At 48.6% G+C, this 70,299-nt stretch overlaps 2 protein-coding genes across 2 annotated transcripts; one reads left to right on the forward strand and one right to left on the reverse strand.

Moving 5' to 3' along the window:
- Positions 1-13,880: 13,880 nt before the first annotated feature.
- ZIC1 (Zic family member 1) lies at positions 13,881-17,338 on the reverse strand. Its single transcript, XM_061193570.1, has 3 exons — positions 16,357-17,338; positions 14,764-14,927; positions 13,881-14,078 (listed from the first exon to the last, which is right to left on the reverse strand). The coding sequence occupies exons 1-3, from the start codon at positions 17,336-17,338 to the stop codon at positions 13,881-13,883; spliced, it is 1,344 nt and encodes a 447-aa protein (XP_061049553.1).
- A 4,713-nt stretch (positions 17,339-22,051) lies between these two features.
- ZIC4 (Zic family member 4) lies at positions 22,052-41,752 on the forward strand. Its single transcript, XM_061192769.1, has 7 exons — positions 22,052-22,078; positions 24,744-24,828; positions 30,767-31,384; positions 35,938-36,357; positions 36,724-36,867; positions 38,357-38,479; positions 41,661-41,752. Exons 2-7 carry the CDS (start codon positions 24,759-24,761, stop codon positions 41,750-41,752), a joined length of 1,467 nt encoding a protein of 488 aa, XP_061048752.1. The 5' UTR covers positions 22,052-22,078; positions 24,744-24,758.
- Positions 41,753-70,299: the final 28,547 nt, after the last annotated feature.

Here is a 70,299-nt window from a genome sequence, read left to right on the forward strand (position 1 = left end):
TCTTCACACTGAACCAGCCATAAGAGTGTGCAGGAGAATTGTGTTTTCCTCTTATTTTTGTTATTTTACATAGTGGGATTTGTAAATTCAGTGAATTAATACATATAGCAAACATATATTTGCATATGACCAGAACTGAAAGTTCACAATTCCCAAATGCATGCCCTTAAACAATTGAATTTAATAATGTTTCCATCTCCTAAGTACCCTCTGCCCCAGGTTTATGAAAATATCCTTTGTAATTCACATAAACAAAACATTAGGAATGTATGTTATTTCCTTTTCAAGATAAGAGAGAAAGATAGGTTTCGTGTATCCCCCCGCCCTGCCCCGTTTAATAGAATGCATATTTCTAAAACAGGACTCACAAAAAAAACCTTAATGATGAGGTTTTACAATTGGAATTGCTAGTCGATTGCATTTATATCCAAATCAGTTAAGTAGATTTCCTGATTTAATTTTTTTCACAAATAAAATTCTACCTTTAAAAGTTTTTAAAATGTTAATCCCTAAGTAAGAGTAAGTAAGACCACTGCTTTAAGAACTATATAAAAATTTAGTGAGCATCTTATCTAGGGCACTGATTTCACAAGTGAAAAAGCTAAGAGCCAAGGATATCAACTGACTTTACCAGGTCAGCAAGTGAAATCATGACTGAGGCAGCACCAAAAATCACATAAACCCCATAGGATACTGTCCAACTTGTACAAATTACTATGTGAAGATATACATACACACATAATGACCTTGAAATTTGGCACTTCAATTCAATTATTGTCTTAAATCTGTAAATATTTATTGATTCAGGAACTATAACAATATTAGCTGACTTTTTTAATCTAATGAATATCTTAAGGTTTTTCTCAGCCGGAGTATAATATACATAATCCAGAAAACATCTTAGACCCATAAATTTCATCCTACTGTACCAAAAAAGAGCAGAGCTCTCTGGAAATATTTATAGTATATAAAAGTAGTAGCACGTAAAATAGAAACTGAAGTTGTTGAATGCTGATTAACTGTTGTCCTCAACTTCAAATATGTTTTATTACAGTTAACACACACTTTTAGAATTTTAAACAAAAGTCAAGGTATTACAAGCCATAAAAACATAATAATAATTAAAGAGAAAAAAGGTTGGACCCTGGACCTTTGTTTTTATTTACCCTAAGGTTCCTTTTTATTTTTCTTTTTGTGTGCGGGTATCTCTTTTCAAATACTTTTAACACACAATTCCTGGAAATTTTTATTGGTGCGTGTTTGTGGAATTTTGTACATTTATTAATGTGACGTTTTAATCTTTTTAAAATTCTCCATAAAGATTTCAATACTACAAATATATTTACACTTTGTTTAAGAATGAGCTCCATTTTTCCTCATATTTTACAAAATAGTTGCTGTACACTTCTGAGAAATCAATATATACTTGTTAAACGTTTATCATATAATTACTGGTTAAAAATAAATTACTGATTTCAGAATAAAATGTTCACCATCACAGTTCTGAATCAAAAGCTGCCTACAGGGCTCTAAAAGTTTCAAAAGAAAAATTAAAGTTCAGTCCATTCTTTTTCTGTCTGTGAAACTCTAAACAAATTACCTGCCATTTAAAGTATTTTTCAGGATATTTCTAACCTCCTATAGATAAAACTAGAGAGGCTTTGTGTTCTGACTCCATGGGTACTATCAAATACATTCTGTATTCATATGTATGAAGATAATTTTATATCTGTGAGAGCCTCTATTTACTGACTATATGCAGTGATATATATGAGTTTTATTTTTATAGTCAGGATCTTCCAAATGGCTAATTCAACTAGCCAATTTCAAGGAAATTATTTATGGCAAATAAGATAATATTTAAGACGTTTGAATTTGTGGATTATTATTTCCACTTACATAAAAATTGTCTTAATTTGCATGGGTTTTTAGTTTAATTCTAATTTCACTTTCTTCTTTTTTTCAGAAAATCACTTCACCATCACCTGTGGAATTTATCATACTGCATGATTTTTTTTTTTTTCCCTTTGCAGGGAGGAGCCCAAGAGAGAATTCGCCTCACAATGACCCTGCTGTGCCCTGTGTTTACTCGGCAGTGATCCTCAGAGAAAGGGTTTTTGAAAATGTATTAGAGCTAGAACCAAGAACTGGTGTGATTTTGAAGAAGTTTTTGCCGCTTAAAATTCTATTTTGAGCTAGATACTATATGTCTAATTCCTTTTAAAACAAAAGAAAAAAGGAGAGCTGCTTTCGATGCTACAAATGAAAGGTTTCGTTGCTGATACCGAATTGCACTGCTCATTTATCTTGGCCCTATCGGTGTACGTGGGGGTTTTCCCCCTCTTTTTACTCAACAACAACAATAATAATACCAGATCTCTGGCTAAGGATCTAACCAAATGGAAAGGGTGCTATGAACATCCTAGATCCAGGTTTAGGACGCAATGCCCACCCCCATCTCATCCCCTTGGGTGCTGGAGATGATTGAACTCAAGCTTGAATCTACAGGGAAGTTGTCGATGCGAGTCTCGCAGGAACAAATATTGGCGCGTCCACCAAGAACCTCCCAAACCAGGTACAAAATGAGGAGCCCACACCTACAGAAGGGTGCACCCAGGGGGCGGACCTGGACGCTGGAGGGTGCGAAGTTACTAACTATGCTTTGAGAAACCGAATCACTGTTTCCCACTCCACTTTTTTTTCTCTTCTTTTCCCGCTCCCCACACCAAAATATATATATACATATAAATCTCAAAATCAGTTCCCGCCTGAAAAGCTTGAGCTTTCTTCGCAATATTTGGCGCCTGATAATTAATGACGCTCGCGCCGGGTGCCTCGTGGCTGGGGCTCGGGCCACCGGGAGCCCCTGACGTCAGCGACCGCGCTGCCTGCGTCAGGTCCAGAGCAGCCCCCGGGTGGCCGGGCCCCGGGCAGCGGGGGCTGCGGGGAGGGAGCCCGCGTCAGGGCCGGAGGAAACCCCAGAAGGGGCGAAAGGGGCTGCCCCCGCGCCCACCAAAAAGTCCTGCCGCAGGCAAAACCGCAGCGCCCGCTGCTTCCGGACACACGCGGGCACCCAGACTCGAGACCGCGTGTGGAGGCCCCAAGCCAGGGGGAGACTCCCGGGGCTGGACGTGGGTGGGCGGTCTAGACAGAGGGCCAAAGAAACTCGGGCAAGTCCTCAAGCGGCGGGCGCTTCCTCCCTTCCACTCTTTATGAAAGTCAACGGTAGATTGTTTCCACTGACTCCAAAAGTGGACCTTAAAATGAAATAGACCCGCCTTTTCTACCTCAAACTTGACACACTTGAACGTCGGTGATCCGGGGAGTTTCTCCCCCAAACACCGCTCGCTGGTGCTCCAAACCTGGGGAAGAAGGATGCTGGGACCCGCCACTGGGGGGAAATGAACTCGATCTCGCAGTCGACCAGCCACAACTTTTCCTCTCTCCTTCCTCTCCCAACATTTCCCTCTTCCCCCAACTCGCCTCTTCACCCTAAGACCAGCTTTTGCAACCCTCCCAAGCCAGGGGCGTTCTCAAGATTCTGGAGAGGTGTGATTTCTCCAAAGGGGGTCAGGGCCTCTGTCCCGAAAAGTGTTCCACCCGCTCAGTTGCCCTTGTCCTAAAGATCGGGGACCCGAGTTTGGCGAACCGTCAGTCTGTGAGTGGGACTAGGTCTACAGAACTCTGGACACTGGACTCTACGTCTACAGGTCTGGAACGAATCCTGTAGCTCTCGTGGGCCCTGTCTGGATTTCTTCATCGTAGGTCTGGGAGAATCACTTCTCTCCCCTAGAATCCTTGCTTTTAAACTATCTTTTTTTTTTTTTTTTTCATGATAGATAGTGCCTTTCTCGCTTAATTTTTCGTCTTTTTATCCACATCCAGAGGACAGAGGGGAGTGGAGGTAGAGACTCCCCGAGCAAAGATTTGAGGCCGAAAACTGCTTCGCGTACGTTTTCGCCTGGAATAAATTCTGGTCCCAGCAACCGCCTCTGTGCAGCGCCAGCAAAACCCAGCAGCGGAAGCCAACACTCAGGTGCAGAAAACTGCCTCTGTCGCTGCGATCCTCCCCCAGGACAGTAGCTGAAGGAAATCGCCGTTGCAGGGCTGCGGGACACAGAGCAAGAACACGATTTCCCTTCGTCTTCCCTCTTCCACCCTAAGAGTGGCTGGCAACTCCGGCAGGAGCGATTCTCCCCCTCTACAATTCAGAGCACTTCTCGGGCTCTGCTTTTAGGAGAAAGAGAAGGAAAACATTTTCTGGGGGGTGCTTTTTTTTTAAATTTTAAGTTGGAGCTCTATTGCCAACTTAAATAAAATGATACCTTTCCCAAGCCAGTAAATACCGCGGGAGTCGCCGCATCCTCCAGTTGGCCTCCCATTTCACTGCCACTGCGCAGCCGAGTCCCCAACTCCAGCCTGCCGGGAAGCTGCAGGTTCCGCCGCCGCGCGCCAGGCCGGGGTCCCTGTGGCCAGCCTGCCTTCCCTTTCTGGGCTCTGAAGTCTGGACACGAGTCGAACCAAATTAAATCGAGACGCGTCAACTTTTAAACGGCTTTAAAATCTGTGACTCTCCCCTCCGTAGGTGCCCCACTGCCTGGCGGATATAAATTGTCACAGTCTATCATCTCCAGAGAGTAAAAGAGAAAAATATTATATACATGTATATATTATGTATATATGTATAATATATTGTGTGTGTGTGTGTGTATATATATATATATCCATAACTGTGACACTGTCTTCACAACTTTGCCTCGCGTTAGGATTTAATACAACAGAATTCACTAGAACGAGATGATAAGCCTTATTTATAAGCATTACTTAAAAGTGGCGACTTGGAGGATTTCAGAAATTATTCAAAGAAGATTTAGGGGTTTTATTTTGTTTGTTTTTTAAGGAGCTAGGAATGTGCCTTTTACCCAGTGTCCTTCGCTGCCCTTTTCAGGCAGCAATCGGCTCTCCTGACACTTGGTTAAGCCTCAGGACTTAAAAAGATCATTTCCTCGTACACTAATTTGAGCGAAATCTGGATTCAGAGTGTGGGTTTACACGCCCAGCTCGAATGTCTAATGTATCAAATCCTCGTTAACGAACGGCCCGCTCCGTGGCCGTGTCAGCCAAAGGTCAGCCCCGTGCAACAGGGCAGCGCGGTTCAAAAGCACTCTTCCAGCGCCCTGCCTCTCCCTCCCCCCAAAAAAATCCATCTTGCACATTTCAGTAATACAGCACGCGGACTCCCAACGAGAAATGCCAAGCTTGTTTTTCTTTCTTCCTTTCTTCCCTCACATTAGTGACTTGTAAACGACGTGTCCTAAGGCAACTACTGAAAAATTAAGTTTATTTTTTTCCAGTGGGAAGGGAGGGGAGTTAGTGGACAAGGTAATTGTCGAAATGCCCTCAAGAGGCACGTATATTTGAGAAGTTGTGACTCTTAGAAATCTTCACTTAAAATAGTAATAATAATACTAACTTCACAGCATTCAAATGGAAACCATAAGTAAACTTTGTTGGGGACCTTAGGGATTAGAAACTGCTTAGGGGAAGGGGCACTTCTCCTCCCCCGCTCCCCTCCCCCAACACACACACACACACACACACACACACACTCACACACACACACTAGAGACCAGCAGAAAGCTTATTCTTAAAAGATAGCTTTAGTGGCTGTTCACAGGGACAAAGAGGATCCAGGAGAGCGAGGCTGGACCCTCTTCGGTCCCTCCTCACTGGGGAGCCCCGCGACATCTCTGACTACCTTGGGGTGCTCGGCGTTCCTACACACCAGCCGCAGAGGCCGGGCTGGCGCGGCTTCTCCACGTCAGCCCAACTTCTCGGCGCGCGCCTCGGGCCCCTCGCGCACACGCAGCCGCGGGCCGAGTCCGCCGGGAAGGTGGCGGGACGGGGTGGGGGAAAGAACGCGACTTACCAGGTCTGGGGTCTAGATTTCGGGCAAGGTTGGCAGCAGAGTGAGGCCGGGCAGACAGTCAGTCCTACCGGAGACGGGCAGTTTGGGCAGGGACTGAGGCGCGGCTGGGGCGGGGGGAAGGGGGAGGGAAGGAAAACGCCTGTCCGGTTTGGGGTCCCTCGTTCCTTGGCCCTGGCCCGCGCCCCCCCCCCCCCCGCCCCCACCCCGCGCTATCGCCTCCGCAGACCAAACTCGGCCTGGCCCGGGGAGGCCCCAGAGCCCGCGTCGCCGCCTGAAGTCAGAGCCTCCGGGCCTCAGGGACTCTGGCGCCGACCCCGGGGGCGCTGGGGGCGCCAGGGGCGGGGAAGGGGCGTCCCCGCTCTCTGGCCCGGAGAGGGCAACCGCGTCGCCGCCACGGACGCGGCGGCCAAGCGCGGGAGCCCCAAGTTCGCCGCGCCCGGCTGCCGGCTTGCAGACCCCGGCCTGCTCCCGCCCCCGCCCCTCCTTTCCCTCTAGCCCTCCGCCAAATGCAAAGGGTTCTTTGGGCCTTGGCCTTTTGGGCAAGAACGCAGGAACCCACGCTGGGTTAGAGCTGCTCAGAGCGAGCCCGACCCAGGTCTTCATGATTAGCGTGGAGTTCGTAGAGTCTAGATCGCCCCCCTCTCCCAACATATTAAAACGTAAAAGGACCCAACTCGGGAATGGGTTTCCTGTGGGGTGGCCCTTGTGGCGGGAATTCGGTGCATGGAAGGACTCTTCGCCCCTAACTAGACGCCAGGTGCTCTGTCCTCCGGGGACCTCGGACAGGAGAACTCTGGTGAGCCAGCCCCCTTTCCACCGAGTCCCTGGGACCAGTCCCAGGCTGATTGGCTTCTGCCAGGCCTCCCTGGGCCAGGTCCCCAGCAGCTCTTCTCGGGCCACCCCTATGTTATTGAGCTCCGAGACTCGGATGCTGGGTGGGAGGACAGGACTTTTCCTAGCAGGAACGTTTCCAAAACCCCTCTGCCACACCTCCAGGTTCAAAGCTGAAGACGTGGCGAGTGGTGGCTGTCAGGTGAAATGATGCTATGGCCCCCGGATCTCAGGACTGGCAGGAATGAAGCTGGCCCTGGATTAGCTGCAGTGCGAACCGGGCAGTGACAAAAGGCCTCTCCTGTTAGCAGTAAGGGAAGTGAGAGGCGTGGGCCCCATGGAATGGATCTGTCCCTCCAGCTGAAAGTAAAATCCAGAGGAGGATTGGAACCTGTCTGGCAGCCATTTTCTGATGTCATGGGGCCTACGATTTTTGACCAAGACACCCAAAAGCATAACTCTATAGACAGTGGTGTGAGGATAGAGTGCCCCAGGGACTCTCCACTACCCCTCCCCTTTGTTTACAGGTGTTGGTCACTCCACCAGACATATTAGGCACTTGCTCTGGAAATGTCAGTACATTGACCACAAAATATTATGCAATGTGCAGAACCCAGGAATGTCACCATTCCTGGAGGGGAAAGCAATAGCTCAGCGCCTGAACTCTGGGTTTCCCTCACCACACCCTACACTTTCCAGGTCTCGTGGCCAGGGCAGTTCCTCCATCAGTTGTCACGTTTGCACCATGTAAGCACGTTTGAGCTCAACAGGACTATACCAGCTCTTAAAACATGCGCGAGCTGACGAGTATTATTTGGGAAGGGTCGAGAGAAAACCCTAGAGCAATCGTTCAAGCAAGCGGCTGATAGCCCCCCGCATGGGAGAGAGAAAGGAAAAGGGGGAGAAAGAGACAGACAGACAAAGACAGGGGACACTCCAGCCTGGATCAGAGCAAAGAGGGTGGGCGATAGGAAAACCCTTAGTGCCCTGCCCTCCCACCTCAGGCGTGGGGTCTGTGACTGGAGGGGGGCCAGGTGACTGGAGGGGACGTCTTCTCCAAGGAGCTAGAAGAACTGCCAGGGTGCCAGCTCCCTGGAAGGGGACAGGAGGAGGACAGCTCCTAAGTGGGCAGGGCTCGTAGTCCACTGGGGCGGCCCTTAAAGAGGGGGAGATTGCCGGCCCACTCGATGGCTGGAGCCTACACTGTCTGCCTGGCTTTGTGAACTCACTTTAAACCAGTGCGGTTTCAAAACAAACACGTGCAGCTTCCTCGCCGCGCTGTTTTGGCAGCCGGGCCAGCAGCTTTCGCGGGCCAGAGCCTCGGAGCTGTTCCCCGCGGCCCGTGTGGGCGGGGGGGGGGGTGGGCCTCATGCATATTCATTAGCACGTGGAACCGCGGGCCCAGGGCCGCGCTTGCGCACTGCTCTCCCAGCCACAGTCCCAGCCCGCGGCAGCGACTTCGAAAGCGCCCCGCAGGGCTGCAGGGTGGCGCAAGGGGCCCCTCGAACGCTGACCGCCAGGCCTTCATGTGGAGGGGCTGTGGGGAAGTCTTGCTGTTCCACCCCACCGCCACAAACTCACCTCCAAAGCTTGTGTTTATATATTTTCAAGAAATTCTCCAGGACAAAAATCTCCCTTGACGCAGACTCACCCACCCCTATCCTTTTTCGTGGTTTTACCTTCCTCCAGTTTTCAGCTTTCTTTGCCAGAGGCTAGGATTTTCCCGGATAGACAGAAAAAAAATTAAAAAGGAGTTAGGATGTAAGCTTCTCTCACCTTCTTTATGTCCTTATGTTTTCTGTAGCTTAACGGGGACTATTACACAAAAGACAGAAGCAAAATAATCATAATTTTTTTTTTAGTTTGCTAAGGTCGCTGGCCTTCGAACGTCTGTTGTTTTTTTTTTTAGAGATATAATTCCCATCTGTTTATATCCACGCTTAATAGTTGATTCTTGTGTATGCTGTAGGTGAAAATATCACTGTGTAAGTTCCACAACCCGTGAATTCTTCTGCATATACTTACAAAGATGACCCACAATATCAGAGGCAGTCAAAATTTTGTGGACAAGAGACAGACAATTGAAGTCTCTAGTACCATTGACAAGCAATGTCATTTCCATACTAGATAGCTAAATTCAGTTTCTTATTCTTGAAAAACCCACCTCCAGTATAGCATCAATTGGAAACTTCGTACTGTTTTTGCTCCTTGCTCTAAAGTGGAAATAAACGTTAGGAACTAATGCCAGAATTCAGCTTGCATGGTAAAAATAGGCCCTGGTTTGGGCTGATCGTGTTTCCTCTTGCTTGGTGAGACACTCCGGAATGAACCTGACTTGCATAGATTAATGGGGAACACTGCTCATATTTTGTGTATATTATGCCATTATACTTGCAATAAACTTTGAGGAAAAGGCTCAAATGTGGCATGCTATAGAAAGTTATTACCATTTTTGTCTTATTTCTTGCCCCAAACTAGTGATTATCATTTGAAAAAAAAAAGAGATTGCTGTATAGTTACTCTTATAAAATCTTACATTCTATATCTAACCAGTTTAAATGGGTACATATTACTGAATAGGGTGCTAAAAAGCTGGAAAAAAAAACACAACTCAGCACCCTGAGTAATATGAACCTATAGTAACATGAACCAGGTTTGCCTGGCATAGATGAGATAGATCTTTCCACTGCCACTCTGTTTTCAAGAATTCTAAAACCAGAGAGTGATACGAACTGTGGCAAATTTTATGAAAACAACACTTTGTTTTCCTAATATGAACACATAGTTCTAAGAACTACACTTGATGCTAGGAGCAAGCGAGAACTCTGTACCTAGAGAGGACAAGATAAATTTGTAATTAGTATTTTGAGTTGGAAAAAAAAAAGAAATGTGAGCTGGGAATCTGCTGACTTCATATCTAGTTCACAAATAATCAAAGGCACAAGCTCAGTGCCTTCATTTTGAGTTTGCCAGACCACATATAGTTACTCCCAGCCCATCATAAATTGGTTCTGCTCTGTAAGGACCAGAGCCTTCCCCAAGCTGCTTCCTGGAAAGCAGTATGCTCAGGTACCAACTCCACCAATACTGATTCACAAGGAGACCGGGACACTGATTACAACTTGACCTCTAAAAGGGAACATCAGGAAGGTTTTCAGGGCTGGGCAAGGTATTTGGGGAATGTAGTTCTGTTGCCAGCCCTTTAAAAGTTCTGAGAAAACTTCACCATCAACAAATAAAAACATCTAAATGCCAGGCCCATGAGCAAAGAAGGTTAGTGCTATTTACACTGTCAGCTAAAGAAAAAAAAAAGAAAGAAAAAGAAAAAAAATGATAAGCATATGGGGCAATTGAAAGGTTACATCTTTCTTTTGGAGGTGGTTTGCTTCTTAAAGGTTAACTTGAATGCTTGACTTTAAAAAATCAAAATCATCAGCTGCAAATGCTTAAAGCAGTTGGGGGTAGCTTTTGAAGAAGAAAACAAAGGATCTGAAATGTTTGAAAATTACTTAGCCCCCATATAAATGGTGCTTGTATATTTACATGCTTACTCTATAAATGTACACACACACACATACCACAACTCATTTCTCTTCATTTCTCAAATATGGTTGCTTGTAGTCAGGCATCTTTTGTTGATGCAATATAACTTTTTAATAACTTGTTAGCTGTTCTAATCATTTGATAGTGATAGAAAACAATGCAGTCAAAATATGAACCAGGACAGCTTTCTGCCTAAATCAAAACCCACAGCTACACACACAAACCAGCCATTTGCAGCATCTTCAGCTCCTGCTAAATAGGGTCTAACAATATATTTCGCTGTTCACATTCATGTATTTCAAAACCTAATAGCCCATGAAGAAAAGTAGAAAGAATACATCCCAAGAAACAAACATTAAAGGTACCAGCAAAATAATAGACTACATTTAAGTTTGAAGCATTATTTTAGGCAACCTACATCATTAAAGGCTTTTTCTTTGTGATATGTGTTGGAGAAGAGAATGCTTAAGGGGGACTGGCGTAAATATTGGCTTCTACTATAAAAGTTCCTTTCTGGTGAGGTTATTCACAAACACACACACACAATACTCCTCAAATGGTTTTTAAAAAAAAATTATTTGGCATTCAATGTCTAAAAAATTTTTTAATATGAAGTAGTTTTGAAGTAAACATTTATCCCTAAAATTTATCTTTAAAATATCCTACTTAAATCATATATCATAGTATGATATTTAATTATTATACTATGTTATTAAAGTTTAGAAGGGCATCAGGTACATAACAAATAATGAGACATTTATATTTCCAAATTTGAAGTAAACTGCTTTCAGGAATGGTCAAAGGAAAAATACACTCATTGACTATCTTCCTAAATACACTAACAAAGTTACAAAAGTACTGTTGCTATTATTATTATACTTATATCAGGCTCCCAGACATTCTAATCTCTAAAGGAAAGGGAAGGATTATTAATTGAGGTGTTTACCTTTCCTAGAGAGATGAGCTATTTTCTATGTTTATTAATTATTGGCCCTAATGTCTGGAGTCACTTCAACTACTATGCTGTTAGTTAATTTTAAACCTCCAAAGCCAACTGGGGCCAGCTTATAGTCTCACAAATTTTCGGAACCAGCAGCAATTTCTGCTTAGGTGTTCAACCTCCTTAAATCTCACCAAACCTTGCAAGGTGGCGCTCTTTTCATGAAAGGTTGATCTTTACTCTTATAGATCACAAAAACAATTTTTTAAAAGTTAAACACCACCATCTCTAGTTTTTGATGTGCTACAGAAAGTGTAGCAAATCCCCTCCTTACCTAGTAAAACTCTGTTGCCTAAAAGTGACAAATACAAATAGCAAGCAATGAAAGGACGAGTCAAAAAAAATTTAACATTTTGATTTTGTAATTGGTCAATGGTACACTTCGAAACAAATATGAATGAGTATCTTAAGGGGTTCTCATACTGTTGAGGGTTTTTCCCTCTTGCTTTCCTTCTCAGAGTCACACATAACACTGTATATTAAAGATGCAAGTCTGGGTTCCTACTTGCCTACAGTGAGGCCAGTTTCCGTCTCGTGCTCTGACACATCAGCACCCTTGCAGCTACAGCCAAGGCCCTGATTTGTGATCTCCGGCTACGCTGTCTGCTTAATGGGGCGATCATGCAAGCTACAACCAGAGACAAAGAAGCTCACGTTCCTACCAGCGCAGCTAACTTCGAGGGAGCAGCATAGCTTGCAAATCTATCAAACTAAACTGCAAGAAAGACAATCTGATTTAGAGAAAAGGCGTTCTGCTACAGTCATTAAGCACAAGTAATTTAGATTTTTTATATTGTCTCCTCATTTACAAATTTACTGTATCAACGCCAGCCAATGGAACGAATTTCTTAAGTAAATGAGAAATAAATAAAAGAGATAGAAAGATAATCAAATTACATAAAATAATTCTCTTCCCTAGATGTATTTTTGAGAGAACTAATAACTGGCAAAATTATAGGAATAATAACATATCACAGGAAGTAATTAATTTAAATTAGCATCACGTTTGAAGAAATAGAAGTAAAATGCTTTATGGAGGTTTACTTTTGTGCAAAGAAGGAAGGCCTGGAAGAGCATGCATCGACATCCTGAAAATTAGTTATGGCCATAAATGGTTTAATTGAAGACAGCAATTTAAAATATGATATTGTAAATCTGCAACTTGGTTTCAACTCGGGGAATTTAATTTGGGGGACAGCAGAACCCTCAGCTGAAAGTTCATTTGCAAAGCTGCAGAGCGAGCCCTTGAGCTTCTGACAATTCGCCTACATTAATATTGATGTCGCCTGCGCAATCTATTTCTGTTATTTTTATGGTTGTTATTCTATGTCTGCAAAGGTCATTTAAATTATACTGCGGTCGAAAATTTGTTTCATAAATTTTGATATAAATACTAATTACACCCTCTCGGAGAGCCAGCAGGGTAGCGTTCATTTATCACGTTTATACGACCTGCGATGACAGAAAGGGAAGACTGGTGAGCTTTTCCCAAGACCCACTAAGGCTGGCAGAAGAGGCAGCAGGTTGCTGGGGGTGAAGAAGAAATTCCTACCACAATCACTGAGATTTAAGAATCTTTAATAACGTACGAAAGGTTACCAAACAGTTCTGGAAACTAAAGTGTACATACGAGTTCTTCTAGCCATAAATATTGAATAGCTGTAACATGAATAAACCGGCCCTTTACATGCGGATAAATATGGAAACTAGGAATTATATACATTATGTGGTTGTATCTTTTGCCAAAAGCAACGGACAGTTATAGTTTATATCTTTTTTTAATATCACTTTACATAAACAAATGGAACAGTTTGACACGCAGATCCAAGCTCGTACTATACGAATTCTTGACAGGACGTGAAAACAACATTTTACTGCACTAAAGTACTTAGACTTTGGGACGAAATGTTTGCACTTTATACAAAAAAAGCACATTAATACCAATAATATTCTGTTAGATCGACGTGGAGACTGTAATCGTACAAAGTAATTCACATTTTGGTACACATTTACTAGAACATTCTTGCCATTCAGTACAAACAGTTGGCTTTCGGCCGCCCACCCCTCCCCCCTCCCCCTCCCCCCAGCCCCTCCCCCCTCCCCCAATGCAAAGACCACAACGCCACGATCCCACCCCACCCCCCGTTCCAACCAAGATATAACTATATACAGAATCCAACAGTACAGTTTTAAGCTAATAATTCTGTATTTACAAGAATGCAAAGAAGAAAGAAAAAAAAAAAAGCCGACTCCCAGAGAGCCTGTTCAGATTCCCAGGAGAAACTGGCCCTCGGGGTTGGCGGCATTTGGTCAGGCGACCGCCTTCTCCTCCACCCCCCTCCCACCCCTTGGCTACCAAGCCTTTGCCAAACTAAGAAAAGAAAAAAAAAAAAAAAAGTAAAGGTTTGGTGCTTCTCTCTTACTCGGTCCTGGGTCTATCGGCAGGTTTAGAAAAAATAGGATTAGGGGGTGGGGAGGGGACTGCTTTGATGCTCAGGGTTCTTTCAGTAATATTTTGTATGTGTGTGTATGCTCAGTCTCTTAAATAGGGTTTTGTTCGGTGTTTTGTTTCTGATTTTAAACGTACCATTCGTTAAAATTGGAAGAGAGCGCGCTGTGGCCGGCTGTGTGGTGGACCGCGGAGGAGGAGGGCGACAGGGAGCTGGTGGTCGGGTTGTCTGTGGAGGGAGACACGATGGTGGGCGGCGTGGAGGACTCATAGCCCGAGCTGGCGGCCGGCGAAGGTTGCGAGCCCTGCGAGGAGGATTCGTGGACCTGCGGGAATAAAGTCGCGTTTTTACGGAGATAAAGACCCACCGCGGCGGCCGCCTGGGGGGGGGGCGGTGAAGGCCGAGCGCTGCCTCCCCCAGGAGCCCTGGATCCCCTTGAACTCCAGGGAGGCCAGACCCGCGGGACTTGGGCTTGGTTGCCCCGCCTCGGCCCTGCAGAGGCTGGGCTCCGGGGAGGGACAGTACCCCGGGGACTCAACAAAAGAAAGTATCTAGGGAGGCGGAGGCTGGATGTGAGGCCAGAGCCTGAGATGGTCCTCACGGCAGCCGCTGAACGTTGCTTGCTCAGGGTTAGATGAGCCAGCGCTCAGGACCGCGTGCAAGACCCCAACTCTCTGCCCAACGCTGCCAGCCAAGCCGCCATGGCCGCAGCTTCGTCAGAATCATCCCGCTGGGGCTGTCCTGGCTCCCCATCAGTCGCGGCCTCTGCTACAGTGCTCACTTATTTGATTTTTATTATTAAACAGTAAATTTAGAACGGCCTTGGGTGCCCCCATCTCCTTTTCCAGCTCCTGCCCTCTCTGCCCAGCCCCAGTCAGCAGAGAGGAATCGTTGCCTTTCCGCCTCTGCCGGCTCCTGCCACCGCCCGGCTGCCACTCGCCGCCCGACCCCGGCCGAAGAGCTGAGCGGGCTCTTGGCTCCAAGGCGGGCGGCGAGAGCGCGGCGATTACCTTCATGTGTTTGCGCAACGAGCTGGGGTGCGTGTAGGATTTGTCGCACATCTTGCAAAGATAGGGCTTGTCACTCGTGTGCACGTGCATGTGCTTCTTGCGATCGCTGCTATTGGCGAAGCGTCGGTCGCAGCCCTCGAACTCGCACTTGAAGGGCTTCTCCCCTGGTGCGAAAGGCAAGAAAGAGAGAGGTCTGGTTAGAACAAACCCCGCGGCTCTTTTTAAAAAATTAAACAAAAGGAAAAAATAAAAACAAAAATTAAAAAGGCAGCGGCCCAGGGTTAACACTTTGCAAGCTCAAAACCCGGATCTTTAACAAAGTCATATATCTGCATTGGAATTTTAAACATCTGAACTATTTTAACCCTTAATCCAATTAGATCCAGATTTTATTATTTTATTATTATTATTATTAGTGGTCGTGGTAGTTTTTTAGATCCCAGAGTAGCAGCAGGTCTGGCTGCTGGGTTTAGGCCCGGGGCTATACAGACGACTTCAGGCAGCTTCTACCTAGCTCTAGGTTTCTAATTTTCACATTCCGGGCTGATTCTCCTGCTGTTTTGCTCTTCTCTCCTCCCCTTACCCCCTCCCCGACGCTCCGCACCCCGCTCGTCGCCGCCCCCACCCCACCCCTATACACACTCACATTTTATAGGGTAATCCGGGCCGAGAGCTCGGCGCCGCAAATTCTTCCCTGGCTCCGGCGTAAAACGCCAAGTTCCAAACGCAGTACTCAGAAATCACCCGGGCAAACCAGGACAGGGAAGCAGACCGGATTCCCGGCCTTGTTGGCCCAAGAGGCCCAGAATGGCCTGCTCGACCCACACTAGAGCCCTGAGCTCGCCGCGAACTTTTCTTTTAACTGCTCCCGACCGGTCTATTTATTTTTAAAGGCCAACTCAGGGTATTCGGTGTTTCGAAAAGTCCTCATAGAATCTAATTGACAAAACGGACTTCTCCGCCTTCTGCTGACTTTCCCGACTCCTGAAGCCTGCTCACAAACAACTCACTACTAAAATCGGGGCTCTTTAAATATGCATAAGCCTCCTCAGGCCCGATTGACTTCCTTTCACCATCGCCACCCCCTCTTTTCTGTCTCTTTTTGTTTCTTTCTGTGCCCCTTCATCCGATCTCCTCCAATTTCCTCAGCTCCTTCCTTTGGCAAAGTCCTCACTAAGGTGCGTGGAGAGGGGATGTTGGCCGAAAGCAAACGTTTAGATTTGCCTGCAGCTGGAGCGGCTGGCGCCTCCGCTGCCGCTGCCGCCGCCGCCGGGAGCCGGCCACCTCTCCCGGCTTCGCGCGCACCAAGGACTCCGCAAAACCGGGTTTGTCTCTCAACTCTCCCCGCCTTTTTTTAGTTCTCATTTAAAAATCTATATCCCTAGATCCCTCTAATCCGATCCTCTCTGTACTTTACCAGAATTTCAAGCTTCAAACTAAAAACCAGCGCACACTTTCGCTGTCTGCCTGCTGGAATCTGACTTCCAGACCCAACCGAGGCCGGGTTTGTGCGCCCACGCCGCTGACTTTTGGATTTCGGGTCCCAGGCCTGGGATAGGGAACGAGGGGTGTCAAGGACAGCTGTTTCCGTACCTGTGTGCGTCCTTTTGTGGATCTTTAAGTTCTCAGAACGGGCGAAGACCTTGCCGCAGCCAGGGAAGGGGCAGGGGAAGGGCTTCTCGCCCGTGTGCACGCGGATGTGGTTGACCAGTTTGTATTTGGCTTTGAAGGGCTTGCCCTCGCGCGGACACTCCTCCCAGAAGCAGATGTGGTTACTCTGCTCGGGTCCGCCGACGTGCTCCACTGTGACGTGCGTGACCAGCTCGTGCATGGTGCTGAAAGTTTTGTTGCACGACTTTTTGGGGTTGGCCAGCTGCTCGGGCTCAATCCACTTGCAGATGAGCTCCTGTTTGATGGGCTGGCGCATATAGCGGAAGAAGGCGCCGGCGCCGTGATGCGCGGCCATGTTCACGTTCATGGGCCCGTAGCCGTGCAGCTGCGGCGCGGCATAGTGCTCTGAACGCGGACTGGTCACCTGGCCATACTGCTCGGGCCGCGGGTACATGTCCCCCGAGAAGCCAAGCCTCATCTGCCCGTTGACCACGTTGGGCGATGCATGGCCCGCCGCCTGCTCGTGAAGGCCGGGGAAGAGGAGGTGGCCCGCGGCGTCCGTGTGGCCGTGTGGGCCCCCGAAGCCCCCGGCTGAAGCAGCGAACAGACTGTGTTGCGCGCTGGCTGCAGCCGCCGCGTCGCCAAAGCCCCGGTTGCGGAACAGAAAGTCCCGTGTGGAGTTGAAGGCTGCGCTCGAATAGGAGCCGACGTGGCCCGGATGGTGGTGATGTCCCAGGGCCGCCGCAGCCGCGTAGCCGGGAGCCTGAGACGTGAAGGCCGTCTGGCCCGCGGAGGCCAGCTCGTGCGAGCTGGGGTTGAGCTTGAAGGCACCCATGCCGTCGGCGAACGGGTTGATGCCCAGGCCCACGTCGCGCTCGGCCACGTCGCCCGCCGAGTGGTGGCGGGACGCGCCAAAGGTGGTCACGCCGATCGCGGGGTACTGGGGGCCGGCGTCCAGGAGCATCGTGGCTGCTCGGGGCGAGCCCCGGCCTCCCCCGCCCCCCCCCACCCTCGCCCGCCGAGGAGGGAAAATTAGGAGGAGGAGGAGGAGGTAGTGGAGGAGGAGGAACGGGAGGCGGAGGAAGAGGAGGAAGAAGAAGAGGAGGGAGGAGGAGTCGACCCACCTCGCGAAGTCCTAGCCCGCAGGCAGCGGCGCGGCGCGCCGGGGCGCCCGCCCGGCCAAGCGCGGGGAAGCCTGACTGCTGCGGGCCGCGAGCAAGGCGGGCTCCGGCGCCCGCCGAGCAGACCCCGCCGGCCCGGCTAGCACTTTCTCGCTGCTCAGTCTCTGCCGAGAGGACCCCGCGTCAAGGCTGCCCAGGGAAAGGCATGGAGCATCTCAGCCCCCCAAAAAAACTTCCTCCCGGATTTGTAGCATAGAGGAATGTGAGCGCCGGAGCAGCGACTGCTAGCCCTCTCTCCGCCTCGCGCCGTACGCCCCTCCTCACTTCTCCACTAGCCCCTCGCCCTTTCTTTTCTCCCTCTCTCTCTCTCTCTCTCCTTTCTCTCAGGCTCGCCTCCTCGCTGCTTCACTCTCCTTTTTCCCCCTCTGCTTTTTGCAAAAAAAAAAAAAAAAAAAAAAGGGGGGGTGGAGGGGGAGAAAAAAAAGAAAGAAAGAAAAAGCCAAAGAAAAGGCGCAAATCATGCACAATATTGTCTTTTGCGGTTTATCTTCCTGGGGAGAAACTTTCACCTCCTCAGCCGGGCGGTGAGCGCGAGACTGATAGCAGCAATCATTCCTGCAGATAAATGAATTGAAAGGACGACACCGTCCCCCCCTTGATGAATGGGAGCAGGGGGAGGTGTCACGTGCTGCCGACGCGGGCGCCCATTGGTGTGCCCGCGCTCCCCCCGCCCGCAGCCGCCGCGCCAACGGAGGGCGCGCCGAGGCGCCGCGCGCCTTTCATTGGCCCGCCCGCCTCATCAATCCCAGGTATTGTAAAGCGCTTGACATCCCCTTTTGACAAACAGGGCTGCCAGGAGTAGCAACTTTTTTTTTAGCCAAATTTTTTCCCTCTTCTCATGGAAAAACATTTTTGCCACGATTTCTTTTCCTTTTCGCATTCATAGACATTCTCTCTCCTCTTTATCCGTATCCCTCTCCCTTTCCCTTTCCATCTCTCTTTCTCTATCTTGTCCTTCTTCAGACCTGCTCTTAGCTGAGCGATTAGCGACTTCGGGCGTCTCCGAGAACAGGAGGCGGGAATGGGGCTGGTAAACACAGCTAAGGCACTTCCAGAATGTCCCGATTCAGCAACTTTCTTTTCTTTCTTTCCCCCGTCCCCGCCTTGAAGGGCAGCAAAGGAGGCTTTTGTTATTTGCTCCTTTTGAAGTTCGCTTCCCTCTTGCTTCGTCCCCCTCCTGTTTATAATTTAAGATCTCGGGAGCACACAGGCACACCACTTTCTCTTTACCAGAAACGTGATTTCTCAGGATAACCGGTTGCCTCGATTTTCTCACTGTTATCAAATCAATCAGACCTCCTGCTCCCTCCTCCCCCCAAAAAATAAGCACAGGTGGATGAGAGCTCCAACTTTCCAGGTTCAAGGTTTTTTGTTTTTGTGGGGTTTTTTTTTTAGCAAATTGAAAACATTGTTGCCGAATTTTTATTTTTTCCTTTCCTGTGTTATTCTTTTATTTTCTCCCTTTTCCCTAGTCTCCCTTGTCTGCCCCCACTAACCCCTCTCTCTGCACTCCTGTTCCCAACCCTGGCCCCTTTCATTCAGGTAAAACTGTAAATTTCCCAACACACCATTGTTCTTCAGGACTGCCCAAAGCTCCCTAGAAATCCCCGAATACTTTTTTTGGTATTTAAATCTCCGATAGATAGGACCAATGTAAATTTTGTGACATTCAAACCTTTTCTAGTTCACAAATCAGTCACCCTTGTCACAGTTATTGAAATTCCGTAACTCGCCACACCAGGACGGTGGAAAAAGCGGGCGCGGTCTTTGTTGCCGACCAGGCTTTTGATCGCCAGAGAAAATTTACTTACCTTCAGATGAGTGAGCAGAAAAAGAAATAACACTCCCTTTGATTTAGTTAGGAAAATGCAGACATTTGGATTCAGTGCAAACATACAACACTCGCTTGTTTTCGCGATGCGGCCCTCGATTAACCTGTCTTTGCCCAGCGCAAAGTCTATTCAACAACTGCGCGTAGTTGCTTTTTGTCCCGTCCACAAAGAGCCATTGACTATATATTAAAATGATTGTTGAAAGGTAGAGGAGTATGGCACTTAAAAGCAGGGAAAAAAATCCCTGTGACTCAATCAATTAAGGCGAGCAACATTTATGCATTTCAAAAAATGCATGCGGATGCAGGGGGTTGGGGGATGAAGGTTGCATTTCTCCGCAGCTCTGTTTAAAACCCAGCAGCCCAGGCCGAGGGTTTAGCTGAAGCGTCTGCATATTCATTAGGTCTAATTATTTTCTAGTAAGGAAAACACAAAAAGCCAAGAGTCGGAATCCTTCAATTTGCCCTTTGTTTCTAACTTCATTTGGCTTCTTTGCAGCTGAATCACAGCCCTAAACTCTTTTCTCAGACAAAGAGACCTCAACTCATCCTTTCACAGGCGGCCCCGTTAGGAAACTCACCAGTGCCTGGGCGAGAGGAAAATGAAAATGAACATTTTTTGCCCAGTCGCCTGTTCGGGCTGCACAGGCTGGAAGAAGGCAGGATCAGCGTTGGCCTGTCCTCCTTTCTGGTTTCCTGGTCTTTTCATCGACTAGATTCTCGCTTGGGGCTGGCGAGCTGAGCTGCCCTTTCCCTGGGCTCTCCCTGCTCAAAACTGGACTTCTGTTAGCTGGGATGGTTTCCTGGTGTCTGAAGGAAACTGGCTGAGCATTTGTGCTTGTTGTGCTGGGAAATAGAAATTTGAGAAAGAAAAAAAAATCAAATGTTCGGTCCCCAGCAACAAGTCTGAGTGCAGCAGCCCCCGAATTCCCTGCCAGCTTTGAGTGGAACCAGGATGGGGAATGAAGGCAAAGGGCTGGGGCTTATGGGGTGGTTTTAAAAAAACTGTTATATAATTTGTTTTTAAAAAAGATATATCGGAGCCACTCAGTCTTTTCTGCTGCCTACAAGGGAAATTTGGATCCTGCCTCCACTGCCGTTGTAAAACTCTTATCTGCAAGGAGGAGCTTTCTCTAGAGGCTGTACTGCTTTCACCAGGGAGAACAAATCTTGAACCCACCTCTCCTGCCTTTCAAAAAAAAAAAAAAAACAAGGGAGGGGACCTGAGGGGAGAAGGGTAGCCGCCGTTGGGAGGGGGAGAGGGGAAATAATTCTTCAAAAAAGAAAAGTCAGTCCTCTCCTCTCCTGTTCGTGGAATATCCAAGGGGGACGTTGACAAGAGGGTATTTTTAGGAAACGCGTCCAAATATACAGAGTAAGAGTGAATGTGAGAAAAAAAAAGTTGTGGGTTGTAGAAGTTATCAAGTGGGATTTGCGGCGCTCTCTGCAGGAAACGCAAGCGGCTCCAGTTCAAAGCCACATGCACCAACGTGACATATAAGCCATTAAAATATCATCCTGACGGCTCATTTCTGCTTCATCATACATTCCCTAACTGCTTCCCGAAAGCTGGAAAAGGAGAAATGAAAGATGACCGCCTCGCTGGAACCACAAAAGAGAGGCTTGGAGGGTTTTGTGGTCCCCCTCAGCCACCTCAAAGTGATGTGCAGAAATGAGGCGATCCCGGCAACAGGTGGAGCGGGGTAAGTGCGTGAGTCCGGGGGGCAGACAGACCGGACCTGTACCCCCAGCAGCGGGGTAGGAAGCACCCTTATCGCGGCCATTGGCACCCAAACCCCGCTGGGGTAAGAGGCCCAGCTAGATTTTTCCCCCATCCCCTCCCTCCGTAGCCCCCCAACCGTGGGTACAGGCCCCACCCCGCTGACACTGAGGGGAGGAGGGGGCCCTTCCGCCGAGAGGCTACGCTGGAGATGAGTCCATCCCTTCTTCTGGGGGGCGGTGCAAGGGGGACGAATGGGGCTCCCACTGGCATGCGGACCAAGGGCAGCTTGTTGCCTGCCCGCCTTCCCTCCCCTCTTTGTAAAGCGCCTGGGTGCCCCACCGTTGGCCCAAGAAGGGGAGTCATGGCCCAGAGCTTCCCTCGCCCCGAGTAAGCTGGGCCCGCGCAGGAGGGGGCCCCTGCAGACAGCTTCTCTGTCCTGCCCCCGAGAGGATGGCAGGGAAAGACTCGGCTTCCCCTCTCCAGGGTCAAAGGAGCCAAGTTACCCCGGCTGGCAGCAAGATGATGGAGCTTCTCCACCGCAACCTGATGCCGGCTGGGTTAGCTGCGGGCCCGCATCCTCGCCTTCGTGCAGTCTGGTCCTGCCTCAGGACGCTGACCGCTGGGATCCTCTCTCTGCGCGCGGCGGGCTGTGGGTTTGGGACTTGACTGTCTTTCTCCGGGATGCGAACGAGGGCTATGACTAGCTCTCAAAGGAGAAGGCCGTAGCTACCTGGGATTTTGGCCACTACCCTAGACACATAGAGGCCCTGGAAATTAGGGACAAGTGGGGCGGGAACAGAGTCAGGCTGTGAAAGAAAGCTAGAACTGCCCCAAAGGGAAAGTTTGGGGTTGATGAATGGTCCATGGGGACATCTGGGAGGCAGCGAGGTCTTTGGAATGGAGAAGGGGCGTTGGAGGGGCTGCAACTTGGCCTGCACCGTCTGCAGGAAACTCCCTTTGGATCGCAAGGTCATATTTCTACCCTTTTTCCGACAGCATTGGCCTCAGAGCGACCTGCGAAGAGGCACCATGTTCCCTTCCTCTGTCTGGCCGCCGGCAGTTTGGGAGGGGGTGTTCAAAGGGACAGTTAAATGTCCAGGCTGGTCCTTCAAGTGACCCACTAATGCAGATTCTATTCTGGGCACACGGAGGTCGCCCAGTCTTCAGCCCCCAGCTGGAGGAACCTCAGCTTTTCCCTCTAGGGAACAGAAGAATGAGAAAAGGCCGTTGCACAACCCAGCCTCAAAGCCCAAATTCCTGGTGTTTGAGGGCCCGATGAAGGGGAGTCAGGGAGGTTCCAGGTGCAGCTGGCGACAGCAGGCCACGGGCAGAGGCCGGAGCCGTTTTGCCTTTAGCCAGGGAGCTCCCAGACAGCCTGCCGGGCCCCTGCTCTGCACCCGCCCCGCCGACTGAGCTGTGGCCGAGAGGCGGGCATGCCTTTGCCGGCGCTCCTGCGGGTTAATCAGTGTGGAGCAGCGGGGAAGTCTCGGGGACTGAAGTCGCTGGCTTGGGAAGCAGGCTGAAGATGACCTCTGACCTTGGGCAGGCCTGCGCCTGTTAGGGCGACCCCGCAATGTGCAGGCTTGGTGTTCCCTCAAAAGAAAAATGATGCCTTTTGCCTGTACCCACTGGCCCACTTTCATAGCTCTCCCCCAGCACGATCAATTACTGAAGCTCATTGGCACACTTTTCTTGTCTCAAGGGAAAGAAGGCAGATTCCAATAAGTCTTCAGGTTGTGCTCCTGACTGGTGATTCAGTGCCCAGGGCTGGTGTGAGGAGACAAGTCAGGAGCAATCATTCGGGGAAAACCAAGCTGAGCATTTTCAGGGCTTTTATATCCCTGGGTTGGCAAGGATCTCAGGTCCAGGGGCCCAGGGACTGCTCCTAGATTCTCTCACCCCTCCTTCAGCGAGATGACTGGCTTGCTAAGTGGGGTCAGAGTTTGAACCAAAGGAGAAGATATTTACCCGGGTTCCATGCACAGGCCCGGTGATGGAGCTGCTACAGGAGCAGTTTAAGGTTGGTCCCAGTTGCCTGCCTGAAGTCCAGCCTCTGAGACATTTGTTTGCATGCCTGTGGGTTTATAATGCACAAAAGATTGTCAGGACCTGGGGATAGAAGTGACCCAGGCCTCTTAAAGGGAGGGCTCGAGCAGCATTGTAGGTGTGGACAGAGTTCTTTAGGGAAACTCACACCCATTTCCCTCTGAAGCAAAAAAGTAAATTCTATTAGTTCCAACCAACCAGGACTTTTCCTGTGCCAGACATCCTGCCATGAGGAAATTTTAGAGCAAGGACACCCAGCACGCTGCCCTTCTGTAGGAATGCAAAGTTGGGCTTTCTTTCTTTCCTGATTTGTGCGGGAAGGAGCTTATTACCTTTGGGGACAGATGCCCTTTGGTTAGAAAGAATCGAAAATAAATAAAACCCTCTGGGAAAAGGTGAGTCTAAACCCCTACTCCCACCCCTCAGGCTTGGTCCCAGAAAAGAAGGGAGAGTGAAAGGTGAAAATACCTAAGCTAGTTCAAGCCCGGGTTGGGGGTTGAGGGAGAGAGAAAGAGATCTTTGAGCATAGAGAACTGGAAAGTCTTTGAGATAGCAGAGGCCCACTTGGATTTGGCCTGTGGTTCAACAAGCTAAACAACTGCTTGTTCTGTGGGCTGGAGTGTCAAGACAGGCAGACGTCCTCATTGACAGAGAGCTTGCTGTGTTTGTCCAGCCTGAGACCTTTTCAATGACTGTTTGTCTTTCTAGGCCAAATTGAGGTTTGGGGCTGGGTGAATCGCCTCTGTTTGGCTGTTCCACTGTTTTCAGCCTTGCCTGACAGATGCAGAAGTCCTCAAGATGAGTTTAAGGTTTTAAGATGACCAAAGGCTGGGTAGCTCTATCCAAAAAGTGAATTTGATAAGGAATGCAAATATTTTGGGGGTGGGGGTGGGTTATTTCTAAGCTGCTTAACTAAAAAATGTGGACAGCCAGGACCAATTGATAGAAATAATCTCCCCCCCCACCCCAATCTGATGAATTTTATATTCACTTTCAAAAACCAACTGCGATGGCTTCCAGATGGGTGAGGGGGTGGAAGCCATGCGAGGGTTAGGGATTCCACACCACCTTGGGCACAACAGGAGCTACACGCCTGCAAAGAAATTCCTCTCCTATCAGTTCCAACACTTACAACTCAATTTTTAACCTGCTAACCTCCCAGAGGACACCCAGCCCTCCTTCTCACTAAACTCAATTAATTAATGAACTTAAAATGATGGGGGCTTCTCAGATAAAAAAGTTTAAATTCTGGAGTGAGAGACGTTTGAACACTGACTGACTGAAAGTGTGCTTAACTCTACCTGTAAGGGAGATCCACAAATAAGTTACGGATAAAAATCTAGTTGGGAAATGATGGTTTTTAATATTTTTTTATCACCCAGGATATATTATTTTGCAGTAAATATGGGTAGTTCCCAGCAGAATTCTCTTCTTTCACTTCCAAATTTGAAAATAGTCAAAGAAAACACTGAAAAGGTCTTCAGACCAACATTTTCTTTCACTCATACATTCAGGCCACACAGTCTTGCCATACGAGCATGTAGGAAATCGTTTAACTAGTGACTGACTCTCTTTTCTTCCCAAACAGGCTCAAAGTCAGAAAATGAGATACAAGACTTCTCTGGTGATGAGGAAACGAATGCGGCTTTACCAAAACGCCCTGAAAGAGTCAAGTAAGTTAATATCCTCTTTTGAATATTGGTTTGCTGAAGTTATTTTTTAAGTAGGAAGTTATTTTTGTATTTTTTTTGGTCTTTTGGTTATGTTGGTTGTGAGTTTGGGGGTGTTTCTTGAATTCCAATGAAACTTAGAACAACACCTTGGTGTTTGATGCATTTGCACACAAATAAGCGACACAACGTCCCACCAGCAGCCAGCTAAGCCCCCTCAATGTCTACTCATCTGGACGTTCTAGAATTAATATTTGATGACTCTCTCATTGAAACAACCACCCCTGACCTTCTGCAGTTCCACTGTCACATTATTCTATGACATATTCATCTTGAATTCATTTCCGGACGATTTGATTGGAATGAGGTTTGACATGTATTGGCTTCCATGAAAGGAGCAGACTTTGATCTTGGTGATGGGGTTTACATGATATGCATCATCTTTACCAGGGACACCAGCCTTCCGCAATGTGGCAGCCACGATGTTCCCACAATGTGGTGTCTGAACAGAGAGTGACTGACAGCCGCTCTGTCAGGAATACCTTCATTGTGAAGAATTTAATTTAATATTCTATTTAGAATAAGCATATGATTTAGGGTTGGGTGTTTCCCCTTTCAGGCATCTAGTTTCCCTCATTTCAACTACACCACCAGCTGACGGTTGCCTCCAAGGTATTCCCTTGTTGGTAGGAAATGCAACCTTCTTAATAAAAGTTAAATGGACAACTTAGGAAATGACTCTCTCCTATTATTTTGGGATGATTTGATGGCAAATTCTCTAGAGAGATGTGGTTATTATGTAAATTCCGTTGTTTTAATTCCTCAGTGCTGTTCTGGAAGATCCTTTAACAATGTTTCCTAATCATTTGTCAAATGATGGTTTGCTGGGAAATTAGATTTTATCCAAGCATATTTTCTTTCATACGTACTTCCATTAATGATGATTAAAGCCCAAACTTCCATAGAAGAGGGGAGGAATATCTTCCTTTATCTTCAAAATCCTGACAGATCTCTTCTCCTCTGTACGATGTGGGCATGGACCTACGGAAGGCTCCTGGGGCTTAAGTTGTTATTTTTTTCTCCCGCAAGACTAGAGACAACCTCTCACTGTAGGAATCTTGAATTCTGTCTGCGAATAGCCTACGAAGGGATTTGCCCCCTTGTTTTGGATGGTACCCTGGCCAGAAACAGGGAAGAAAGGATTGAACAAGTGACTGCAGACCTACATGCACAATATTCAGGCAACAAGGTTTGTGCTTGGCCAGGCTTTGTGCAGTGGCCCTCAGCTTCTGGGATCCTGGCTCGGGCATAAGCTGCAACAGATAATCATCATTTAGCATTGTTGAAAAGATCAAAATGGAAAAAATATCCCAGCTATTGATCTGAAATCTCCCCCATTGTTTTCTTTCCAAGGAAGGGAAGTCAGACATTCCCCCACTTAAGCCAGTGATGTGAGGAGCTATAACAGATGGTAGGACCACCAAATATATTTCTATACAGCAGGACTAGGAAATCACTTTAGTTTATGATGTTGCTTTGTCACAGCTGGGGTAAACAAAGGTGCTTAGGGCATGATTCTGAGGTCTGGAGGGATGTTTGGAGTCTGTTGGTGGAACTTGCTCCAAATAGGCCCCCATGAAAACCCCCAGTGGTTCTTGAAACTCTGCTGAAGATCTCTGAGCTGCAAATGTATCTTTTTTTTTCCTGCAAATCAAGCAGAAATGTGGACTCAACAATGCTATAACCCCCAGCATGGTCAGGAATAGAATGGTTCAGCCAAATATTTGGTATTGGGGGTAAGTGTGGAGAGATAACTTTTGAAAGAAAAATTCTGAGCATCACTGAGGGACACCACTACTTAGCCTGCCCAATGAATAGTCAATGAAACCTGGAATCCTTGCTACCTGGACACTGGAAGACTCAAAGGAAGGGCCCTGAAAACTAAAATATGCCTCACTGACGTCGGTGCCCCATCTGTCATCTGTGATTAGCTGGATACTGCTTTGGGGCTTATTTCAGAGATATGCCTTGAAGACCCTTATGTAATCACCCAAAGTTCCCTGTTTATAAACATTAGTGAGTAAAATGCCTTTTTTTTCTCCCTATCTCTCTCCCTGAGGAAATATCCCTCTGGGAGAATGCTTGGTCCCATTGCTGTGTTCAGCCAACCAAGGTGTGAACCACGTGACTCCAAGGCACTTGCAAAGATTAGGCAACCTTAGTGACCTTAGGCCAACTGACCCCTGACTATTCAAGAAGCATCTACCCAGGATGGGTCCAGATGTTTTCAGTGCTTCAAAAGAAGTCTGCATCTGGGAAGGAGCTCCATGGGGCCAGGTTACTGTTGGTGAATTTGGCTGAATCAGATGTATCTGCCCTTTCACTGTTGGCACAAAAAGCCATACACATGTTCAAAGCTTTTCAAGGGTAAACTTATCAAGAGAGACTGTGTAGTGCAGTAACAGTCTATTGTATATAACCTCTGCTTCTTATCTCTGGACTCTGTGGAGTCAGTGCTTAGAATTAGGGGCGGGGGGGTCCCACAAATTTGGATGGGAAAAAATGCATCTTTATTTTCGCCACCTTCTAATGGAATGTTATAGCTTTCTTCTATTATGAGTGTGGGCAAAAGGCACAGGATTATTAAAGTTCACCAGCTTCACCAGGTTTCCAAAAGGGTCCACAACCTAAAACAACTTGAATACTCCTGTTCTGTACTGTTATTCAAAGTTTTTGATGCGGGTGTGGTCACGGTGTATATATTAAGTGGTTAGTTTTTGTGCAAATCAGAGTTTTAATGGAAGCCAAAGTAGATGGTTAGTTTGACAAACATCCTGAACAGTAGGTTGTAGATTGCCAACTTTCGGATGGGAAAGAAAATATTTTCACTGTTGGACTACTGCATCAGTGCCCCCGCACTTAGGCCTCAAGGCTGCAGGAGGAGCTGACTAAGGTCTGTGTTGATGAATGGTTAGGAGAAAGTGCTGGGCAAGGGGTCCCAAAGAGGAATATACTGGTTTGGTTTTTTGTTTTGGTTTTTGTTGTTTTCAGAACCCTTCATGGGTTTGCCTAGACAACTGTATCATTGAAAAGACACCTGCGTGGTGAGAAGCCTTGAAACCAGCACTTTGAGGAAGGGAAAATGGGGCAGGAAAACAGAGAGGAGGCACCTGTGGGCAAAGGGGATAAATCCCAGAAAGCGAGAGTGTGGGAGAGGGTGAAAGCCAGGAAAGGAGACAAATCCTCCAAGTCTAGTCTCAACACTGCTGTGTGGAAGCCCTTGGTTTCCAGAGCAAAAGGGCTTCAGCTGTCAAATGCTCTCCTTCAACTTTTTTTTTTTTATGCTAACTCAGCATCTATTGGTAGCTTGCTTAAGCTCTTCCGGCCGGAGGAGCAAAAAGACCTGGACTTGTCAAAGCCGAGGAAAATTGTTGTGGAAGTTAATCCCTCGCTAAATTGCGGCCCTGAGCCAGGAACAATGCATTAAATGAAGAAAGGCTCAAAGAATCTGCCAACCATTATAAATAAGTTAATTATTTTTAAAAATTTAAAAGAAACCCTTATTTACTGACCAGGAAATGTTTAAGAATAGTTCTTGGTGCTGGACATGGCTGGGGCAGCTCAATCAACTTCATCAGAGTTCCTTGTAATCTGTCCAAACTTCTCACCTCTGCTAGGGGAGCGGGGTCTTTTACTCAATCCTTCAAACTTCTCTTAAAAACCCAAGTCTTTCACTGCTTTGAGGGCGCTTTCTATGGCTGCCGGGGAGCCCCGAGAGAACTTAGGTTGGCATTTTCGGCTACTGAGTGCAACGCAGGCTTGAGGGCCAGCAGCACTTTAAATCGCCGGGCGATGCAGCCGGCGCTAGCCGGTCGGCACAAACAAAGGACACTCCCCCCCTGTTTATGCCACACTCGGCTGGTCCAGAACTGAAGGTTTCTTCCACCGGCCGATCCCCACCCCAGGAGAGCGGAACCCGCAGCCCGGGAGGGCATCCCGCGAGAGGAGGCCGTGGCCCGAGGTCGCTCTCACAGCCTGGGCCGGGAAAGGTGGCCTCGGCTCTAGGCAAGCGAGTAGAGACAGAGACTCCGGCCGCGGGCAACAAGTGGCCAGAGGGAGCTCAAAGTGGAAACGATTCTTAAGTTCCCTTTCCCAAAGGCTCCGCCCGGGCGGCAGGGTACAGAGCTCAGGACCGCAATTTGACAGTGGGAGAGAGACCTGGGGTGAGGACCCGCTTCTCCTCGCTGCGCTCCCCTCGCCTTTATTTCTTTGGCCCGTCGCCCGCGGGTCGGTGTGATTTGCGGCGGGAAGGATTCTTAGGCCCTCTTGGGCGGGCGGTGTGGGTTCGAAGCCAGCCTCTCCCAGGTCATCACCGTCTCCGGCCCCGTCCTGGGGCTCGGCTCAGGGCCAGATTCTCCGGTCCGCCAGTCTCTGGGCGCTCCAGGCACCCGGGAGGAGGGGCCGGCAAGGCTAAGTGGGAAGAATGGAGTGGGGAGAAGACAGAGGGGGAGGGGAGAAGAAAGGATCCAAGTAGGAAGGCGAAGTGTGGTCAGGGGGTTCGTGGAACTGAGAGCGAGAGCTAGAGAAAGAGCGAGAGCGAGAAAGCTGAGCGACGCGAGAAAATTTGGAAAAGCGAGAAAACAAAATTCGGCGCAAGGGCTGTTAGCCTAGGATCTCCCCCGCTCCCGGCCTCCTAGTCTGCAGCCGCCTTTCCTCCCTGGATCCCGGCCCTCGCCTCCTCCCGACTCCCGGGACAAGCTGCCGAAGCAGGCCGCAGTCCCCGCGCTCCGGGTGCTGCCCATCGGCCCCGGCAGGGCTGGGGGGTCCGGTCTGCCCGGAAGGACGTTACGTGCAGCGCAACGCCCGCTCCCCAAAGCCGTGGGGAATGGAGGCATAACCCAGCCCCGCTCACTTCCAAGAGCGGCGAGGCAGAGCAGATCTGCCCAGCTTTCGGGGAGAGAAGGGGGAGGGGGCTCACGAGTAGAGAAAAGAATCCGTGCCCGGGTCAGAGCGCATGAGCAGTAGAAGCGCCAGCTGGGGGGGTGGGGAGGGGAGCGCGGGCAGTTGTGACTCTGTGTGTGTGTGTGAGTGTGTGTCCCCGTGCTGAGGGACCTGTCATCGCTGACGTCGGACCGGGACGCGGGCCAATGGGCGACCTAGGCGATTGTTCCTCTCGGCGGGCCCGGGCCACGGCCCCGAATCTCTATTCACTTCCTCACGCGCCCCGCTGCTGCCTCTGTAGTGTACAGGATTTCAAGTAGGCATTAAAGACTGATAGAGAGGGAGAAAAAAAAGTCACAACCCAAAACTTGAGGGGGGGGGGAACTTTGCAGAAGTTGTCTATGGCTGTTCTTTCCCCTCCCCGCTGTCAGGTGAAGGTGGCGTGAGCGCCCCGACCTAAGGAGCTCCGGGGAGTCCCGGCCGGGATGCAGCAGGCCTCCCACTCCCAGCCGAGCTGGGCGCTGAAATTCGTATATATGGCCGGAGCTCTTGGGCACCACCACCACCTACAACATCACCACTTCCCCCACCTCCACTCCCCCGCAGGGCTCCGCGGCCCCGAGGGCCCGGGGGAGTTGGCCGCCAAAGCGCGCTCGGAGCGCCAGTCGGACCCCTTTGGAGCAGAGCCCAGGGGCACCCAGCAACCCACAGCCTCAGCATTGCGCACCCCACTGCCCCTTCCACCCACCCCGCCGCCACCATCACTCTCCTGCTCATGAAGCGACAGGGGGCTCTACCGAACAGCCACCCAGCCGGACCGCGGTGGAGGCGCTTGGCCTCGCGTTGTCCACCCGGATCGCTGCCGCCGCAGTCTGGCTTTCGGTGCCGGCGTTGACCGCCGAGGCCGTGGTGTGGCTGGGCTGGGCCTGCCCCCTGGGGCCGGGTAGGACGCTCAGCCCTCGCCACCCGTTCTCACTCGCGCTATTTGTCTCAACAACAGGTAGCAGCTCCGGACACCATGGCCCCCAGCTCGCTGCCGCCTCCAGCCCCTCGGTGTTACCGGGCTTTCACGAGCAGCCTCCCCAGGCCTCCCCTAGCTGCACTTTGAACGGACTCCTGCGTCTGGGGCTCCCCGGAGACATGTACACACGGCCCGAACCCTTCCCGCCGGGACCTGTGGCCCGCAGCGACGCCCTGGCAGCTGCCGCAGCCCTGCACAACTACGGGGGCATGAACCTGACCATGAACCTCGCCGCACCCCACGGTCCCGGCGCCTTCTTCCGCTACATGCGCCAGCCCATCAAACAGGAGCTCATCTGCAAGTGGCTGGCGGCCGACGGCCCCGCACCCCCGCGCCTCTGCTCCAAAACTTTCAGCAACATGCACGAGCTGGTCACGCACGTCACCGTGGAGCACGTCGGAGGCCCTGAGCAGAGTAACCACATCTGCTTCTGGGAGGAGTGTCCGCGCCAGGGCAAGCCCTTTAAAGCCAAATACAAACTTGTAAATCACATCCGCGTGCACACGGGCGAGAAGCCCTTCCCTTGTCCTTTCCCGGGGTGTGGGAAAGTCTTTGCTAGATCAGAAAATCTCAAAATACACAAAAGAACTCACACAGGTCAGTATTCGCCACTGTCTGTCTCGTTCGGACCCTCTGGGGAGGCAGGGGGCCTCTTCCGGGCCCTCGGAGCTGGATTTCCTCAAGTTCCACCTGGGCGGAGAGGGGGGATATTTTGGTGTTTCCATGAGTCAAGTTCATAAAATATTAATTATGCCCTTCAATTAGAATCACAGAAGTTTCCTGAGGCTGTGTGTGGGAAGGATAGTATGAGATTTCTGCTCTGGGGGTTGGGAAGGGGATGCTCGGGCTTCTGTGTGTGCAAATGTGTGGTCCCTGCTTACGGAGTTTGATTTTAAGGTATTTTAAAGGGCACTGTTCCCCAAAGTTGTAAAGACATAGGAACAATTTAATTTTTCCCTGTCCCTTTGGAATTGTGTGACATGCACTCTTCCAATAGTCAGCCTGACAACCTGACTGCCACCTGAAGTGAGAGTGCACCAGGCCCTTAGTGACTTCTTTAGTATTTGAGGGTCTCATGGGCTAATTTTGCCCCTGTTTTGGAGCCTTGGTGACCCACACTCGGGACGTTTCACAAACCCTCCCTTTTGCTTTAGCAGAAACCCAAGGAGACTCATTCACCTTAAATGTCATTTACTGAGCTGTTAAGTGAAATGGGGACATGTGTCAACCACATCTGTTAGTTCTAGTTAACAGAAAGAAAAGGAGCCCTCTCAAAAGCCTGTGAAGTTGAACTCCTCTGGCCAGAAGCATCTCTAATTAATGCAATTGCAAGGAGAAAGTTTTCACACTTCCCAGAACAGCCTGTGAAGTTACATTAATTAGTTTAGCAGCCGGATGTTTGTACTCTTCTTAGCTAGGGTTTTCTTGCCCTCGCTTCCTCAAAGTTTAAGTCAACATCTCCCCTCTTCCATTTTGGGTGCAGGAGAAGGGGACCGATGGGAGAGACAGAGAGGATGAAATAAGTTCCAGCTTGGTGCCCCACTTCTACTCCCTGGCATTCTGCCTTATGCACCTCTATTCTTGGTGAAAACATCAGCAATTATTAGAGTCAAAGAACTTACCCAGGTTGGCACTACCCGGGAAAGAAGCTTGCTAAATCCCACCTTCTCCCCCCAAACCCTGCAGTCTTGGGGAAGGTCCCTGGCCAGGACATTGGCACACTCGGAGGCCAGATTAAAGTCCACTTTTAAGTCTCCTACTTTATTTCGGAAATGTATAGTTTTTCTGAGCTGTTTCCGGGATCCCCCCCCCCAACCTCTCGCAAGCATTTGTCCCCCACTCCTCCCTCCCTCCGATTTTTATCCAGGGGAAGAAGGAGAGAAGTGAGACCCAGATCGCCGCCCTCAGGCTCCCTATTCATTGAGCTGGCGGCCCGCACCACGAAGGTAGACTCGAAGTCCTGAGCCAGAGTAGGAACTCATTTTTAATGACAGGGGGGTTTTAAACAAACTTTTACTGCTCTTTGCCGGCCTACTGTTTGAAGTCCGTGAAGCAGAAAATGGTTAAATTCTCAGTGCAATCGACCTACAGCAGAGAATCAAGTTCAGTGCGCCCGAGCTGGCTCAGGTTTGCGTCTATTCAGAACAGAATTCTAAGTGCATCCTTTCCCTTTCCACTGGCAGTCCTGATGCAGTATCATCGGAGTTTAAAAAAAAAAAAAAATCTACAGAGCCTCTCCTGCTCTGGCGTTTCCCTCAAACCCTCCTCCTAAGTAATGAAAAGAGGAGAAAACAACAACAACAACAACAAAATGTTTCTCAAATGGCAATAGACCTCACTACAAATTATTCATGAAGACGGTTCTCAATTCAACAGGAAAATAATTGCCTTTTCAAATATTAATGGCGTTTCATTTCCTCGAGTCGCGGAAGCGGCGAATAGGCTGCTTTCTCAGGAGTTGAGATTTTCCGGGATCTGAATCCCGGGCCTGGCTTCGGAGGCAGTGGCTCCGATCCCACTCCTAAAGCTTTCGCTTTGCGGCGGTCAGAGAAATCCCGGAACAATGGTGCCGCCGCGAGGGAGACGCGGGCCCGCCGCCCATCCCGGGACCCCTGTGTTGGGGGCTCGCCCCACTCTCCCAGGCAGTCGGTAGAGGGAGGTAGGGCTGGGATCCGAGGCAGAGGAGAAGAGACCGCGCCGGGGCGGAATGCTCTCACAGCCCGGCCCAGCCACAAGTGCGAGAAAATGGCGCGAGTCGAACCGCCCCGCCACTGCCAACTTTGTCGGGCGGGCCTGGCGGCGGGCCTGGCGGCGGGCCTGGCGCCGGGCCGGGGCAGAGGCCTCTCGCGGCTGCTGAGGCTCTAGCAGGAGACCCCGGGCCTTTCAGGACTCAGCCTCAGGCCCAGGCTACTCAGGGCGGGCTGCGGGGTCCCGGCCCAACCCTGCTTCTCCACATCCATCCACCCACCCACCTAGGGCTCAGCGCCCAGATCTGGTGGGAGGGAGAGGGCGGGAGGCTGCGTGTTGGGTGGGGCGGGGGGTGTGCAGAGTTAGGCGAGGAGTCCGGGGCTCCTCCTGCTGCTGGGGAGAGGCCGGGAGGGCGCGGGGGCGCGGCCTCACCTGGCCTCCCAGGGGCCTTGGAACTTCCAGGCTGCCCATATCACCTTCAGTGCCCTGCTTTTTTCGCCTCAGTACCTAGTCTGGGACGAAATCATTGTTTCTGTTTTACATGAATGTCCAACAAGGCGGTCACAAGATGGGATAAGTGTGTGTGGGGGGGGGGGAATACTTGGGGGGTGGCAATCAACCTCAAATTCTATTTCTCCTCTGTTGTCTTAGCAGATCTTGCTTTCTTTTGCAGGTCCTGAATTACATGGTTCTTGTAAGTGATTTTAGAAAGAAAAGACAGAAGGAAGGGAGGAAGAAAAGTTTTAGTTTTGCAGATGCTAACAGGGATCAGAGGGGAGAAAACGAGGGGCACATAGGGACATAGGGTTTATTCTGCATCTTTCTATTTTTCTATATAAAACTGTACCGGTGTGCCGAGAAACGGCAGATGCCAGCACTGTCCAGTGTTCCACTGTACTAACAATACTCCTGCAGCGGGAGGACGCAGCGGCCGCGCAGTGCAGGAGCCCTGGGCTTCTAACCCGCTGCCGTGCGGAGGCGAGGGTTGTGCGCAAACCTCTGACTCTGCCTAAGCCTCAACAGGACTCGGGAGTAGGGGCTTTGTTTATTCAAACCTGCCCCAAAGCACCCATCTTTCCTGGAAGCGGCGGGAGAAGCAACCACAAAGGCAACATTCCACCAAACGGGCATCTCTCCCTCCTTAGCCAGACGCTTGGTAGTCTCTCCCTCAACCCAGGGCGTCCGGCAGCATCCATTTGTTGCAGCACCCGGACATTTCTTTCTCTCCTTCCTTTAGCATCTGCAGCTCCAGAGGAACCTGGGCTTCCGGGTTCTTGGGGGTCCTTTCCTCCCCCACACGCTAGCAAATCCAGCCGGCGGTGAGCTCCCGGATTGGGACTCTGTCCTCGGCCAATATTTCCACCCTAGCGCGCGCTCGCGCCTTCCCGCGGCTCTACAGAGCATCACACCACTGATCAGAGCCCCTCCCGGGCCTACGCCGGCTGCCCGCTTGCCCTCCGGTCCGCGGAGCCAGGCCTCGCCTGATCGCAGCAGCTGCGCTCATCCTGAAGCCACCGCGACCACGGGTGCGATCGCGGGAATGGCCCCGGATTCCTCTTGGCCCGGGCAGAATCTGCCTTGCCGGTTTCTCGGCTCAGGCTGGGGAGGCCGGACCGTGGGCCATGGGTGGTCTAGGGAGGCCGCTCGACCTCTCACAGTCAGTTCGGACTGGGAGAGCAGGCTCTCCGCGGCGGAGTCTCCGGGAAGCCGCTGGAGCAGCGTAATAAAATATTATTGCCGGCGCGAGTATCTGGAGGGATCCCGGACGGTTTAGGCAAGATTTGAAGAATGCTACTAAATGTTTGCCCTCAGGGGGTAGAGGGGAAGGGGGAGGGGGCTCCATTCCCCGTAAAAATCGCGTCTGAAGTGAATTGCTCAGAGTACCTTTCCCTGCAGCACGAATCCACATTATGCACATGCCGTGTGCATCGGCTGCGCATCCTTAAATTATTCCATCGCTTTGGCGTTTGCACAAAACCTACTTTAAGAAACAATTTGGGCCAGGATGTGTTTGGGGTGGACCGCTGGGCGGGGAGTGGGGAGCAAAGACATTTGGCTGGAACAGCAATTTTGAGCAGATGCGAGCTCCTCAGTCAACTCTATTCTCCGGGCAAAGGTGCTTCTGGCTCCAGGTGGAGAAAATCTGGAGGAAAACAACCGGAGTGGATCAGGATTTTCCAGGAAGGAAACTCGACTAAGATGGAGTCTTTGTTGCTCCTGCTCCGTCCCCTCCCCCAGGTCCCGGCGGGAGAAGGGGAGGGGGGGAGGCGTGCAGGAGGGAGCTCAGGGGGCGCGCTCTGAGCGGCGAAAGGGGGTGCCGGGCTTGCGGCGCCGGGGAAAGAGGTTTCTGAATTTTTTGATGGCTCTCTTCCCAAAAATGGCAGAGAAATTGGGGTAGGGTAGTGAGGCCGAGCCGGGGCCACAGCCCACGCGCACTAATGTCTCTGCGTTGCCTCCACCAGGGGAGAAGCCCTTCAGGTGCGAGTTCGAGGGCTGCGAGCGGCGCTTCGCCAACAGCAGCGACCGCAAGAAGCACTCGCACGTGCACACGAGTGACAAGCCCTACACGTGCAAAGTGCGCGGCTGCGACAAGTGCTACACGCACCCCAGCTCGCTGCGTAAGCACATGAAGGTGCACGGGCGCTCGCCGCCGCCGCCCAGCTCTGGCTACGACTCGGCCACGCCGTCTGCCCTCGTGTCGCCCTCGTCGGACTTCGGCCGCGAGCCCCCGGTGGCCTCCTCGGCGGCGGTGGCGGCGCGTAGCGCCGACCTGAGCGAATGGTACGTGTGTCAGGGCGCGGGCCCCGCCCCCGCTGCCCCCGCAGCGCCCCCAAGCCCCGCGCTGCCACCTGGCCCCGCCGCCGCCGCCGCCGCCGCCTTCGGTACTAGGGTTGCTGCTGTGGTTGCTGCTTCCGCGTACCCTGACTGCCAGGTCTAGGCCGGGTTATTGAGGCTTGAAGAGAGAGTGAGGAAGGAAGCAGGGAAGGCAAGAAGGGAGGAAGGTCACCACTAATAGTTGTTAGAGCTCAATGAATATGCTGATATAATGTCCATTGTCTTAAAATATCAATATGGTACCCATATGGATTCTACAGTCACATCCAGCACCCACCCAGCCCCCCCCCCCAGATGCCCTCATAACTGGGTAGCTTGAAACCAGGGTTGGGGTAAAGAAAATAAAAGAGACAGGCAGAAGGTAAACAAGAAAACATATTAGGAGAGTTTCTGTGCAATCTTGGCAACTGCAGTCGGCAAAAGTAACACCACGAAGTCCTTGTGTGGTTCACAGAATGGGAAATGTCTTCCTCGAGGCCTGGGCCGCCCCGACAGCCACCCCTACTCCGTTCCCGGCTCCCAGTCGGAGCCTCCTCGGAAGTTCCTGTGGCGGGAAGGTGGCAGAGGGAACTCCTGAGCCGTTGTCTTCCGTCCTCTTTCCTTCCTCTTTTGCCTCCCTACACTTCCCCTCCCCCAGCTATTTAAATCCCAGATGCAAAATTTTCCAACTGCTTCTATAAAGGAGATGATAGGGAAGAGAGGGGAGGTTCAGCATCTTCCCTAGGGATTTTATGCTCCTCCCCCAGAGACTGGCCCAAGCACACAGAGACATCTGTCTGCCTGTCTGTCTGCTCTGTATGCATTATATACTCGGGGTAAGAGGGAAGTCCAAACAACAGGAATTACAGACAAAAGAGCGGTAAAGGGGCTTTAGGATTCAATGCTCTGAGGCCTCCTCAGACCAATCACCCTCTCCTCACACCCCACAATTGTTGAGGAGCTGCCTGTGGAATCTTTTGGGTGCTTGGCATTGAGGGTGCAGAATGGGCCAATGATGTCACTGAGGCCAGGCCTCCACAGCAAAGGGATCCAGCTTAGGCTACAGCGTCTGGATGAATCACATCAATTCTGTGATGGTCTTTGTCAAAAATCGCACAATGTTGGTCTTAGTTTTAAAAAGGCCGGGGGGAGGGGAACAAGAGATGAACTGCAATAATAAATGTTTTAAAGGCAAACACCCAATGGGTCTAGATTGAACGTGTATTTGATATGCTGGGTACCAAATCCCCTGAAAAGGAACCAGATGTTGGGGGCAGGGAAGAGAAAAAGTCTGTGCAATTGTTGCCAAGGGGGGAAAAAATCAGGGCCTGGTTCCCAGTCTGTCACCTTCTGCATGGAGGATGGCGCTGCTCCAAATTCTTGCTAAGATTTGGGGTGGGGGGGGGAACGTGAATAAAACGGAGGGGGAGAAAGTTTTGGTAGACCCGTCCCACTCCCCTAAGAATTTGGAGATAAGTAGGGGTGTGGTACTCCTACCTAGGGGGAGCCCCCAAAGAGCTCAATTTAAAAAGCTGAGCCCAGCAAACAAGCCCTGATTCTGCCACTCTGCTGGAGTTTCTTCTGTTCTTTCCCCTTCAGACACCATTCGAAGATTCTCACTCCTGCCCCGTGGCCGCACACTTCCATCAGATAAATAACGTCCTAACTGGAGAAGGACTGTTTTCATTACTCCTAATAAAAACCAGAATCTTCCAAATACATCCTTAGTGAATCCGTCCTTGTGGAAGGGTGTCTGCAATCCCCTTCCCGCCCTGCCACCACTACAATAGGGCCCAGAGGCCTCCTAGCCAAGGGCCCGCGGTCGGCAGCAAACAACTCTTTCCCATCGGGAAACACCCGCCCCACCGCCAAGGTGCAGGGGGCATCTGGGGAACTTGCTTCTTCTGAAGATGTTAAAAAATTTCCCCCTCTCCAAAGAGGACTCCTTTCTTTCTCTTCTATTTCTAGGCCCCATTTTGCCTCCCACCCCCATCCAAAATAATGAAATAAAATAAAAATGCGTAGTCGGTCACTAATCGCCTTTAATTTTTCATTTGCTTGTTACAGATGTCCACCGCGTTGCTCGCAAGGTAATCTCGCCCTGCGCAGCTGAGTGCCCGCATCTTGCGCCTGCGACATCAAAGGGCCCGCGCACAAAGCAATGTTTCTTCGCCACGGTGCATCTTCATGGTAAGTTAGGATTTCTATGGCAATGGGCAAGTCGCACTGAAATCCTGAAAGGCCGAGCCTGGAGCCCGTCCAGGCTTTTCATTAAGGACATAATATTTACGTCTAACAGGCCTTTTTTCTTGTGTATACAAGTATATATTTTTGTTTGACGCGGACTAAATCATTTTCATTTAATTTCCGGTAAACAAAACCCACGCGAATGGGCACTTGTTCCCGATCATAATAAAAATGGATAATAATGTGAGGGAAGAAAAGGGCCGCTTGAATCGCCGCTCAGCTCCCTTTGTTTCTGCTTTCTGCGGTGATCAGAGGGCGCATTTGGGTTTGATGGCGAGTTTCTAAAGGCGAGGAAATGGTTTGTAAGAGGGGAAAGAAAAGGAGAAAGGTCTAATCAAGCTCGGGTTGTTCAAAGAGTCGGGTTTTGGGGTTGAAAGTGTGAGTTTGACGGTGCATCAGCATGCCGCGTTAGGCTCGCCATGGAAATGCGCGCGGGGAGCGGCCGCTTCAAAGGCGGCACACTTCACTGCAGACACTCTATTAAGATACATTTGCGCTGACCTTTGCTTTCACGCCATTTAATACTGTCACTGTGCTCTCCAGTATATACTTCCTCCTTAGGACCTGCCTCGCCAGCGTTTAGGGGTTCACCTGGCACTCCGATGGGGGCGGGGGAGGGGCGCTGTGGCAGCAGGGAAGCTTTCAGGAAAGGGAGGAGCCAGATTCGTGCATCTTGACTGCGCCCCAAAGAGGCTCCAGGGTCAGAAGTAAATAACTTTAGGACGAGCTCAGAAGCTTAACAAATGAGCATCCCCAGCTCGGTTTTGTGCCAAGTGCCTCTCAGCATCTTGAGCGTGTTGGAGGCCTGAATTTCAATGGGACTTGGGGGAAGGAAAGGAGCCACCCTGGATGAGTCTGGGGAGTTCAGACTGTGCCTTTGGGACATTTTCACTCTGGCCCCCAGCCCAGCCCATTCTGCCCCTCTATCCCGGAAGTTTCTCACAGACCCCCAAACTTGTTTCTCCGCAGGGTGGGGTGTATGGTACCCCTCAGGCCTGCGCTGGCCCTGGGCACACACTCAAGAGCCCAAGGCCAAGGGGATAGGGAAGATGGCAGGAAAGTTAGAAGTCCATGTTCCCTTAATTGTCTTGTTGTTTATTTTATCCAAGTACCCCAGTGAATAGGGGAAAAATAAACACGGTGGAAAAAAAATCAAACAGTGGAGTCTTCTTTAGTGCCAGTCCTTGTGGTTGAATAAAAAGGATGGTCCGCTTTCTATTGAGCTGAGAAATCTTTGAAGTGGGAGTTATTATCTGAGACATTCCTGCTTGTCGTCCTAACAACGCTGATGAAACGTAAAAGGTTCTTTGTCAGCGATTTGTTCTCCTCTCTGTCAAACTCCCTCTGCCCCGTTAGTTTCAAACCGTTTCTAAAGAGATAAAATCTAACTATTTTTTTTTTAATACATGCACACTACACTAACTGATAACTTAGGGCCAAGTCCTGCTAAGGGAAAAACAAAAGCAATGCAGAGACATCAGGTCCAGAGCCTGTGGAGGTGTGCAGATGTTGAGGGGCCCTTTGCCCAGGCTCTGGGACAGGAGGGAAAGAATGCAGAGACAGCACAGGCAGAGGGTATACACCCTAAGCCTACACTGTATGTCTGCTTCTCTCTTCTCTGGTCTGCACTCAATTAGTCCAAGTCAGGTCACCTAGAGACCCCTCAAGCTCCCAATATTCTTGCTCCAAATCCTTGGAACCAAGGCTGCAGCCAAGCAATTGTTACTATTTCCTGCTCCTTCGAAGACAATCTCTGCTAAAAATAGACCCATTGTGTGTTTCTTCCCACTAGCAGCAATCAGCAAGCTCTTTCTGCCATTAATAGAAAGGAGAGTGGCTTGAGGGAGACAGACATTTTTATAATTTCCTGTTTTCTTCAGAATCTTGGCAGTTGGAGTTCAGAAGGTCCACGACCCCAAAGTGCATGCAAACGCCCCCCTCCCATCCACATGTGCAGTTCTTCATTTCATATTGTGCCCAAGAAAGAAACTTTCACCCGTCCAGCTTTCCCCAAACCTTCTGATGTAGTTTTAAAGGTGGTTTAAATAAACAAGGATGTTCCAGCCTCCCCACCCCATGTGTGCTGACTAAATGATTTGTAAAGAAGTTTCCCCAAGCTGTAACCCATGCTGTTATTATAGTTGCTACAAAATGTTGTCTCTTATATTGATTTTTATTTGTTTACTGGAGGTCCCCATATGTTTGTTTATATTGCTAATTTATGGGACAATGTAATGATTGCAATGAATGTGAATTATACAGACAGGCAAATGTTTTGTAATCATAATTCACACAGGCAAGAAAGCCTGACTGAAATCTTAGACTATTTGGTACCCTCTCTAGCCACACTGTTTGTGATTTATCACCTGTCCCCTTAGCATCCTTAAATTATGAACTAACTTGAAAGAAAAAAAAGTTGTCATGTATTTGACTGAAAGTGATTGTTGAATGAAAACATAGTTGAAAGCTGTGGTTTAATCTTGCTGTAAATATGTAAAAGTGAATTAAAATCTGTGATTCCTTTTCCCTCCAAAGGCTTTTGTGTACATGGAGCTCCGTTTTGCTATTTTCTTTGGAAATAAACGATGTGATGTTCCCCTTCCCCTTTTGAATCCGAGTGTCCTCTTACTGCTTCATCATCTTGGGAGAGATTTGGGGTCCTTCCGCAGCACCCCGTCTTCTTCCCTGCCTTCCCTCGGGCTTCGCAGAGACAACTCTAAAGCCTAGTTGTTCGGGGCAACAAAAACACAGGAACCCACCTAAGCAGGCTTCGTAGAGAAGACTTCCCTCGCTCCCAATTTCACCCCAATGACACTGTCACTCATTAACCGGTTTCCATTGCGGAAGAGAAAAACGTAAAACCATGCTCGCAGTGTCTTCCGAGAAAGGCTGCCTTCCGCGGCACCGCGCACCCTCTCACAAACCACCTCTGACTTCCCAGAGAAATGTCTGCTAGCTGGCGGGAACAAAACAAAGAAAAAGAGAGGGCGGGCTGGCTCCAAGCCTTCCCTAAGCCCTGATGGGGTACCTCGGGCACAGTTGCCCGCAGGAGTCTTCCCAGCTGGACGCTCCTCTCTCTGGGAGTAGCGGATGCTCAGACCTCTCGACTCCCTACTCCCTTCAGAGAGCTGCGAAGAGCCAAGCCCTAAGACTGTGCGGCTACAGCCCACAGGACTCTTCTCTGAGCCCCGATTGGGAGACTGGGCTCTTCCGTGAGTTTTAGCATCTGATGCAGAAGCTCTCTTATCCGGCCCGGCCACTGGAGAAATTATTTCAGATGTATCAGAAGCACCTGGACCACCAGAGCCTTGCTCCACCCTCCCTTGTGGTCACTGAGCCTCCGGGCACTCGCGTGCCGGGCTCCCTTGCTCCTACTGCGCAGGCGCCGCATCCGCCTGGCCGGAAGAGGGAGAAGTTGGGTCTCCAGGGCCTGGCTGGGGCTTGGGATGCTCTGAGTGGGAAGACGACGGCTCTTGGGGTCTGGATGCTAGGTTCCCTTCGAGAACACCTGGGAGAACCAGCTTGTAGGGCAAGGGCGGCAGGCCTGCAGAGAAGGTTGCGGGAGGGACCTCAGCGCGCAAAGGTGCCAGGGCGACGCGCGGGTGTGAAAAGAGCGGCCCCGAGGGGACGGCCACTGGAACCGCCGCGACACGTCCGAGTCGGTGGGCGCCGCGAGGGAGGAGGTCCTTGGCCATTAGTCCTGGGATGAGCGCCCCCTCCCGTCCCTCTCGCCGAAGCGTCCCCCTCCTCCGGGTCCGGGACCAGTTAGAGGAGCCTCTCCTGCTGTTTGGGTCCCCCCGCCCGGCCTCTGTGGGAGAGCGCACTCAGTAAAGCCCTTTCACTGACGGAATCCTTGTGGTGGGAGCAGGTGGGGATGAGAAGGGCCCCGGGCACCCCGGGCCAGGGCTCTTCCAGGCTCGTCGCCCGATCCCGCTGCCTCCCGCCCGCACGGCCGCCCCAGGAAACGTCTGCCAGAGGAAACGTCCGCGCCTCCAGCTGCGCCTTCGCACCCCGCCTGGGACTGCGCTGTGCCGCAGGGGCACCGGGGAGTCGCGGCCCAACCGTCCCCGAGAGCCGAGAGGAGAGTGTGAGGAGGGCCGCTGCCCTGTGAGCCTCCCAAGTTCGAGTTCGAGCCGAGGAATCACGGGATGAGGAGAGGAAAGGGGAAGTGCGCTGGGACACCTGCGCGCCGCTGCCCCTAAGAGTTCTCGGGCTTCCTTCGAAAAGTTATTTTTGGCAGAAAGTTGAATGGTGAAGAGGGGTGAAGTCACTCTTGCCCGAGTGCCCATGGCTAGCTCACCCTAGAGAAAACCTCAAGTGTCCTTTGAAGAAGTTACCCACCTCCTATCCCGCAGTGGCAGCCCCGAGGGCAGTTTGGGGGCGCCTTAGCCTGCTAATGATTTCCGGTGAGCCTCTCCACTAGCTTCTTCGAAAGCGAGCATTAGGTAGAAAGTGCGGGTGTGATGGGAATATTGGCTGGGCTTGTCCACCTGTGGCTCTGTGCCCCTGGATGAGGGATGAAACCTCCCTGTGCTTCAGTTTCCTCATCTGCCAAAAGAGAATTTCAAAGAATCGTCTCCACAAGTGTGTCTTGAGCAAGAAATAGGATAATCCTTGAAACCATCTAGAATTACCCGTTAAGTGCTTGCTGTTAATGTTGTTGTTATTATTACTCACAAGACTCCATCTTTCAGACATGTCCCCTAGCTCCTCCTTGAATCAGATTTCCAGACCCTCCTAGAAAGCGTGGCACCCAGGGGCCTCAAGCTCCAGATCAGGGTGTGCCTCAGCAGGCAGCACCTAGGCCAGCTGAGGGTCCTGAAACAGCATGAGTTTATGTTCTCTGAGAGTTCCAGATGCTGGTGCAGTGGGGCACTGAGGCAGAGACGCCATTTGTTTTTGAAAGGCTCAAGAAAAATGAGAGGGAATCGAGTTTATTTCGGTGCAGAATGAAGCAGGAGAAACCTGATCATCATAATGTCACCCCCATGACTTGTTAAGACACTGACACTGCAGACGGCCCAGATGTTGATTTATTTTTACCATAAGTCTCTGAGGTTACTCTGAGTCCCGTGTTGGTTTTGGGCTTTTCAAGACCCAGGTGTAAAGGGAGGGAATATGCAAGTGGGGAGCAAAGGTGGGCAACCCAGGGCAGAGCGGTTTGGGGCAAAAGTCACACAAAAACACATTCTTTCCAGTAAGGCATCAGAACCTTTTTTTTTTTTTTCATAATCATAGTTTTTCCATATTGAATCTCCATTGTGGGAAAATTAATAAGATCTTAGACACCAAGTGACTGAGAATCCCACAGTAACATGTTCTACTTGTCACCAACTTCCTGTCTGGGCATCAGGACACCATTGCCTTTTTAGCCAGATATCTTCAATGAGGAAAATGCCTGAGAGTTTTCTAGCAACATTATCAAGTTCACACCCCAAAACCATTTAAGAAAAAGAGAAACTCAGTAGGCAACTAAGAGAGGTCCTGGCGTTTGCCTCTGAATCTTCCAGTGGCTTTGCAAACATCCAAAACAGCTGTGTAGAAAAAAAAAAAAGAGAGAAAAAAATTACTTCAGGTTGCAAGTTGATAAAATGTAAATAGGACCAGGGAGATGAACTTGAAACTTGTCTTGCATTTTTGGCTTCTTTAGATCCAATATAAACTCTGTGTGAGCCAACATGCAGGGCAAGTGTATTCATCAATTCAAAACAAGTCAACCAGGGCTGTGCATGGTTCGGAACCTCAATAATAAATGGTCAGCCTTGAGAAATGTCTGCAGAGAAAAGAAACCAAAATTGGGTAAATTTCTATGCTGTTGCCTGTGCCATGCATTTGTGGAATGATGGTGAAAAGAAGAAGAAAAACCCACCCACAGTATGATCAGATGATTCATACAGAAAATCAGGATGACCCAGTTTTCTCTTGTCTGTGACTGACGGCTGGCCCATGCAAGATCAGATTAGCCAGATGAGGATAATGTTCTTTGCCAGAACTGGGGAGAAACTACAGACAGCTCAAGGTCCTTGGCTTGTGCCACTGCAAGGTCTTGCTCGGGGTTCAACGGAGGCATCTAGCCTTTGAACTCATCAATGTATTCGTTAAGTGTTAAAAAGCATCTTAGTGAAGTGTTTTGCCTGAAATGTGCATATTTCTAAGTCATGAAAAATAGGCATCTGACCCCAAAAGATTTGCTTATTTATTTTCTCTGAAAGAAGTGAGAAGAATTGCCTGATGCACATATGCAATTCTCAATCACGCTGCAGCCACTTTTACCTGAGAAAATGTGTTTCAAACCTGCCATACAAATTTCCCCTACATTTTCTGGCACTGCGTTTAGTAAGCAAGGAATCCATAGTCAAATGCTTTGTATAGTTCAAAAAACCTGCCAACTTTCTTACAAAAAAAAAAAACTGTTGTAGAAAAACAGAGCTTCCTTTAAGTGTGAAATATCATTTCATTGTAAAAAGTTAAAAAAGGAACGGTAATCCAACTTCCGGATACTGTTCTGAATTATTTCACCAGACCCTTTTAAAAGGGGATTAGCGGGGCTTTGGGAGCAAAATCCTTCTGTTTTATTCAATCTCTGATTTTATGTTATAATTACTGGTTGTAAAGGCTCTTTACAATTAGTATGCAGGCACCATCAGGACACGATGCAGGTGCTATTCTAATGGTTCAGCTTTTTAATTAAGAAAAGAGGTAAGAGAATCTAATCATAAAAACACTTTTGTGAGAGCTGAGAACATTGCAGCCACTGCATGAATAAAGCCTTTATACCTTCCCCTGACAGGTCAGCTACCAAGGCTCTGACTTACGACCTTTTCAGGGCCAGACAATAGTTAACAGCTTTCTCACCTTGTCCCCACCGAACCTTTTCTTCTAGTACAGATCTTATGGAAATTGCCTTAACTAGCTTGACTTTTACAAACTATATTGCAGTTAGAATAGATACATATCCATATAGAAATGGCTGTTCTTAGGTCCCAACCACAGATCTCTTGTTCTCTGCATCCCTTTTCATGGGTGGGGGAGGAGGAAGTCTGGGAGGCACAGATACAGTAGTGTATGGGGTGGGGGGATGGAATCTGCCCTAAAATCTCCACACAAGGGGAAGCAGAACGAAGGCCAAGGTGGACCCTCCCCCCCCAATCTCTGGGAAAATGAAACAGGGAAAGTGCAGAGAAAGCGAGGTAGAGGCTGCAAGTAGTTCTGGATGTCTCTGAAGTGGGCTCTCCCTTGAGGAATAGATTTGGCCTGAACACTCTGGCCTTCTTGGAGCCAGCCCAGATTAGTCGGTGTGTCTTAGTCCTTCCTAAGTTCCTTCAGCTCTCCAGTCACTCCCAAAGGATCATCACCTTTGAGTAGAATTGTTCTTGCCCATGACACTTCAAGACAAGTCCCTCAGCTTTCCCACCAAAGTAATGCCGGAGGCCCTTCAGCCTTCAGACAGTTGACCATTGGGCCTGAGGCCCTGGAGCTGCCATGATTCTCCCATGCCAGGCTTTGCCAAAACAGGGGGACCAGATCTAGACTCCCAGGGAAGCTCCCAGTCTGTCTTCCTCAGGCCCCTGTAAAACTTCTACCCATCACCATTTCTCCAGAACCCGGACAGGGTGTGTGATTGGAGACCTGGTCCAAGGCCAGCAACCCAGGCTTTGTCCTTCCTGAGGAGGCCAGGGCGCGCCTGGGCCCAGCAGAGAACAATTCGAGTATTAGGATATCAGCCGCCCTCGCAATGATCACGCGTTCAACGATTTTGTTTTCACGGCTGAGGGGGCTTTTTTCCAATGTAAATCAAGCGCTTTAGTTATTAAGGCCGAACACTAATCTCCAACAACCTTGACATAATGTGGCCGGCCTCTCCGGCCCACTTCGCACCTGCAGTCTGAATAGGGCGCCTTGTCAATGGGGGACACGCTTGTTGCCCTGGCTTGCAAAGGAGGGGAGTGAATAAGTCAAGCTTTGTGAATGCCCATGCGCGCTCTCCCTCTCGCCTTTGATCACGGAAAATGTCTTCTAATTTGTCCCTTTTTCATTGTAACAACGTTTTCAAGGCCCTTTCTATTTTTCCAAACCGCATTTTTATAAAGAACATAAATCGCCCCCCGAAAACAAAAGGGGCGCGCCCCAGCCAACTGGCGCCATCACGCTTCAGTGTTTCGCGGCTCTAGAAAGTTTGTTGCGTCTTGAAGCTGCCCTCACTGCAAACGCTGGGCTGGAAGGCCCCAGTCATCTGGGGCTCCAGATCGGGGCTTCTGGGAGAAGGGTGGTAACAGGCTGTGGGAGGGGAATGTAGAGGGGACTCCCTTTTGGAGGAGGGGAGACGCACCGGGCCTGGGTAGGCGATCCGAAGGGCCAAGGAGCTGAGATTCACATGGTCAGGACCCAGGGGCAGATGTGTCCCTCGGGGATGTTATGCCGCTTCCTGGCCTGTCCTGAACTCAGCAGGCAGTTCCCGGAAGTAGAAAAGGGCGATCCACCTTCGAACCAAAGCCTTTCGCAACCCCTTTTCTCCTCTCCTATCCCTACTCCCGCAATCGGCAGCGGTCCTACGTCCTCCACAGAACCTGGGAAATTGCGGGGTGTCAGGAGAGACTTCCTGCCCGCAGACAATCCCACAGATCTTCTGTGGGAAGCCAGAGCATTTTAGGAAATCTCCCTCCCCATAAAAATCCTACAAGAAAACAGAGAAATAGGGCCATTTAATCCCGGGCCATGAAGCAACCTCTTTGTCGAACGTGGCTTTTATTCGGGATTGCAATTCACTAAGTCTGTCTCCGGGAATACAGAGGCATTAATGATGTTGATGTCTCATTTGGTGGGATATTAATTATCAAGTTGCAAATCAATGAGCAACCTGTGCTCCTCCTCCCCCACCCCACTCCCAACATTGATTAAGTTTGGATTTCCAAATGTTTTGGGGAACCTCTTGCCAGGAACACATTCACCCTAGAGTTTTAACTTTCTCCCTCTCTCCTAGAAGATTGAATAATTTTTCTAAGATAGAAGCAAGCCAAGACTTCTTTTTTCTTTTTCCTCCTGTTAGTTATTACTTTAGCGCAGGCTCTGCCCAGTAAGAGAACTAACGTCACCCACTAATACAGTTTAAAACACTTTGATGTCTTGCCAAGAAACACACTTCTTTCAAGAGAGAAGTCAACATTTGTTTTTCACATTAAATGGCGTTTAGTTGCCAGTGGAAAAAAAATAATTCTGAGGACCACTTTTTAATTCGATAGATAACAACCGCAGGGGTCTAAAAGAAAATAATGACAATAGCTATAGATACAAATAACTAAATTACCAAAACGTTAGTATATCTCCCGGCTTCATTAATATGTAATAGACTCCCCAGTTAATCTCCAAAAGCTAGTGTTCCCCCTGTAAAATAGCACTCTGGGACGAATTGTACATGAGATCAATCACTGCTAATGCAGGAAGGTTTACTGCAAGAAAGAAAAAAAGCTATTTACACCTTCAAATAGAAGCTTTTCAGATTTAAGAGTAAGAGCCATACATCACCAAGAATAAATGATTATGAATTGGTAAACGCGCCCTCCAGCGATTAGCTATTCGATGCTATTTATCATTTCTTGGGTAGCGATGGTGGTGGAGGTTTCTTTCCCACTTCTTCTCCTTTGCCTTTTTAAAAAAAAAATATCTGACTGTTTGGAAAGAAAAGCTTGACAAGCAGAGTAGAAGGAGAGAAAAAAAAATAACACCGCGGGAAAGTTTGTTTTTGCATATACTCCAAGTCATCAAAACATGGCTGTTGCAGATATAAACGGGGTCATGGATGGAGCGCTTAATAGGAAACAATGCAGTCCTTTCATTGTTTCATTTGTTATTATAAGATTGCCCATTGAAGTTGACACATCAGCAGGTATTATTTCTTTTCCCTCTGGCCCCCTCTCTTTATTGATCCCCTCCCTCATTATATTTCCCTCCTTCCTTTAGTCCACGAATTCAGGGAGTTCACCATCAGTGCAATTCATTCATTCATTCATTCTTCATTTCTTTAGGAACTTTTCTTTGTGTGTGTGCGGGCGCTGCTCGTCTGAGCTGGCTCGGGGGTGCGTGGCAGCGTGCCTGCGCAAGATTACCACCCGGTGCCCCCTCCCCCCTCGCCAACCACAGTCGTCCAGGGAAACCGTGCTCCCGCCAAGGCATGGGGTCAGGGACTCCTGGGGACCCCGCTTGCTGTTTGCAACACAAAAGCATATGCAGCCCCTAAACATTCCAAGAGAGACAAAGGCTGGAACCGAGGACTGACTTAACCTTGGTGAAAACAAACCCACAGCCTACCTACTTGGCCCAGTCCGGCTCTGGAGGCAAGGAGAAGGTGCCGAGACCCGGCTCGAGCCAGGGACTAACAGGCTTAGGCCCCAGCCTTGGCTGGGCTAGGGACGGCTGGTGGGGGCAATTCCTGGCGTCAAAGTGAGAATCAGATCTAAAGCAGGGTACAAGGGCGACCCAAGGCGCTGAAAGGGTACGGTAGGGGTGAGGGATGGGTCCTGAAGCTAAAGTCCGCTCAGCTGCTGGTCTGTCCGTCAGCGACGTCAACCTGAGGGATGTTTGGCGGGAGAAGCATCCCCGGCGCCAGCTTCGCCTGAAGGTGGAATGACGGTCAGCTGCCTGCTCAGTATAGCGGGGGGCGGGGCAGAGCAGAAGTTCGTGGGCAGGGAGTTCGGGAGTCCAGGTCACTATACCCGGACTCACTTGCCCACTGCTCTGGAGAAAGGTGGCCACATTCAGGCGATGGTCCACGTTTGGTAACTGGACAACACTCTATGGGGGTGCTTCAAGGGGCCCAGTGCCTGTGCATCCACTTGGGGGGTGGGGTGTTGGGTGCTCGAACCGGGAGGCATGGGGGAAATTTTGAAGGCCGGTTATTGTGGGCTGCTAGGTTTTCCAGCTGAAAAAGAGGACTCGGCACAATTATTATATGCTTCCAATGCCCCATAAATTCTGATTTAGTTGTGATAAGGTGTTTTTGTTGTTGTTGTTTTTGTTTGTTTGTTTCTTGAGAGATTTAATATGGCTGGGAGGGAAATTGTGGCTGTAAGTCTGTCACAGCAGCTAACACTCCCTAGGGATCTTTCAAGCAAACGTACAACAGGCCTTGCAGATAGTCTCAAGTTTGGGGAATAAACCCAGGGCATGCCCCCCACAGGCAGGAAAAGGCCCCATTTCAGGCTTGCTTTTATGATTGACGTTTAAAGCTAAAGCAATTGAAAAGCATTTTACCTATAAATACAAAAGGAAGGAAGATTTCCCCCCCCCCCAAAAAAGTTGATAAGAATAGTTGGAGGCTGAATCTTAAGGATCTAATCCTGCACTCCCAGATTTAAAGCATAATACGAGGTTATTATGAAATAAATTAATGTCTGGGAAGTGGGAGCTGAAATGAAACATTTCTCATTTTTATTTCCTGCTCTATTATGTAAACTTTCCTCCTCCTGTCCCCCATGGAATCCTCTCCCATTTTGATAACTCATGACAGGCTGGTATAGAAAATCTGCTTGAAGGATCAGTTCAGACAGTACTGACCTTCAGGGAATGGATTTCTCTTTACTTTTCAAAGCTGGCACAATCCTGTGCTTCAGAAAAGAGAAATGGGGCAAAGGAATGAGCTGAGAAGTTTAAAAGAGGAAACATACATTCCTCTGGTATCTCCCTCCCCCAAATCCTTTAATACTTTGCACTTAACATTGAATCCAGGAAGGAAAAAAAAAATTGTTGATAATAAACCCTGTGAAATAAGCAAATTGTCATCGTAAAGATTTAATTTTGCAACTCCGGCAAAGAATATTATTCATTTACTTTCTATTGTTCTTCAAGATTTTATTCTTAATTTTAAATTTTAATGCCATTATATTCTTCTGTACAACCCATTTTTGAAATAAAGGATATGTTTTCAATAGTGAACATCTCTAAAGGTCTATAATATTATTATTTATCTGAATTTTGTAGCTCTGAGGGCTGTATACACTATGTAATTGCTTTAACATGTTTTCATAAATTACATTCAGAAATGTGTCATAGTAAATTACCTTTGTAATAAAATGTAAAAAATGCAAATGGCTGTTGTCTTTATTACGTTTTAAACCATTGGTTTATCTGCACTATTTCACTTGTCACTTGCACAATATGTTGGCTAAAGGGGTGGCACAGTTTGATACAGAGAGCTGGGTCCTGTGTGTAATCTTGCAGGCACGTACAGTTTGGGTCATTTCCTCATCTCCCGCAGAAAAGACATTATCCGGCTCATATTTACATACTTTTCAATATTTGTCAAACAATCATAAATTATAAATTAATGAAATGTTCGACAGTCTTCAGAGATCAGACTAATGAAGACATTTACCTTTTTGGTGATTTTGAGTCTCATCTTTGCAAGTTTAATGACATTTCAATGCTCATGCTTTATTAGGCTTTATCAGATTTGTCCTTCACTCCCGCTGTCATTCAGATGTTTCTGCAGAAACATCACCTGCTTCAGGTAGAAGAACAAATAGACTCAACCAGGAAACCTTCAAAATAGGGACTCTGTAACCTTAGTTTTAAGAATTAATGTTGAGTTGGGTCTAAAGACCACTGGAAATTTTTACTCTTCCTAGAATTTTTAATGAGACTGCTGTAACATTTATTCACTAGAAGGCAATAACATGGATACTCAGAAAGATGTAGAGCTGAGATATACTGCAGTTTCAAAGTGATTTACAGCAGCACTATTAGGAATGAGGGAGATCAACTCTGATCCTGATTTCACAGGAATTTTTGGAATGTTTTGAAATTTCCTTTGGATTGAGGATGGGCACACATTTCGTAAACCATCTCTTGAGTCCAAAGGCAGGGAGCTCATATAGAACTCGGCCTAAATCTTGGCATCATCTCACTCAGCTTTGGTCCTAGGCAAGCAAAGAACTCCTCTTTTCAAATGTCATCACCCATCAGGAGCTGAGTTAACCTTGTGTCCTCAGAGGGAACCCTAGGTATGTGTCTGCTCAGTCCAGGACAGGAAAGGGATGGTGTAAGTGCCATGTGTCCATGAAGTTGACACATTTCCCTGGAAAATGTTGGCTCCCCATGCTCTCATTATGATTGATGGCCACAGGGCTTTTAAATAAAATTATAAGTGATGAATTTAGTTCAATCCAGAGAGGTCAAACGATCAGACTTGACTTAAGATTCAAATAGTAAATCACATGGAACAAACGCACATCATCATCACCATCCCCAGCCACGATGGAAGTGAGCTGGGGCTTTGACGCCATCTTACTCCAGACAAAGGGCAAAGAGCAGGGGAAGTCTGACTGTCAATATCTCTGTCATCAAGTTGGGTAATTTTATTAACCCTGTTGCAAATTTTATCAACCCATGTTAGTAGACACTTCCCTGCTGGGCCACCAGACGCCTTGCTTTCCTTAGTCTTGCCCATGAGGGACATGCATCCTTCAGGACATAGAGGTGTTTGGGGAGCTGGGAAGAGGGTCCTGGAAGGAGGGGCCTCATAGTCCTTTTGGATTCCCTGGATTATCTTTTAGTAGAAAGAGAAAGAGATTGTGTGTGTGTGTGTGTGTGTGTGTGAGAGAGAGAGAGAGAGAGAGAGAGAGAGAGAGAGAAGTGGTGTCAGAAAGAGAAGATTTAAAAGGGTGGCAGCCCTGGCTGCAAGCCTTTATATGGATCCATTACGTACCAGTCAGCCAACTCGGCTTGGAGCAGAAGCGAGAGGCTTTCACTGGGTGGAGAGCAGGTGGGGGACTCCAATTCCCTCTCAGAGCAGGGACTTAGGAGTTTAGCCTTTGCCCCTTTATAAAATATACATCAGGAATGAAACAGCGGCCCATTAAAGGCCACAATCAGAACCTATAAAAATGTTGGGAGCGGCTTCAAAATATTTCCAAACACTACTTTTTTAATACACAACGGAGAGTTATTAAGCGGCTTCTTGGTGAAGCTAGCATGGCTTCCGCAATCATCAAAAATTGATATGTACTGCTAGTAAAGTAATTATGCGCCATCCTGAGGATAAGGGAGCGGGCAATTGTTAATCCACTTGCACACCCGTTGACTTGCAGCATCAAGCTGCAAATAGCTTAATTAAGTCATACACGTGAACTATGACCATATTGTTCCATTGCATTATGCACACTATATCTCAATTTATTGGGACAATTAATGTGAGAGCTCCACCTCGGGCGGGAAAGTCATCCACCCTGCGCGCCCAAGTTCCTTTCTATGGATACTTGCCCAACCCAGAAAGGCAAGAACAAGTGAGAATTAAGAGAGACAGAGAGAGAGAGAGGGAGAGAAAGAGAGAGATGCCGGGTAGGGAGTGGGGGGTGGAATTTGTCCTAAGCAAACGTTGGCCCAACGGAGTTGTCTGAATGGGATGCCCTAAAAGCTGAGGCTAAGCGAGTGCCTTGGACAGACCACGATTCATCACCTTGGAGCGGGACACATGTTTAAGTGGACAGAGTCTCCAGTAGTTTAATTAGAATTTCAAAGCTCAAAGCAGAGCCTATTCATTGATCATAAGAAATCTTCAGCCCAGAAGGTCAGGGGTCTGTTAGGACAGTTATGAAAATCAGCTCCAACCTCCCTCCCCTACAAACGTCTATTGGCCACAGGCAGCTTGTTTTTCTGAGTTAAAACTACAGAAATCTTAAGGACAAAGCCAATAAATTTCCCCCTATTTCCGAGCAACCTAGGCACAAACTTCAGTCCTGGAATTCCTCTCTCTCCCACCGCCATTCTTGAGGGTGTAAGTATTCGACGTGAGGCGCGGCTGGAAACTCTGTCTCCTGCCTGGGAAAGAACCTTGGCAGCAGCGGGGGAGTGAAGAGGAGGGAGGTCACTGCGCCCTAAGCCAGGGACCCTTGACTCAGCTTCCCCCGCAGGAGCGAGAGTCCGAGGCCCTGGGATGGATTTGGACTTACGGTACCCCCTTCTCTTGAGGACGTGTGGGACCTGCACCACTTTTAACTTGAATGCTAAGCAGTGCTCTAATTTGGGTCTGAGATGCGAGATGCCCAAAGTAGGCAAAGCACTGACGGAACTCTAGTTCTCATTGCCTCTTCAGACCAGGTGGAGAACAGGCATCACCTTTGTGCACTTCAAACATCACAGTTGAGTGGGGAACTCCAAGCGGAGGTAAAAGGGCTTGTTATCTACGTGCCCCATAACGCTGGCTGACGTGAGCCAGCCTCATGGCTTGTGGATTTTTAGCTCGGTTGTCCCACAAGATGGGGACATTGATTATGACAGTGTATTTGAGAGTTGTACCTTGGATTCCGATCTGTTGCTGTGCCTCTTTCCTGCAGGGTCCTAGGGCAGTTGGGGGCTTCAGCTTCCATTCTGGGGCCGACCGCACCCCTCCCCCCCCTCCGCCCCTTAGGTCTGCTGGGGAGAAGGCAGAGGTCTCCTCCCAGCATCCTCTGCGAAAAATACTTGAGCGGGAAGCTCCGAGGTGTGAACTTGGAGTGAGCAGGGTGCGCTGGCCTGACCCTCTCAGTCACCCCCGAGTCTTTCTGCCGTTCCCCTTCCCCAGCTGATTCCCGTTGCTTCCAAAAGAAAAGTGAGCGCCTTGTCTTTTCCAAAAGGCCTTTTCCAACCCAGTTCTGGAAAAGCTGGAGGCTTTTTCTAGAGTGCGGGCACTGTTGAGAGAGCAGGGTTGGGAATGCTCCAGGCCTTCCCAGAGATACCTGGGGTTCTGCAGCTCCGCGCAAGGAAAGGAGGGAGATCGACTCGGGTGGGGGGAGAGCTGGCCCGATCCCAGGACTGTCGAGATTTCTGTAGGGTTCCAGGGGCCTGAGTCTGGATCTCTAGAGCCTAGAGAGTGAGAACGTGGGTCCAGAGACCCGCTTGTTTGGAGCCTATGCTTCAAGGTATTGTCACCGCAACGCCTACGTCAGCCTATAATAAAAACAACAGCGGAAGTAACACTGACAACACACTAGTAAATGTTTATTGTGCTCTTTCTCTAAGCGCTTTGCATTCACAGTCCCATATAAAACGAATGAACCAAAACCCTCATTTGAAACGAATTCTACATTTATGTCCATTTTAGAGATGAGGAAACAGAGAGCTGGGACGTTAATTAGGATCCCTCAGCTAGGAAGTGGCACAGCAGATACTAGGAGCAGCGAGCCCCCGAAGGGCCCACTGTTCTCCTTGCCTGAGCTGCTTCTCCCCTTCGGCTCTGGGGAGGCTGGGGCAGTTCAGATAGTGCCTCCCCTTTCTCCACCCCTGCAGGATCGCTGAAGTCAAGTCTCCAGTACTAATCCTTGCTCTTCCTGATCTCTCTGTCCTCTTTCCCACCCATGCCCCAAACCCCCTGCAATTTGGGGAGTTGTCTTTTGGATTTAGACAAGGATGGGCCAGGCCCAACTCGCTAAATCCTTCTGAAAACCTGCCCCTTCACAGCCAGTTCCTCAGCCTAGAGAGTTGCAGTGATTCTAGGACAGAGTCCATCCGGAGGCCTTCCCCGAGGTGGTGGCCTAACTCACAAACCAAACTAAATCCTGTCAGGGCTGACTCCGAGGGATGGGGTCCTGGATGCCTTCCGACGCCACCTCCCATCTCAAGAGGAAGAGTCCCAGGTGTTAAGTCCTATCATCCGTTTTTACTGCACCCCCCCCATTTCTCTGCTTAGCCAACATCTGACTTCAAGAACAAGGTTCAAATAGGATGTATATTAATTTCACAAGTCCCATTCCAAGTCGGGAAGGAGCCACTGTGGTCACTCCAGTCTGTTCCTCTTTGATGCCTGAGGATATTTTAGGGAATCTTTGAGAAATCTACTGGGACTCTAAGTAACTCCCTGTGGGTTGGGATCGCAAGGGAGGGATCCATGAGGGCACAAAGCTGAGGAATGAGCCAAACTCTTCTGATATTCCACGATTGTGGGGTTCGGGGTGAGGGGTGGTCAGGCGGGGTGGGATGAATATTTGTCCTTATATTCAAAGGCCTTAGCTGTCAAAGGCCGCGGCATTTGAATCAAGAACCTGATGATGGGCCACAACAAGCGGGCCTACCGCCTTCCGAGTTAGCTTCTCCCTAGACTGCGCGCGCTGGAAAGTTTAACTCTATTATCAAAGGGGAAATTGCAAAGTGACTTCTGCAAATCCCAAGACAGGGTCTCACCAGCAGCTCTGGGGTGGGGAACCAAAAGAGAGGTGGAAAAAAGAGCGGGGGAAATCAATTGAAAAAAAATAAAGATACACGCGGGATTAAATAAACTAAGAAGTCCAGCCGGCGGAATTCCAGATCTGGGTTTTGAAACCGAGAGGGTCTCTCTACCTTTGGCCATCTGGCTGTTTTGAGCTCTGCCCCATGCTGTATGATTTTAGCTGAAAATCTCTTCCGTTGCAGTTTCGCTTTTATTGAATTCATCAAAAGCAAACTTTCCCTGAGTTTTTTTTTTTTTTTTTTAAGAAGGCTAAAATAATGCGCCGACCACTGTGACATTCTCCGCGCCCAGGCCATTTTTCATAACGCCGCGGATCCGCTTTTGTGCCTCTGAGGCGACTAAACAGATGAATAACGAGCAAAGTCTCCCGAAAGTAAGCTAGCAACTTTTCTCAGCTCGAAGAAAGTTAACTGGAATGAGAGGTGCATGTAAGAACTCACACCCAAAGATGGGGGCCACACTTTTATTACTCTGAATGACAACGACGTCTTTTTAAAAGCAACTAACTCTCACACCCGCGCGCGCGCGCACACACACACACACTCACACACACTAGCACATTTGCGCACACAAACCACACAAACTTTAAGCCTTGTGAAGCTGCCCAGGTGGTGTTTAGGAAATTTTGGTAAAGAAAGAATGAAGAAGTATTTGAGGCAGATTCTAGCTGGCAAGATGTGAGAAGGGTAAAAGCCGGTTTTATTTAGTTTTGTTTGTTTATTTTTATTTTTATTTTTACATTGCAGCTAGTTTGAAAGTTGGTTTCTGGCAAGAGGAAGGAAAAGGCTGCAGCACTAAAGGAAGAATCAAAGTGTTAAAAGGACGCTCAGAATGTAGTATTGTGGCAGGTCGGGGTAAGTTACTTTTTTTTTTTTTTTTTTCCTGTTTTCTCTTTGGTTTTGGAACGCAGTAAAAATGCACTTCGGGGAGAGTTTTCCGGTTGGTTTTAGGGAAGAGAAACTAACTCCAGGCTCCCTCCTGGGTTGGCTGCCTCCTGCGACTTTGCTCTGGTTTTGCGGGTGTTTTACAGGGAGGCGCTTTCTTCTCGAGCCCTGTCATCACGGTCCCAGAAGCCCTGGAGCCCTGAGTGCCGGGGTTTGGAGAGCCTCTCCGGCGGCAGAGGCAACAAGTCCTGGCCTCTAGCCCCGGGCGAGAGCCGCGCCGCTCCGCTGTTGAGCCAGGGGCCCGCCTCGCAGGAATGAATTTTGCACGTTTAAACTCTTTGCCTGTGGACGCGCACAGCTGCGACCCTCGGGTTGATCAGCGGAAAAAACTCTTCCCTTAAATGGACGGTTTGGAAAAACTCAGCCATTGGTTCTCGCCAGATGATTATTGATGCAAAGTAAACCCTAGGGTTGGAGCGCGCGCGCGTTTGTTTAACCCTAAAAGTATTCCACTTCCGAGTTGCTCAAACTGACATCCACTCGAAATCGTTTGCATTTTTTCCCCCAGGGGTTGGGAAAATAACTAGGAATGATCTGTGGGAGATGGCGTAGACATGTATTAGTGAGAGGCATATCTCACCGGAAAGCGATGCCCCGTGTTCGCTGAATTGTTTGAAAGTGGCCCCAAAGAAACTGGAAAGGCGGCTCCCAGCGCGCGCGCGCCCTTTTCCACAAACATGTGTTGCAAATGCGTAGTAATATGCACTTTCCTGTCACGAACCCGCGGCTCTGGGATTCGGGTTTGTGGTTTGAATAATATTGTTGATCTGTTGTATATTTCATGACACCAATATTTAGGCACCCGGACAGAGTGGTCGTTCATTCAAGCACTAAACAGCGACTTGCAAGCATCTGCCGTGAGCCAGATTTTATTTATTATTTTTAGGTCACCCCTACTCAGGAAAGTGGAATAAACACGTGCTGCGCCAAAGGTTGGGCAGAGATGATCCACATGTTGGCAAACGCGTCTTTGCCAGTTATTGCCAAGGAAGCCCAGAGAAATTGACTTAGGCAGCCAGAGAGAAGTTGACAAGAGAGCTAGCTGATCGCGGAGCGGAGGTGATTTTGTTCATTAGCAGGCGCGACTCCTGCGCTTGGGTCTGGCGGAGCGAGCATATAAAATGCAACTTTTGCCCCATTGGTTCGCTAGGTGAATTAGCACATACTGGGACTGAACAGTCCTTGACCTTTGCCTTTATGTTTGCACAAATGTTTGCCTAAAACACAATCGGCCTTGACAAGGGAGCATGCTACCGTGTGACACTGCCTATTCACCAGATAGATGTTCCCTGCCACACACGACCCAGAGCAGCCTTTTAAATAGCTTAGGTATTTGTACAAACCGTATAAATTAATGTCGGATGATTGCTAGTTGCTGGTTAAATAGAAGACAATTTGGGTGTGGGATACACATCTCTCTCTGGTCTTTTTTTTTTTTTTCCTTCAAAAACGTCGATAAGATAATCAGGAAACAAAATAGGTAGTGGAGGAAAGTCAACAGATTCTAGTTTGATCACATCCATGGCACAAGACTGTAGTTCTCTTACAAATGACTTTTCCACAAGGATGGGGAGTGGATGGAGGGAGAGAGAGGAACGGTGGGGAGAACTGAGGGACTAATGCTCAGGACAGTTGGTAATGGGGAGGTTTGGGAAATGAACCCGAAGATCCTGGAGGATTTATTGTTCCTGGAGGAGCCATGAGAGTCCAGAAGCTCTTGGGGCCCCTGGGAACCCTGTGGGACTGGGGAAGTTTTCCCAATTCCTGAGCTTTATGGTTCTGAATAGTTCCTCCAATAAAACTAAATACTTTAGCAGGTGGAGAAAAACATCTTGTAAAAGTCTAAAATTGGTTTAAACCCTCTTTTTAACCCCCGCATTGTAGATCTGAAATGATTTAGAGGGCTGGGCTGCCTTTCCCTGAACTTTGACATAGAGGAAAAAATGAACTTCCCTTGGCTGTGTTTTCTAGCTGGGTTCAGAATTTTCCACATTCCTTTCTTTACCATCAAGATGGCAAAACCTCACCAATTTCCATGGCTTAATTTCTGGGACAGATAGAGATGCAGAAACACAGAGGACAAATTAAAAAGAACAGGGGCATTTGCAATACTCTCTTTAGGGAGTGTCATTCCTTTGGGTGAGAGGAGTGCTTACTTTGTTCCAAAAGGATGGAGTTGACCAGGGCAGTACCAACTCATGCCACAACCCGGGTATGCAGATTTGAATGTCTGAGAGCCTCTATGATTTCTCCAAACATTGGCCAGGTCTCTTTCAGGTTTCCTTGAACCGTCTGCAGGTAGAGAGGAGGGTGGGTCACCAGTTCTCCTTGGAAGCCCCTTCTCATGTTCTCCGGGCAGAATTTACTTTCTCTCTCTGGTAGGCTGTGGGTCAGAGCAGGGGGAAGTTTGCTTAACGAAAGCTTTGTTCCACATAGAACTTCGGTGTAGCACAAAAGTAGCAGAAAGGTATAAACAAGCCCAGAATGCAAAAGAAAAAGATATATTTGAGAACAAGCACCTTGCAGAGAATTGGAATCAGGAGAGGCTTAAAAGAATAGTAGACATAAGTGATATAGAAGAAAATGAAGGAGACTACCTCTATTTTTGAATAATTTCCCCTTAAGAATTTTTTAATGAATAGGTAGATTTGTTAGTTTATCCTTATTATTTAATTAATAATGTGTTAAGTCTGAGCCATTTCAAAACAGTTCTGTAAGTTTCACAGAAAAGAATGTGAACGTGTATTTTGACTTTAGGCTTAGAAATGTAGGAAATTGGATACACATAGAAATCATATTTAAGTCCTCAGAGGATATATGCTTGTTTTCTTAAACTTATAATCATTTTAACGATTTTTTAAAAATTGTTTCATTTAAAAGTAAAACGACTCTAGGTATTCTCTTTTCTCTCCCTGCCCTTCTCACCCATTCCCCAATCTTTTAGAGAATTTAGAAATTAAAGATATAGAAATGCACATTTTAGGGCTCTGTCTTCTGAGATATTCTACAATGACATGGAGGAAGCAAGGCAGTAACATGTTTCTAGCCTCCAGCAATAGGTTTCCAGCTATCCTATAGTTGTACTTGTGGTAGATGAAGTTTGTTCAGGCTCATGGGTGAATTGGGACCTAGAATCCACAACCCATGATAATGAATATAAAAGATTTAGGTTCAAGCCTAGTTGTTGTAAAAATCAGTTTAGGAATTCAAGAAATTTCCAGTTTGCTTAGTTTTAAATAGATACATCTAACACATCTAGTTAGAAAAATATCTGTTATATAAAATATATTTCACATATATTCTAGTTATCAAAAATTATTTAGTCTATGTGTTCATTTAGTTATTCAAGTATAATGAATCAAATTGAGGAGAGATGATCAATTCGATCTATTGCTGGATGACATCTAGAAAGTGTGCATTTCTGGCCAAAGCTAAAATACCATTAAATATTTATACTGTGAAATCTGTAGGTGGTTTTATCTGGCAGTGTTCAAGACAACATATAGTTATTTATTGATACAAATGAAGACATAGCATAATTGCCAAAACCATTCTTATTCAAGTGAATAACACAACTTTAATGGAGAAGAAAGGAGGAAAATTTTTTATCATTTCTGAAAATAATAGAGCTTTTATAGTAATGTTATCTTCCTTAGAGCAAAAAAAAAAAAAAAAGATGTAAAATTAGTTTATAACTATATTTGAGAAATTAAGGTTAACTGATTTATTCTTCTGAGTTGAGTAGTTCAGAAAATCTCTGCTGAAAATTCATTTGCATATGAAATTCACATTCATTAAAGGTAAAATGATTGCATTTGGCTGACACTAAAACTGTAACATCTTTTAGATGGTTCTATAGTATTCATTAACTTCTGTTAATAATATTCTTACTGACAACTATAAAATGACATCTGCCAGAATCTGTGAAAGTTTTTATTTTACTATGCAGTGAGATTAAAGTGAAAAAGAAAAGTTAGGTTTCAGGTGCTGGAGGTAGCACCTCAGACTTTCCTCCCATTCTATCCCCTCAGAGATAATTCTTTTCCACTAAAATGTGCAGAGATGGCTTATATTGTCTTAATAATCCTCAACAATTACTTGCTGTTAAATTCCGTTCTACCCAGCGCGTGAAATCTTACAGATGGTTTGGAGGCATGTGAATTTTACTATGAATGACTGAACTTGAGTTGAAATAGCCCAAATATGCCACCTCCAGGCATTGTGTTTGTGCATGTGAATAGCCAGGCTGTGTTGAAGTCGGGGTTCAGAGACCACCTGGTTGGTGACAAGTCTAGGTTTTCTTGGTACAGAAAAAGAGAGTCCTTCTCACCTCCATCTTGATACACAATCTCTGACCAAATAAATTGTGCTCCTATTTCCAACGCCTATTGCATCCGACATCAGGCCCTAATAACCTAGTCCTGGCAAAGAGAACAGGGAGGCTGGGGCAATACTGAGCCGGGCTTGGGTGCCAGAGGGCATTTGGAAGGGGCCACACCAAGCTTCGCCCAAGAAGTGAGATTTAAGACCTGGATAAGCAGAGATTGTTCCTACGGACAGTCGTGGAAAATCCCGGACGTCGAGCAGTCTGGGCCCCCATCTTAATCCTCTCTCTCTCTCTCTTTCTTTTTTGTTTTGTTTTGTTTTGTTTTGTTTTGTTAAAGTTGTGAATTCAGAGTTAAGGAGGAGGGAGCAGTGAAAACATCAGAGGGGCGCGCAGGGGCCCAAGCCCCGGGCCCCGGGCAAGCGCCCGCACCTGCAAGGTCTGGGAACCACGTTCCCACCTGACATTTCAGGAGTTCCCTTAATTTGCCAGCCGCGCTCAGCCGAGGGCCTGTGTTAATCAGTTACTCTCGGAAGCACATCCCCCCAGGGAGCGAGCGAGGCGGGTACCGCGGGCGTGCGGAGAGGTGGGGCTCACTCTCGGATTTATCTCAGTGCCGGCTGGTGGGGGAGCGAGGGGCCGGGAGTAAGGTTTTCCTGGCTCCCGACGTGGTCGCTCACGCTTTTCGGATCCCTGTTCATTTGCATTCCCCGCCCCCCGCAGCAGCCCGCGAGACCAACCCTGCACCCCGGCCGGCTCCAACCTCCCCACTCAGCTTCTCCGACACCTCACACCCTCTCACCCTTTCCTGCCGCCTCAGTCCTTCACATACCCTCTCCTTCTCACTCTCCTTCCCAGCTCTTCCCAGTCCCTCCCAGCCCTTTGACTTTTTTCTTCCTCTCACCCCTTTCCACGCAAACCCACAAGCTCCGCATATGTCCTGCACCCTCCTTACTCCTCTCACCTGTCTCATATTCTTCACCACCTCACCCCCCTTCGCCCCATACCCCGTTATACTCCTACACACCCTCTCACAACCCCCCAGACTCCCCTTACCCTCTGACCTCTGCACCTCCCTGATCCTTTTACATCACACCTACCCATCCTCCACACTCCTCACATGCCTCCTGGCATTGCCTCCACTTCGTGTACCCGCTTGATTCGCATCTCCCACACCACTCACGCGTACCCCATACTCAGACTCCTCTCACTCAGGTACACAAGCCAGCCCCTCAAACTGCTTTTCGCCTGCTGGTATTTGAGCTCCTCTCTCTCTTTTTTGGAGAAGCTAACTTCCAGCCTCTTGCCCTCCAATCCCTCCTCCCTCCACACCAGAGGTTAGTATCTCCCCTGTCCCGTTCTGGACTTCTCTTTGGAGAAGCGGACATGGCTGCCTCCGTTTTCACCCATGAGGAGCAGCTGGAAGCCAGTCCTCTGATTCGACTTCTCTGCTCTCAGTTTTCAGCTTCAGAGAGCTTTTCCTGGACTCTCCTTCCAGATTTGTCTCCCAAATTCAGAGACACAGACTCAAAAGTGTAACATTTCCATCATCGGGGTGGGAGATAGGGTCCTTTAAACTGATGGTTCTTCAACTCGATCAAGCTTCAGAATCACTCAGAGTCTGTTAAAAAAGCAAAACAAAATAAAACAACCAGAGATTGCTGGGCCCCACCCCTAGAACTTCTGATTCAGTAGACCTGAGATAGAACCAGAGAATCTGCATTTCTAACGAGTTCCCAGGTGCTGCCGAGGCTGCTGCTCTGGAAGCACATTTTGAGGAAATTTAATGTCTCAGCAGTATGAAGGGAATCCTATTGTACAGTTAGAAGACAGAGGGAGGTCCAAAGAACATAGACGTTCAAGAGCAGAATGGTGTTGTCTAGATGGGAATAGTGCCCTAAACTTTTCCCAAGCCAGAAGATACTTTGGAAGTGTGAATTCATTCTGATGAAGGTTTAGTTTCTCAGAAAATGACCAAATCATCTTCATGGTTAGGGCTTCTTCCATGAGAGGAAGGGGAAAAAGAAAAAAAGGTTGTGTCCAGGACATGTCTTTTCCTAAGTCCTCAGTGTACATTTTTCATGAGGTTAATGGTGTTTAGAACTGGGGGGAATTGGGTCTTGGGTCACTGAAATGCTAGTCACTCTGGGTAGCTTTGCTGTTTGTGAGCCTTGGGGTGTGTGTGTGTGTGTTAGAGGGTTTGCTGACTACCTTTGTGGTTAAGCTTCATTCTAAATGGATAAGAGGACTCGGGCCCTACAGAATTACCTTCTCTAGCCTGGGTAGTGGTTACCATGGTTACTTCCTGGTCCTTCGCCATCTGCTTGTGAAGAAGCGTCATCGACCTCTCCCTTCGGTCCTTCTTGAAGGCTGGAATGTGGCCCAGAAACTTTTAGCCAGTTCATGTTCTAGGGAATGGTTGTCTTAATTTATTTGGAACTGCAAATTATGTGTATAAAGGGGGAAAAACATAAAAAAAAGAAAATCCCTCAAATTCAACTTTCTTAGTGTGGATATGTGTGTGTCTATGTGATATGCTTAACCAGTTAGAGAATACATACCATAAGCAGTTATGATGCTAGGCAATAGTTTATTTTAGATTTGGGTTTACTTGACAATATAAATCCCCAATCCTGGTCACTTAGGTCAAGAATATCTCTGTACATTTGCTCCCAGCAGATTTGGCCAACTGTTTTCAATCTCATTTTCTCTAGGTTTAGTGACCAAGGCAGAAATTTCTAGTCTGCCTTTGGAGACTATGGGTCTGGTCTAGGGATTAGAGTTCCGTGATCTTGACTAGCGTTTGTACAGCCCTTTCTATGTTCACAAATCCTTAGCAACACTTCAACACCCCCAAATTTCCCATCTTATCTCCTCATATTAAAAATAACTATACTGTTCTAATGTGCATTAGGAAAAACCTAATTGTACTAACATGTTTCTCTTATAATCCTGTTATTAAAAATGACTGGAATTTTGCTAATGCATAGCTTTTTTCCTGGTTTGAAAAAAAAGTTAATCTTGTCAAATGTCCCTTTGCTAGCACATTTTCTTAGTTGTATTCTAGCCCAAAACATTACAGACATTACTAAAATGTTTCAAGAGATCAGCAGCATACCAGCTCCTTGAGAAATGCTGAGTTAGACATCAACTACCAAAACAATCCAATCATTCAGATTTTTAAAGATTTCAAGTTGGTCTTGCTTTCCTTTCTCCCACTATAAGATCTCTGTATATTATTCTCTATTTTATTGAAAATTGGAGCTTTAGCCAATTTTATTTATTTATTTAAAAATAAATTTATTTATTTTATTTATTTATTTTTGGCTGCGTTGGGCCTTCGTTGCTGCGCGCGGGCTTTCTCTAGTTGTGGCGAGCAGGGGCTACTCTTCGTTGCGGTGCAAGGGCTTCTCATTGCGGTAGCTTCTCCTGTTGCGGAGCACAGGCTCTAGGCGCGCGGGCTTCAGTAGTTGTGGCACGTGTGCTCAGTAGTTGTGGCTCATGGTCTCCAGAGTACAGGCTCAGTAGTTGTGGCGCACGGGCTTAGTTGTTCCGCAGCATGTGGGATCTTCCTGGACCAGGGCTCAAACCCGTGTCCCCTGCTTTGGCAGGTGGATTCTTAACCACTGTGCCACCAGGGAAGCCCCCAATTTTATTTTAAATTGGAGCTTTTAAATATAGAAAGCCAGAGGTTGCCAAAGGAATTGGATACTTAATATTTAATCCAAATTGAGTAAAATTTTGAAGTATATAAAGTTCACTTATTAACTTTAAATTGAGATGAATGTAATACAAATCTATTTGTGTTTTCTTCTATCTAAATAGAAAATTCATTGGGACAAAATCAATCTATAAACATGTTGTTTGCATATTAGACCCAGATATAACCAGTTCAATTAATATTGCTACTATATTTAAGTCATAAGTGATGAAAGTATTATCTAAAGAAATGCTTCAAGTATCTCAAGGTTGAGGTTCTTACAATGGTCTTGGTATGGGGAAAATGGCCCAGGTATTTTTTGGCTCAGAGATGTCTCTCCAGAAATATACTGTGGCAAATGACATCTGACCATTATAATATTGTTACTGTCATGCTGGGGAAAAAAACCCCACTGAATTTAGTGTCCATTTACAGATGGTTTGACATTTCCCCCAACTCTCTAATCATTCTTTATGACAAAGTATGGCTGTTGATTGTTTCTTTTTTTTAAATAAATTTATTTATTTAATTTATTTATTTTTGGCTGCATTGGGTCTTCGTTGCTGTGCGCAGACTTTCTCTAGTTGTGGCGAACAGGGGCTACTCTTCGTTGCGGTGCGCGGTCTTCTCATTGTGGTGGCTTCTCTTGTTGCGGAGCACGGGCTCTAGGCACACGGGCTTCAGTAGTTGTGGCACGTGGGCTCAGTAGTTGTGGTTCGCGGGCTCTAGAACGCAGGCTCAGTAGTTGTGGCACACAGACTTAGTTGCTCCGCGACATGTGGGATCTTCCCAGATCAGGGCTCGAACCCGTGTCCCCTGCATTGGCAGGCGGATTCTTAACCACTGAGCCACCAGGGAAGCCCTGATTGTTTCTTGACTTCTGGTGTCTAACCATTCCCTCCGGGCTGGGTAAACCCCTCTTCTGCCCCCTAGCGGAGGGTTTGACAGTGCACCAGAAGCAGGACAACCAGTGATTATTTATGGATCACCTGCTGTGTGCCAAGCACTGTGGAGGAAGCTGAAGCGTGTCCAGATCTGGGCAGAGTCCACTGCCACGCAGGGGCTTTGTAATATGCTTTAGGACTGAGCTTATATTCTAGCTTTGGGTCCTTGTGGCTCCTCACCTGGGGGTCTCTTCAGAACCCTGATCTCACCCATGTTGCACTTGGAGCCTGACTGGATGCATCTCTGGCCACCAGAAGCTCCTAGCTACAGCCAGTTTGAGACAGAGAGTCTGGCTGCCCCTTGGCGGGCCTGGTTATAATTTGCATCCTCGTGTATAGAGCTGTCCAGTTTGACCTGTAGTTACAACCAATCCTGGATCAGTATTGTCAGACCTCGGTTCCACCACACTCTGTTTGAAGAGCCCCATTTTGTGCAGTGGCAGCCACAACAAAACCCAACTTTCCTCTGTGACTTTGTTCTTTTGATTTTTAATAGATCAAAGACGTGGAGGGAGGAAGGAAAAGCAGGGGAGGGGGAAAAAGAGAGGGGGTAGGGATTGTTGTCGTGTCAAGATGCAGCGCCCATTTGAGGCCACTAGCCCCATTAGAAGGGAAAAGTGCACGGAAAAGGGCGAGAAACCTGCGCTTGGCGCGGCATTGTTCGGGGGATTCGAGCTGCGGCGGCTGCCGCCACCACCATACAGTAGAGTCACCATGGCAACGCAACCTGCTGCTGCCGCCGCCAAAGTTGAAGGCGCTTGAAAGGGCTTGAAGAGACCAGAATCACAACCCTATTTCAGTTCCCCGTGAACAACGGGGCGAAAATGAAGCAGAGAAAGAAAGGAGGAGGAAAGGAAGAAAGAGAGGACGAGGGGAAGGGGTGGGGGTGGGGGGAGAGAGAGAGACAGAGAGAGAGAGGGAGAGAGAGAGAGAGACACGGAGAGAATACGAATGAATGAGGGAGCGAAAGAGAAGAGAGAATATGAGAGAGAGGGAGGGAGGGGGAAGGCCAAGAGAAACCCCACCCCAGGCAAATGAATGCTGGCATTGTCCTTTCTTTTTTGAATCTGATTTACCATATCATAACCCCCAGGAAGAAGAAAACATCAATATCCCGAAGGAATGGAGATGTTTCTATGGAAAACCTAGGAATTTTAGTCCATAACAGATCTAGTGTAAAAAAAATCAAAGAGATCAAAGGCAGGGCTCCCTGGAGTATAGATGAGTCTCTGAATTAAAGATAGACGATGCAGACTACAAAGTACTTTTTTCTTCTTTATTTAGTCCTCTGTTTCCATTTCAAGGGAGGAACTAGCCTCGTCATATCTGAACTAGACCGTCATTGAGAACACGGTCTTGAAGGGGAATAAAAAGAGGAGTGGGGGCACCAGGAACTCTGCTTCCCCTGCCCCAGCCTGGTTTCCAACCATCTTCCAGAGTGGGTGTCAGAGGAGGTGTCCACCCGGCCCCCCTCGCAGAAGGAGCTCCTGGCAAAAACCCACCCTCACCCTCAGTCCTACAGGGGCACTTAGGAAAAATGAGATCTGCTGAAATTAGGGGGAAGGGGAGTTGTGTCAGGCTGGCTTCTTGCCTCACCAAATTAAGCTCAGGACAATCAAGGTCGTGGTATGCAGTTCTGGGGTGCAGAGGAGACAGCAGGATCTTTAGACCTAGATGTGGACTGGGGTGGGGTATAGAACACCCTGGGTCTGGGGATTTTAGGGCAGCCCCACTAGTTGTCTTTGCAGTTGTAGGTTCCTGGCAGCTCTTCCAAGAGAGAGGCTGGCCAAAGGGGAAGACTTTCAGAGGGGCAGTTCAGTGAGGTACCTCCTTCCTTACAGCCCCTTAATTTGCACATCTAAGAAACAAATTCTAAATGTTTTTCGGATACTCTTGGCGAGAAAGACTAGCTGACTTCCACTTTTCCTTTTTAAATCTAAGGCAAGTTGCAAAGTCAGGGATGTGGATTCCAGGGTGTATCAGTAGAAGAGCATGGAAAGGAATAGACCAGCAGCAGTCCTAGATGAATGTCTTGTTCACGTGCACAAAGAGAATTCTCTGGCCTGGCCTGCGCTGGGTGTGTGTGTGTGCGCGCGCGCGCACGTGTGCGCGCGCGGGCTCGGAGAAGGGCTGCTCCCATCCGCGGAGCTGCTTGTGGGCTTGCTGTCCTGCTCCTTCAGGACCTTGTGGCTGGGACATTAAAACAATAAATTTTCAAAAGCTGGATACTCTCCGCTTCCTCTGGAAAGAAGCGAAGATAATCAGCCAGACGGCCAGGACGTGTGTGTGGGGAGCTAACCCTCCAGAGGCCGCGCGTCTTTCCCCCCTTCAATTTCTCCAAAGCCAACGCCAGCAGACGAATATTAGAGAAGTCAATTAAGTTGTTTGCAAACACGCGAGGGCCGGAGCGGACCACGGAGGGGAGAAAGCCGGTTCCCCGGGTGGGATCAGCATCTGTACCGGCTGCCAGCGGCCCCGGGGTCAGGCCCGACACTAAGTAAACAGTGCCGCGGCCGAGGGGCTCCTTTGTAGCGACCGCATCTGTCCAGCCGCGCATTGTCTGGCCAGGGCTGGAGACTCCTTCGCTGCCCCGGCGCCAACTCTGTGCACAAAAAACAGACCAGAGCGGGCTGCACACATCACCTCCCATCTCCCCCCAAGGCCGCCGGGGATTGTCTTCTGTCTCCTTCAGCAGCCCAGCCTCTCTGGACAATTTTTCTCCTTAAGTAACTGAGCACGGGTGCAAAAAATCCAGAACCTGGGGAAGAATGGGGTGGGGGTGGGTGAAGGCAAAAAGACCCCCTCCCTTCCCAAGAATGGGGGTGAGAAGTACATAATTACAGAACAAAGGAATAGGAGGTTGGAAATCCCAATAAACCTGAAAGCAAGAACTATCTTGTTAAACAGGGGATCTTTGTTTATCCTGAGTTGTCTGTCTTGGATAAGTTGGTGTATGTGTTGGAAGACAGAAAGCGGGGGCATGGGGGGAGGTGGAAGGGACCAGGGTAGTACCATTCCCTGAGCTGTGGGGTAGGAGGGTTGGTCTTGGGTCTTGGGCTCACTCAGGGGACTCGACAGAAGTCCCCCAAGGGTTCAACCGCCTGGGTGGCACTTTGCAGGCCTGAATTTCTGCTAAGGATGAAAATCGAAATTTCAACACCCTCTCCCCACAACACCTGCTCTCCCCCCACCCAGCAAGGGTGGGGAGGGTGCTGGAAGCACTGGGGAGGGGTAGAGGGAGCACAGGATCCAGAGTTTTAAACTGGTGTTGTCCAGTTCAAACTCTCCCAGGGCAACTTCAACCCATGCCAGCAGGAGCTTGCTAGGGTGAAATGACTTTTCCCTCCTAGAGACCAGAGCAAGAGGGGTTGCAGGCTGAGGGGAAATTTACCGAGCAGCTAGAACTTGATGGAAGTACAGGGGTGGCTCCTGAGATGACGCCTCTTATAGCTTCCAGACCCATGGCCACCCAAACACATTCTTCGGACTCTGTGGCTCTTGCTTAAGAGGGATCTGTGGGACACACTTCTCGGAATTATGTTTTGAGCGGCCAAGTCCAAGGCTTGTCCAGCCGTCTGGGGCCTGCCTTTCGGGCCCTCACTGAACCCAAAGTCAACAAAGCGTTTCAGATCCTCAGAGAGACAAACGTGAGCCACCTCAACGAGAGTGGTGCCCAAGTCCAGAGCTGTGGCTAACGACACTTGCCAGAGAGTCAGCCACTTGCCTCCTTGCTCTGGGGGGGGAAAAAAAAGTGTTGGCTGCTCTTCTCTTGGTGTTTGGCGCTAATTCCCTCATGATCCCTTTTCTCCATTTCGAGAAAAAAAAATATTAAATTCCATTTTGAATAACAATGGTCTCCCAGACATTGGAGAATAAGACCATTCATCTAGCTTAGGAAGTTGGAGGCAAAAGGGTACCAAAAATTTAAAACGCTGTCAGGATGTTGCTGCTGAAAAATCCTCTAGCACCTGACTGAATAAAAACCTTTGACTCTAGAGAGTCAAGAGTTTCAAGCACTCAAGCTCCTGCTACGTCTCCAACAATGCTCAAGAATTTGTATTGTTTTCAGCTTTTATTTTTCTTAGATGACCGAGAGAATAGTAGAGGGTGAAGTGAAGGCCAGAGTTCGGAGAAGCAGAAGCTACAAAGTTCCTGAGATACAAGTGTGCAGACGGAAAGCCTTGAGGTCCCAGCCCATCCAAGCTGAATCGTCAAAGTTTAATTAACACGAAAAATGAATGAGTTTTAAACATTCTGACATTGGCTCTAATTGCTTTCGTGTGTGTTTTTATGTGTGTAAAAGATTTGTTTGGGGAGGGGGCGTGAGACGTCAAACCAACTACCGGATTCCAGGAAGTCTGTCTTCCTGTTTCCCTAACCAGGAAAACTGTAGGAATTAAAAGGAAACTTTGGAATGAACGCCGGCGCCTCCGGCCCCGGCCCGCTGGGGAGGGGATGCGGCAAGCTCGTTTATCTTGTCAGTCATTGCAGAGTCCTGTGGACAGATGACAAGGGGACCGCGAGCCTCCCAGTACGGTCAGGTGTGCAGAAGCTTTCCAGCAGCCCTCTTTCCAGAACACTTATTTGCAACTTGTAGGGTTTTGTTTTTCGTTTTTGTGTTTGTTTGGTGAGACATTTGCCGAGGACGACTCCGATG

The sequence above is a fragment of the Eubalaena glacialis genome, chromosome 6 (genome assembly GCF_028564815.1).
Source record: "Eubalaena glacialis isolate mEubGla1 chromosome 6, mEubGla1.1.hap2.+ XY, whole genome shotgun sequence".
Taxonomy (NCBI): domain Eukaryota; kingdom Metazoa; phylum Chordata; class Mammalia; order Artiodactyla; family Balaenidae; genus Eubalaena; species Eubalaena glacialis.

Excerpts from the sequence above, each read along its gene's own strand:
- ZIC1 (XM_061193570.1), bottom strand. The coding sequence starts at position 17,338 with ATGCTCCTGGACGCCGGCCCCCAGTACCCCGCGATCGGCGTGACCACC. Across the intron at positions 14,928-16,356 it reads CCACAAAAGGACGCACACAG|GGGAGAAGCCCTTCAAGTGC; the intron begins GTACGGAAACAG and ends CTTTCGCACCAG. Across the intron at positions 14,079-14,763 it reads CGTTGCGCAAACACATGAAG|GTCCACGAATCCTCCTCGCA; the intron begins GTAATCGCCGCG and ends TTATTCCCGCAG.
- ZIC4 (XM_061192769.1), top strand. The coding sequence starts at position 24,759 with ATGAGATACAAGACTTCTCTGGTGATGAGGAAACGAATGCGGCTTTAC. Across the intron at positions 24,829-30,766 it reads AAACGCCCTGAAAGAGTCAA|GTAGCAGCTCCGGACACCAT; the intron begins GTAAGTTAATAT and ends TCTCAACAACAG. Across the intron at positions 36,868-38,356 it reads GAAGTTCCTGTGGCGGGAAG|ATGTCCACCGCGTTGCTCGC; the intron begins GTGGCAGAGGGA and ends TGCTTGTTACAG.